General features: G+C 47.7%; 40 non-coding genes across 40 annotated transcripts; all 40 read left to right on the plus strand.

Moving 5' to 3' along the window:
* The first annotated feature begins 12,526 nt into the window (after positions 1-12,526).
* Positions 12,527-12,717, plus strand: LOC147271176 (U2 spliceosomal RNA). Its single transcript, XR_015116464.1, has one exon. It is a non-coding gene; the product is annotated as a U2 spliceosomal RNA (small nuclear RNA).
* Positions 12,718-13,250: 533 nt separating this feature from the next.
* On the plus strand, positions 13,251-13,414 carry LOC147271177 (U1 spliceosomal RNA). Its single transcript, XR_015116531.1, has one exon. It is a non-coding gene; the product is annotated as a U1 spliceosomal RNA (small nuclear RNA).
* A 586-nt stretch (positions 13,415-14,000) lies between these two features.
* On the plus strand, positions 14,001-14,191 carry LOC147271178 (U2 spliceosomal RNA). The gene has a single exon (XR_015117198.1). It is a non-coding gene; the product is annotated as a U2 spliceosomal RNA (small nuclear RNA).
* A 542-nt stretch (positions 14,192-14,733) lies between these two features.
* On the plus strand, positions 14,734-14,897 carry LOC147271179 (U1 spliceosomal RNA). The gene has a single exon (XR_015116534.1). It is a non-coding gene; the product is annotated as a U1 spliceosomal RNA (small nuclear RNA).
* A 586-nt stretch (positions 14,898-15,483) lies between these two features.
* Positions 15,484-15,673, plus strand: LOC147271180 (U2 spliceosomal RNA). The gene has a single exon (XR_015116513.1). It is a non-coding gene; the product is annotated as a U2 spliceosomal RNA (small nuclear RNA).
* A 542-nt stretch (positions 15,674-16,215) lies between these two features.
* Positions 16,216-16,379, plus strand: LOC147271181 (U1 spliceosomal RNA). The gene has a single exon (XR_015116538.1). It is a non-coding gene; the product is annotated as a U1 spliceosomal RNA (small nuclear RNA).
* A 586-nt stretch (positions 16,380-16,965) lies between these two features.
* On the plus strand, positions 16,966-17,156 carry LOC147271182 (U2 spliceosomal RNA). Its single transcript, XR_015117126.1, has one exon. It is a non-coding gene; the product is annotated as a U2 spliceosomal RNA (small nuclear RNA).
* A 542-nt stretch (positions 17,157-17,698) lies between these two features.
* LOC147271183 (U1 spliceosomal RNA) lies at positions 17,699-17,862 on the plus strand. The gene has a single exon (XR_015116539.1). It is a non-coding gene; the product is annotated as a U1 spliceosomal RNA (small nuclear RNA).
* Positions 17,863-18,448: 586 nt separating this feature from the next.
* Positions 18,449-18,639, plus strand: LOC147271184 (U2 spliceosomal RNA). Its single transcript, XR_015117132.1, has one exon. It is a non-coding gene; the product is annotated as a U2 spliceosomal RNA (small nuclear RNA).
* A 542-nt stretch (positions 18,640-19,181) lies between these two features.
* LOC147271185 (U1 spliceosomal RNA) lies at positions 19,182-19,345 on the plus strand. Its single transcript, XR_015116540.1, has one exon. It is a non-coding gene; the product is annotated as a U1 spliceosomal RNA (small nuclear RNA).
* A 586-nt stretch (positions 19,346-19,931) lies between these two features.
* Positions 19,932-20,122, plus strand: LOC147271186 (U2 spliceosomal RNA). Its single transcript, XR_015117134.1, has one exon. It is a non-coding gene; the product is annotated as a U2 spliceosomal RNA (small nuclear RNA).
* Positions 20,123-20,664: 542 nt separating this feature from the next.
* On the plus strand, positions 20,665-20,828 carry LOC147271187 (U1 spliceosomal RNA). Its single transcript, XR_015116543.1, has one exon. It is a non-coding gene; the product is annotated as a U1 spliceosomal RNA (small nuclear RNA).
* Positions 20,829-21,414: 586 nt separating this feature from the next.
* On the plus strand, positions 21,415-21,605 carry LOC147271188 (U2 spliceosomal RNA). Its single transcript, XR_015117135.1, has one exon. It is a non-coding gene; the product is annotated as a U2 spliceosomal RNA (small nuclear RNA).
* Positions 21,606-22,147: 542 nt separating this feature from the next.
* On the plus strand, positions 22,148-22,311 carry LOC147271189 (U1 spliceosomal RNA). Its single transcript, XR_015116544.1, has one exon. It is a non-coding gene; the product is annotated as a U1 spliceosomal RNA (small nuclear RNA).
* Positions 22,312-22,897: 586 nt separating this feature from the next.
* On the plus strand, positions 22,898-23,087 carry LOC147271190 (U2 spliceosomal RNA). The gene has a single exon (XR_015116505.1). It is a non-coding gene; the product is annotated as a U2 spliceosomal RNA (small nuclear RNA).
* A 542-nt stretch (positions 23,088-23,629) lies between these two features.
* Positions 23,630-23,793, plus strand: LOC147271191 (U1 spliceosomal RNA). The gene has a single exon (XR_015116545.1). It is a non-coding gene; the product is annotated as a U1 spliceosomal RNA (small nuclear RNA).
* Positions 23,794-24,379: 586 nt separating this feature from the next.
* On the plus strand, positions 24,380-24,570 carry LOC147271192 (U2 spliceosomal RNA). The gene has a single exon (XR_015117136.1). It is a non-coding gene; the product is annotated as a U2 spliceosomal RNA (small nuclear RNA).
* Positions 24,571-25,112: 542 nt separating this feature from the next.
* Positions 25,113-25,276, plus strand: LOC147271193 (U1 spliceosomal RNA). The gene has a single exon (XR_015116547.1). It is a non-coding gene; the product is annotated as a U1 spliceosomal RNA (small nuclear RNA).
* A 586-nt stretch (positions 25,277-25,862) lies between these two features.
* On the plus strand, positions 25,863-26,053 carry LOC147271194 (U2 spliceosomal RNA). The gene has a single exon (XR_015117216.1). It is a non-coding gene; the product is annotated as a U2 spliceosomal RNA (small nuclear RNA).
* Positions 26,054-26,595: 542 nt separating this feature from the next.
* Positions 26,596-26,759, plus strand: LOC147271195 (U1 spliceosomal RNA). The gene has a single exon (XR_015116550.1). It is a non-coding gene; the product is annotated as a U1 spliceosomal RNA (small nuclear RNA).
* A 586-nt stretch (positions 26,760-27,345) lies between these two features.
* LOC147271196 (U2 spliceosomal RNA) lies at positions 27,346-27,536 on the plus strand. The gene has a single exon (XR_015117221.1). It is a non-coding gene; the product is annotated as a U2 spliceosomal RNA (small nuclear RNA).
* Positions 27,537-28,078: 542 nt separating this feature from the next.
* On the plus strand, positions 28,079-28,242 carry LOC147271197 (U1 spliceosomal RNA). Its single transcript, XR_015116552.1, has one exon. It is a non-coding gene; the product is annotated as a U1 spliceosomal RNA (small nuclear RNA).
* Positions 28,243-28,828: 586 nt separating this feature from the next.
* LOC147271198 (U2 spliceosomal RNA) lies at positions 28,829-29,018 on the plus strand. The gene has a single exon (XR_015116508.1). It is a non-coding gene; the product is annotated as a U2 spliceosomal RNA (small nuclear RNA).
* A 542-nt stretch (positions 29,019-29,560) lies between these two features.
* Positions 29,561-29,724, plus strand: LOC147271199 (U1 spliceosomal RNA). Its single transcript, XR_015116553.1, has one exon. It is a non-coding gene; the product is annotated as a U1 spliceosomal RNA (small nuclear RNA).
* Positions 29,725-30,310: 586 nt separating this feature from the next.
* LOC147271200 (U2 spliceosomal RNA) lies at positions 30,311-30,500 on the plus strand. Its single transcript, XR_015116509.1, has one exon. It is a non-coding gene; the product is annotated as a U2 spliceosomal RNA (small nuclear RNA).
* Positions 30,501-31,042: 542 nt separating this feature from the next.
* LOC147271201 (U1 spliceosomal RNA) lies at positions 31,043-31,206 on the plus strand. Its single transcript, XR_015116556.1, has one exon. It is a non-coding gene; the product is annotated as a U1 spliceosomal RNA (small nuclear RNA).
* Positions 31,207-31,792: 586 nt separating this feature from the next.
* On the plus strand, positions 31,793-31,983 carry LOC147271202 (U2 spliceosomal RNA). Its single transcript, XR_015117222.1, has one exon. It is a non-coding gene; the product is annotated as a U2 spliceosomal RNA (small nuclear RNA).
* Positions 31,984-32,525: 542 nt separating this feature from the next.
* On the plus strand, positions 32,526-32,689 carry LOC147271203 (U1 spliceosomal RNA). Its single transcript, XR_015116557.1, has one exon. It is a non-coding gene; the product is annotated as a U1 spliceosomal RNA (small nuclear RNA).
* A 586-nt stretch (positions 32,690-33,275) lies between these two features.
* On the plus strand, positions 33,276-33,465 carry LOC147271204 (U2 spliceosomal RNA). Its single transcript, XR_015116510.1, has one exon. It is a non-coding gene; the product is annotated as a U2 spliceosomal RNA (small nuclear RNA).
* Positions 33,466-34,007: 542 nt separating this feature from the next.
* LOC147271205 (U1 spliceosomal RNA) lies at positions 34,008-34,171 on the plus strand. The gene has a single exon (XR_015116559.1). It is a non-coding gene; the product is annotated as a U1 spliceosomal RNA (small nuclear RNA).
* A 586-nt stretch (positions 34,172-34,757) lies between these two features.
* Positions 34,758-34,948, plus strand: LOC147271206 (U2 spliceosomal RNA). The gene has a single exon (XR_015117458.1). It is a non-coding gene; the product is annotated as a U2 spliceosomal RNA (small nuclear RNA).
* A 542-nt stretch (positions 34,949-35,490) lies between these two features.
* On the plus strand, positions 35,491-35,654 carry LOC147271207 (U1 spliceosomal RNA). Its single transcript, XR_015116560.1, has one exon. It is a non-coding gene; the product is annotated as a U1 spliceosomal RNA (small nuclear RNA).
* A 586-nt stretch (positions 35,655-36,240) lies between these two features.
* LOC147271208 (U2 spliceosomal RNA) lies at positions 36,241-36,430 on the plus strand. Its single transcript, XR_015116511.1, has one exon. It is a non-coding gene; the product is annotated as a U2 spliceosomal RNA (small nuclear RNA).
* Positions 36,431-36,972: 542 nt separating this feature from the next.
* Positions 36,973-37,136, plus strand: LOC147271209 (U1 spliceosomal RNA). Its single transcript, XR_015116561.1, has one exon. It is a non-coding gene; the product is annotated as a U1 spliceosomal RNA (small nuclear RNA).
* A 586-nt stretch (positions 37,137-37,722) lies between these two features.
* Positions 37,723-37,913, plus strand: LOC147271210 (U2 spliceosomal RNA). The gene has a single exon (XR_015117224.1). It is a non-coding gene; the product is annotated as a U2 spliceosomal RNA (small nuclear RNA).
* Positions 37,914-38,455: 542 nt separating this feature from the next.
* On the plus strand, positions 38,456-38,619 carry LOC147271211 (U1 spliceosomal RNA). Its single transcript, XR_015116562.1, has one exon. It is a non-coding gene; the product is annotated as a U1 spliceosomal RNA (small nuclear RNA).
* A 586-nt stretch (positions 38,620-39,205) lies between these two features.
* LOC147271212 (U2 spliceosomal RNA) lies at positions 39,206-39,396 on the plus strand. The gene has a single exon (XR_015117202.1). It is a non-coding gene; the product is annotated as a U2 spliceosomal RNA (small nuclear RNA).
* Positions 39,397-39,938: 542 nt separating this feature from the next.
* Positions 39,939-40,102, plus strand: LOC147271213 (U1 spliceosomal RNA). The gene has a single exon (XR_015116696.1). It is a non-coding gene; the product is annotated as a U1 spliceosomal RNA (small nuclear RNA).
* A 586-nt stretch (positions 40,103-40,688) lies between these two features.
* LOC147271214 (U2 spliceosomal RNA) lies at positions 40,689-40,879 on the plus strand. Its single transcript, XR_015117137.1, has one exon. It is a non-coding gene; the product is annotated as a U2 spliceosomal RNA (small nuclear RNA).
* A 542-nt stretch (positions 40,880-41,421) lies between these two features.
* LOC147271215 (U1 spliceosomal RNA) lies at positions 41,422-41,585 on the plus strand. The gene has a single exon (XR_015116563.1). It is a non-coding gene; the product is annotated as a U1 spliceosomal RNA (small nuclear RNA).
* The last annotated feature ends 25,442 nt before the right edge of the window (positions 41,586-67,027 follow it).

The following is a 67,027-nucleotide window of genomic DNA, read 5'->3' on the forward strand; positions in this document are numbered from 1 at the left end:
GCAAGACAAATGTCTCTCAAGTGTGTGTTCTCCTCATGTGTCTTTTCACACTTGCCTTTTCTGCAAATGTGGTGCCACAAACTGAGCATGGGAATGGTTTCTCTCCAGTATGTGTTCTCTTCATGTGTCTTTTTAGATATCCATTTTCTGAAAACCCTGTGCCGCAAACTGAGCACGGGTATGGTTTTTCTCCAGTGTGTGTTTTCATGTGTACATCCAAATTCCTTCTGTAACTAAAACCTTTACTGCACTTTGAGCACCTAAAGGGACGCTCATCCTCACTGACTTCTGCCTCAGATTCAGAAGGACCAAAGGTCACGTTCCTGATGATCTCTGATTCTCTTCCAGTCTTTAGTTTTTGTTCTTTTGAGCTGCAATGACTCGCTTCCTGTCCTGGGCTCAGTTTCTGAAGCATATTCCTCCTTGAGCCAAAGGGTTCCTTGTGCTCAGAAGTGGCCGTGTTATCAGGTCTGACCCAATCATCCTCACTGACTTCAGTCTCAGCTTCAGAAGAGTCTGACATCTGGTCTTCAGTCTGGGGTTGTACAAGTGGATCTGGATCTACCTTGCTGGCTGGTTCTGGTTCTGGTCCTCCACTCTCTTCTCCATCAGCTTCTGTTTTCAGAGGATGAATTGGGCTGCTGCTCAGAGACTCTTCTTTCAAGTTCTCCTCAGTTAGACTCTGATGAAGATGTGGGAACTGAGGTTTCTCTTCGTTCCCTTCACTCTTCACAGGAACCAGAGTGAAGGGAACGTGGTGATATCAGCCTCCTCCTGCCCTTGAAGCTGCCCTCCCTCCTCACTGGTCCAGAGCTCCTCCCACTCCTCTTTAATGTGGGGGGGCTCTGGGTCCTGCAGCTCAGGGGGAACCTCTTCTTTAATCACCAGCAGCTGCTCCACATCTGCAGGACACAAACAGCAACATCAGAAATCTCTTCATTTGACTCTGAAACAGCGGAGCAACAGACAGAAACAGAAATCAACTCAATGAAAATGTTCATTTCTAGAATGAGACCCTGTAGGAGAATGAGAGTTCAGTCCCTAGAACCAGAGGGAACCTGTACTGATGCTAAACATGTCAGCCCACCTACACTCACAGCCAGGGAGGTGCTGGACCACTGTGACCTGTACTGATGCTAAACATGTCAGCCCACCCAAACACAGCAACATGCAGTCAGCCAAGGTCTAAGATTAGTTTATTAATAACAATCAGGAAATGTCCCTTTCCTTTCCAGTAATTGAGGAAAACTCTGGCTGGGACAAAATTTGTAACGTGTAACCTATGAGATGTTTCTCCGTGTTTCTTAGTTTTGTTTTTTTCTTCCAAACAAATACAAAAAGCAGTAGAACTACGGCGGGAAGGACGCAGCCTGGAAACCAAACAGCGCCATCTACTTGTTGGTCAGGAGGCAGCCAAGATGGCGCCCAGCGTGTCCCGAGCCAGGTGAGGTTTTAAGGCTCCACCAACACCGAATAGCCGTCAACTACGAAACACTTCTACGTTGTTCCACTCCTGCTCAGATGGTCTGAACACAATGACCCGGATTACGGACACAACCTGACCGGAGACACTTGCTGGCAGGACTGCGGTCTCTCGGTTCTCCTGGTCAGTGTGGGGGGACTCACCTGCTCTGTCCAGCCTGACTCGGGGCTTCACCACGGCATCGAGCAGCAACCTCTGCCGGCGGTTCTCCCGCTCGTACTCCGCCACGGTTTCCTCCAGCAGAGCCACGATCTGCTCCGCGGCCGCCGCCAGCCGCTCGGTGAGCAGCGCTCTCAGCACCGGGACTCCAGCCGCTGAGTCTCCTTCTCCCAGCTGCAGCAGGAAGTCTTCAGCGGCGGCGAGGATCCGCTCCTGGACCGACACCCGCAGCAGCTGCGCGGCGCACATGTTGAGGTTCTACCGGCGCCACTCAGCCTTCAGGAGACAAAGACCGAGGCCTTCCGCTTCTTTTCTTCTTCTTCTTCTTCAAAACGAGCAGAGTCCAAGCTCTGTTCTCTGTGCCACTCCAGACTCGCTAACCTGGTAGCAGCGGTAGTGATGAGTGGAGTGATCCAGGATTTCGGTTTGAAAAACGGTTATCGATGACGTATGTAGTGACGTCCAAAGCCTCGCCGACCGGCAGTGACCACGTGACTGATTCAAGACCTGGTTCTCCGGCTTGGCGTGAGATTCTACACCACGAAAGCCTGATTTATGCTTCTGCGTCGCGTCGACGCAAACCCCAACAAAATCCTGCCTCCGTGTCGCGTAAACGCGTGGTGACGTCAACGTCGAGGACTGTAATTGGTCCGCTCAGAACGTCTTTTCCGGTTCAGTCGCAGCACAACAACACCGCCATTTTCAAAGTTTCTGTGGTGAAAGCTTCAAGAAAAAATGGACCAAGCCGAAGAAAGGATTATTCGCGGCACTACAAAGACTGACAAATGGCCAACAATTGTTGTCTGTGACCGGAAGAAAACCAAGGAATCCGACAAGAGCCCCGTAAACAATACAAAGACAAAGCCACACCCCCTAGCGGCTTGGCGGTGAATTGCAGAGCAACGCGTTCCCTCGACGCAGAATAAACCAGGCTTTCCAGTCGCACCTGTTTTACGCCCCCGTGCCAGATAAGGACCCCCATCGGGCTGTGCCTCTCTGGAGGGAGCGCGTCTCACAGTCAGTCAGCGGAACCATGCGGATCCGGGCCGGAGCTGTGGGAAGGAGCGCCAATTGTATCGGGTTGTTGTTTTCTGGACTGCAGCAGAACAGGAGCAGCCGGGACTGGAATGTAGAAGTAGGTTATCTTGAAGTTGACTAAGTTATGGTGAACGATATTGTGGTTCAACACTTTAATGAGCTTTAAGGCAAACATATTTCATGAGGAAACAACGCCGGAATTGGACGGATTTCAGCGGCACACAACAACGTATCCGATACACCTCATTGGAAACCTGGTGGTCTAAGACTAAGAAACACCAGTCACCATGAAGAAAGGAACTTTTAGCTGAGCACTCTTGTTCTTTTCTGCAGGTTGAATGTGGCATTTGTTGGACAGAAGCGTCTCATCTCAACAAAAGCACCTCTTCAGTGCTGAGGCATGATGGGGCCAGGCATGAGAATGAAGTCCCAGATCCACCAGGATGAACTCAGGTATACAGCCACTCTCCAGCTGACTCACAGTTGCTTCATTGATCATTAATTCCTATTCATTTCTTCTCTCCTTCATCTTTAACCATCCAGCTTCCAGGAAGCAGATGCTGGATGAGGCTCTGCTGAATTTCATCCTGAAGGACTGCCAGCCCCTCAGCACTGTTGAGAGGGAAGGGTTCAGGGAACTGGTTCAGGTCCTTGAGCCTCATATGTTTGCCAACCAGAAAGGTTTGTGTGGAAATGATCTAAAGCAGTCGTTGATATCTCCAGTTTATTTCATCTCTAATTTCAATGTATTGATTTACTCTGGGTGTCATTTTCAGACCATCAAACAAACGGTGGCCAAAAAGTACCAGGAGGAACGGGAAGGAGTGAAAAAGGAAGTCCAGCTGCCATGTGGACATCTGTGGACATGGAGGCTCCCTTGGCTCTGACCTGTCACTGCATTCGTGAGAATGAATGTGTTGGGAGTGCAAGACTTTCCACAAAGTCACCTTGCTGACAGTGTGGCCCCAGTCCAAAGAGGCATGATGGAGGACTGGGCCATCACCAACAAAGTCAAGTGTCTTGTGAGCGACGCAGCACCAAACATGACAGCATCCACTAGACAGCTCCAAATTCACCACTCAGTCTGCACTGCACATCGTCTGAATCTAGGAGTCAGAAAATCCTGTGATCAGATCCCCACTTCCATCATCAGACACAAAGCCAGGAACACTGTCACATCCTTCAGATCAGCACTACAGCCAAGGAGAAGCTGGCTCAGGTGCAGCAACAGATGGGAGGGCCAACCCTGAAACTCATCAGTGAGGTGCCAACACGCTGGAACAGCACACACAGCTGTCAGGGCTGCATGATGAGAGGGAACCAGTGTGGGAACCTCTGGCCTCTCTCAGACAGATTTGACTCCACTGACAGCTGAGGAGTTCACCACCATAGGAGAAGCACTTCTAGTAAACAGAGGTCATTCTAGTAGCCTGGTCCCTCTGTGGTTGAGCTATAATTTTAGGAAATATGGTCATTATTCAATGGTGACATCTCTCTGCTGAATAATGTAGAACTGAACGGATCCACTGGACCTTCTTTTTACAAACAGCAGCATGCAGCAGCTGTCCTGAGTGGAAAACTGCACATTTCTGTTGGTGAGAGTTAGTCAAGTGATGGACTTTGTCTCTCAACAGAAGCTGTGTGGAAAAACCCTGCAGCTACGAGCGCTTCAGATTCTGAGAGTGATTCTTCCGCCATTGGCTGGTTTAACCTGGCGTCTGACCGTGGAGGTGGCCGAGAGGAGCGTGACATGGCTGCACAGGTAAATCAACTAAAGCAGTGTTAGTCTTGGGCAGCAGGCCAGGCCGACAAATGCTAATGTCTCTGACTGACTGACTGATGAAGTTGGACCATTGGTCAGCCACAATGATGCATGACCACAAATAGTGGCCTGGGTCTTGATGAAGCTCACATCACTGTCAGCATCATTTTCAGGTTTTTAGCAAGGATACTACATTACTGTCAGTATCCTTTTGAGGTTTTTAGCAACTCTATCTACATGACTGTCACCATCATTTTGAGGTTTGTAGCAACTCTCACGACATCACTCTAGCATCATTTTGAGGTCGGTAACAACTCTCACCATGTTACTTTAGCATCATTTTGAGGATAGTAGCAACTCTCACTCCATGACTTTAGCATCAATTTTTAGGTTTTAAGCAACTCTCACTACATTACTGTCAGCATCATTTTGAGCATCCTAGTAACTCTCACTACATCACTGTCGCATCATTTCTTAGGTTCGGAGCAACTCTCATTACATCACTTTAGCATCATTTTTAAATTAGTAGCAACTGTCATTACATCACTTGAGCATCATTTTGAGGTTCGTAGCAACTCTCACCACATCAGTGTAACATCATTTTGAGGTTAGTAGCAACTCTCACTACATCACTGAAGAATCATTTTGAGAATAGTTGAAACTCTCACTACATCACTGTAGCCTTATTTTGAGTTTAGCAGAAACTCTCACTACATTACTGTCAGCATCAATTTGAGGTTTTTAGCAACTCTCACCACATCACTGGAGCATCATTTCTTAGGGTAGTAGCAACTCTTACTACATCACTGAAGCATCATTTTGAGGATAGTAGTAACTCTTACTACACCACTGTCGAATCATTTAAAGGTTCGGAGCAATTCTCACTACATTACTGTCAGCATCATTTTGAGGTTCGTAGAACTCTCACCACATCACTGGAGCATCCTTTCTTAGGTTAGTAGCAACTCTCATGACATCACTATCAGCATCATTTTGAGGTTAGTCGCAACTCTCACTACATTATTGTGGCATCATTTTGAGGTTTTTCGCAACTCTCACTACATCACTGTAGCATCATTTGTTTGGTTAGTGGCAATTCTTATTACATCACTGTAGCATCATTTGAGCATCGTAGCAACTCTCACGACATTACTGTTGCATCATCTTGCGGTTTTTAGCAACTCTCACCACATCACTGCAGCATCATTTCTTAGGTTTTTAGCAACTCTCACTACATCACTGTAGCATCATTTTTAGGTGAGTTGCAACTCTCAATACATTACTGTAATCATCATTTTGAGGTTTTTAGCAACTCTCACCACATCACTGGAGCATCATTTCTTAGGTTAGTAGCAACTCTCATTACATCACTGTCAGCATCATTTTGAGGATTTTTGAAACTCCCACTTCATGAGTGTCAGCATCATTTTGAGATTAGTAGCAACTCTCACTACATCACTATCAGCATCATTTTGAGGTTGGTAGCAACTCTCACTACATCACTGTAGCATTATTTTGAGTTAACAGAAACTCACACTACATTACTGTCAGTATCATTTTTAGGTTCTTAGCAACTCTCACTAAATGACTTTAGCATCATTTTGAGGTTCGTAGCAGCTCTCATGACATCACTTTGGCATCATTTTGAGATTAGTTGCAACTCTCACCACATCACTGTGGCATCATTTCTTAGGTTAGTAGCAAGTCTCATTCCATCACTTTGGCATCATTTTGAGGTTTGTAGCAACTCTCACTACATTACTGTAGCTTTATTTTGAGTTAAGCAGAAACTGTCACTACACTCCTGTCAGTATCATTTTTAGGGTTTTAGCAAGTCTCACTTCATTACTTACAGCATCATTTTGAGATTTTTAGCAACTCTCACTACATCACTGTAGCATCATTCATAGATTTTAAGCAACTCTCACTACATCACTGTAGCATCATTTGGAGGTTTGTAGCAACTCTCACTACATCACTGTAGCATCATTTGGAGGATAGTAGCAACTCTCACTAAATGACTGTCAGCATCATTTTAAGGTTTCAAGCAACTCTTACTGCATCACTGGAGCATGATTTTGAGGTTCGTAGCAACTCTCACTACATCACTGTAGCATCATTTTGAGGTTTTTCGCAACTCTCACCACATCACTGTCAGCATCCTTTTGAGGTTTTTAGCAACTCTCACTACATTACTGTAGCATCATTTTGAGGTTTTTCGCAACTCTCACCACATCACTGTCAGCATCCTTTTGAGGTTTTTCGCAACTCTCACCACATCACTGTCACCATCATTTTGAGGTTTGTAGCAACTCTCACTTCATCACTTTCAGCATCATTTTGAGGATAGTAGCAACTCTCACTACATCACTGAAGCATCATTTTGGAGGATAGTAGCAACTCTAACGACATCACTGTAAGCATCATTTTTAGGTTAGTAGCAACTCTCACGACATCACTCTAGCATCATTTTGAGGTCGGTAACAACTCTCACCACATCACTGGAGCATCATTTCTTAGGTACATAGCAACTTTCACATGAAAGTTGATGAGTTGATGAAAGTTGATGAAGTTGGACCATTGGTCAGCCACAATGATGCATGACCACAAATAGTGGCCTGGGTCTTGATGAAGCTCACATCACTGTCAGCATCATTTTCAGGTTTTTAGCAAGGATACTACATTACTGTCAGTATCCTTTTGAGGTTTTTAGCAACTCTATCTACATGACTGTCACCATCATTTTGAGGTTTGTAGCAACTCTCACGACATCACTTTCGCATCATTTTGAGATTAGTAGCAACTCTCACCATGTTACTTTAGCATCATTTTGAGGATAGTAGCAACTCTCACTCCATGACTTTAGCATCAATTTTTAGGTTTTAAGCAACTCTCACTACATTACTGTCAGCATCATTTTGAGCATCCTAGTAACTCTCACTACATCACTGTCGCATCATTTCTTAGGTTCGGAGCAACTCTCATTACATCACTTTAGCATCATTTTTAAATTAGTAGCAACTGTCATTACATCACTTGAGCATCATTTTGAGGTTCGTAGAACTCTCACCACATCAGTGTAACATCATTTTGAGGTTAGTAGCAACTCTCACTACATCACTGAAGAATCATTTTGAGAATAGTTGAAACTCTCACTACATCACTGTAGCCTTATTTTGAGTTTAGCAGAAACTCTCACTACATTACTGTCAGCATCATTTTGAGGTTCGTAGCAACTCTCACTACATCACTGTAGCATCATTTTGAGGTTTTTCGCAACTCTCACTACATTACTGTAGCATCATTTTGAGGTTTTTCGCAACTCTCACTACATCACTGTAGCATCATTTTGAGGTTCGTAGCAACTCTCACTACATTACTGACAGCATCATTTTGAGGTTTTTAGCAATTCTCACTACATTACTGTAGCATCATTTTGAGGTTTTAAGCAACTCTCACTACATTACTGTAGCATCATTTTGAGGTTTTTAGCAACTCTCACCACATCACTGAAGAATCATTTTGAGATTTTTAGCAACTCTTACTACATCACTGTAGCATCATTTTGAGGAAAGTAGCAACTCTCACTTCATGACTGTCAGCATCATTTTAAGGTTTGAAGCAACTCTCACTACATCACTGGAGCATCATTTTGAGGTTTTTAGCAACTCTCACAACATCACTGAAGCATCATTTTGAGATTTTTAGCAACTCTTACGACATCACTGTAGCATCATTTTGAGCTTCGTAGCAACTCTCACTAAATCACTGTTGCATCATTTCTTAGGTTTGTAGCAATTCTTTTTACATCACTGGAGCATCATTTCTTAGATTAGTAGCAACTCTCACTACATTACTGGAGCATCATATTGAGGTTCGTAGTGTCACGTCCCCATGATCACGGGCATGGGGGCGTTGCATTATTTTTGACTTCCTTCCCTTCTCAGGTTCGAGCTTCATGGGGCGGAGCTGCTGACTAATTGGGAGCACCTGGGCCCGGCGTCTCCCAGCTATAAAGCAGGCGATCAACCTGGCCGGTTGTCTCTCGCTCACTCCTCCTGGCCCACGTCGGAGCAATGGTTGTGTTTCTTGAGTTATGTCTTGTTTAGTTCTCTGCATCCATCACACCGCACACATACACCCCCTGTACACTCATGCACACACTCGCACTCACCACTGACACTACTGATAACCACACTCCACTGTACGTTATGGTTTGCCTTGTGTTGATTTTGCGTTACTAATAATAAATTATTAGTTGTGTGTCACGTTTAGTCTGCGTCTCCCTCCTTCGATGTCACGATTTCTGAGCCGGGTCGTGACAGAAGCAAATCTCACCACATCACTGTCGCATTATTTTGAGATTTTAAGCAACTCTCACTACATCACTGTAGCATCATTTGGAGGATAGTAGCAACTCTCACTACATGACTGTCAGCATCATTTTAAGGTTTTAAGCAACTCTCAGTACATCACTGGAGCATCATTTTGAGGTTCATCGAAACTCTCACTACATCACTGTAGCATCATTTTGAGGATAGTAGCAACTCTCACCACATCACTTTCGCATCATTTATTAGGTTAGAAGCAACTCTCATGACATCACTTTCGCATCTTTTTGAAATTAGTAGATACTCTCATTACATCACTGTCAGTATCATTTTGAGTTCATTATTATCATTGAGGTTATTCGAATCTTTCACTGCATTACTGTTAGCATTATTTTGATTTCATTAGCAATTCTTACGACATCTCTGTCGCATTATTTTGAGGTTATTAGCAACTCTTCCTACATCCCTGTAGCATTGTTTTTGAGGTCGTTAGCAACTCTTCCTGCATCACTGTAGCATTTTTTGAGGTTATTCGCAAATCTTACGACATCACTCTCAGCATCATTTTGAGATCATTAGTAACTTTAATTACATCACTGTAGCATCTTTTTGAGGTTCGTAGCAAATATTACTACAAGACTGTCAGCATCACTTTGAGGTTATTCGAAACTTTCACTACATTACTGTCAGCATCACTTTGAGTTTGTTAGCAATCCTTAGAACATCACTGTAGCATCATTTTGAGTTCATTAGGAATTCTTACGACATTATTGTAATCATCATATTGAGGTTTTTCGCAACTCTCACAACATTACCATCAGCATCATTCTTTAATTCATTAACAATTCTTCCTACATCACTGTAGCATCATTTTGAGTTTATTAGCAATCTTTACGACCTCACTGTAGCATCATTTTGAGGTTCGTAGCAACTATTACTACAATAATGTCAGTATTATTTTGAGTTTATTAGCAATTCTTACGACATCACTTTCGCATTATTTTGAGTTTTTTAGCAACTCTTACTACATCACCGTCAGCATCATTTTGAGTTCATTTGCAATTCTTCTGACATCACTGTCGCATCATTTTGAGTTCATTAGCAATTCTTACGACATCACTGTCACATCATTTTGAGTTCATTAGCAATTCTTACGACATCACTGTCGCATCATTTTGACGTTATTAGCAACTATTACTACATTACTGTCAGCATCACTGAGTTTATTAGCATCTATCACCACGTGACTGTTAGCATCGTTTTGAGTTCAATAGCAATTCTTACGACATCACTGTCATCATCATTTTTAGGTTACTCGCAGCTCTAACCACATGACTGTCAGCATCACTTTGAGGTTATTCGAAACTTTCACTGCATTACTGTTAGTATCATTTTGAGTTTATTAGCAATTCTTACGACATCACAGTAGCATTATTTTGAGTTTCGTAGCAACTCTTACTACATGACTGTCAGCATCACTTTGAGGTTGTTAAAAACACTGACTACATTACTTTAAGCACCAGTGAGTTTATTAGCAACTATCACTACATTACTGTTAGCATCATCTTGAGTTCATGAGCAATTCTGATGACATCACTTTCAGCATCATTTTGAGGTTATTACCAATTCTTCTGACATCACTGTCGCATTATTTTGAAGTTGTTAGCAACTCTTACTACATTACTGTTGCATTATTTTAAGCAACTCTTTCTAACTGACTGTCAGCATCACTTTGAGGTTGTTCGAAACACTTACTACATTACTTTAAGCATCAATGAGTTAATTAGCAACTATCACTACATTACTGTTAGCATCATTTTGAGTTCATTAGCAATTCTTCCGACATCACTGTCGCAATATTTTGAGGTTCGTAGCAACTTTTACTACATTACTGTCAGCATCACTTTTAGGTTATTCAAAACTTTCACTCCATTACTGTTAGCATCATTTTGAGTTCATTAGCAATTCTTACTACATCACTGTCGCATCATTTTGAGATCATTAGCAATTCTTCCGACATCACTATCGCATTATTTTGAGGTTCGTAGCAACTCTTTCTACTTTACTGTTGCATTATTTTGAAGTTATTAGCAGCTCTTACTACATTACTGTCAGCATCATTTTGAGTTCATTAGCAATTCTTACTACATTACTGTTGCATTATTTTGAGGTTAGTAGCAACTCTTACTACATGACTGTCAGCATCACTTTGAGGTTGTTCGAAACACTTACTACATTACTGTAAGCATCACTGAGTTTATTAGCAACTATCACTACATTACTGTTAGCATCATTTTGAGTTTATTAGCAATTCTTACGACATCACTGTATTATCAATTTGAGGTTAGTTTCAACTTTTCCAAAATTACCGTCAGCATCATTTTGAGTTCATTAGCAATTCTTACTACATCACTGTCGCATCATTTTGAGATCATTAGCAATTCTTCCGACATCACTATCGCATTATTTTGAGGTTCGTAGCAACTCTTTCTACTTTACTGTTGCATTATTTTGACGTTATTAGCAGCTCTTACTACATTACTGTCAGCATCATTTTGAGTTCATTAGCAATTCTTACTACATTACTGTTGCATTATTTTGAGGTTAGTAGCAACTCTTACTACATGACTGTCAGCATCACTTTGAGGTTGTTCGAAACACTTACTACATTACTGTAAGCATCACTGAGTTTATTAGCAACTATCACTACATTACTGTTAGCATCATTTTGAGTTTATTAGCAATTCTTACGACATCACTGTATTATCAATTTGAGGTTAGTTTCAACTTTTCCAAAATTACCGTCAGCATCATTTTGAGTTCATTAGCAATTCTTCCGACATCACTGTTGCATTATTTTGAGATTATTAGCAATTCTTCCGACATCATTGTCGCATTATTTTGAAGTTCATACAAACTCTTACTACATGACTGTCAGCATTACTTTGAGGTTATTCGAAACTTTCACAACATTACTTTTAGCATCATTTTGAGTTCATTAGCAATTCTAATGCGGCTCGAGGCCACGCTGGTTCACCGAGCGACAAGGTGAGCCTTGAAAACGGCATCGGCCGAGCTTCCCAGGCTTTGGATACCCTGGTGAATTCCCCAAATGTGGGAGTCTCAACTGCATAATTTCTGACAGTGGGGGACTGCGTCCGCGCTCTCCCCTGTGATCGTGTGAAAAAAGGAAAGAAAGAAAGAAAGGCCGACGACGGCGGCAACAACGGTGACCGCCTGTCCCAGCCAGTTGGTGGTCTCCTCTTGTGCTGGCCAGCCTGAGGAGACCGCGGAGGACGTAGCCTCGATGAGCTCCCAGTATCTCTCACACCTTCCAGCCCTAAATGAAGAGGGCAGGGTTTCTGCCACATTTAGTTGAGGGTCATGGTATCTGACAAGCCCTGGGCTCAGGACAATACATCCACGGCTCGTCTTCGCAGTAAGTGGAATGATACCAGAGAATTCATGCGTGGGACGAGATCAACTTGGAAAACCCCGACTCCAGGATGAGTCGCTGGCTTGTGGCTTTGAACACCGCTTTGTTTTACTTTGAGTCGCCCCACTAGCATAGCAGGGTGAAGGCACCGATTGCCTTTGCTTTGGATAGCAGTGGGGACAACCAGTGTGCCAGATGTAGTGTTTATGGCACTGCATTTTGTGTCGCCACCCAAAATGTTGCAGTTCCTGCCCACAGCCGCGGCCGGGATTGGCTGTACCGGGGGTGCTGGCTCTCACGTCGGGTGGCTGACAGGCATCGCTTCTCGGCCTTTTGGCTAAGATCAAGTGTAGTATCTGTTCTTATCAGTTTAATATCTGGTACGGTCCCTATCCGGGAACCATATATTAAATTGCTTTTTGGAACAGCGAGATGGAACGGGAGCTTGCTCCGTCCTTTCCACGCATCAACCTGGTATTGCAGTGTTTCCAGGAGTGGTGCAATGCCCCGCATTTCTCGTCGGAAATAAAACAAGCCTCCACCAGGCACTCGCTCACCTGCTCCACCCAAAGCCGGACCAGGGTTCTCCTCCTGCACTGCAGCTTTTCCTCAGCCTGCGGCCGCAATGGCCTTCCTGGAACAGTGCGGGCCCCTCCCCTTTTGTCAGGAGCAAATCCCGTGCTCTTCAGGCCAACTCTCGAGTGCTGCACATGAGGCCGGGGCTGGATTTCTGCCGCTGGGCGTCAAGTTGTGGCTCCGTTTGCACTCCAGATAAGGATGGAGGTCCGCTGACGGCACTGCTCTCGGAGCCTTTCCCAAAAGGCTTTGGAATGCACTCTGAAAGACCTGAACCTTCAATGTGCCTGAGCTTCCCGGGCTTGGGATATCCGACATCCGGCATCGTTGTGAGAAACAAAGGGGGCTGCGCACGCGGCAGATTGGCACAAGGTAGGAAAGATCAGGCGCTGTGTCGGCCTCCCTGCCTGTCAGTCAGAAGGCTGTGTCCCTGGAGCTCATGTCTGTTCCTAAGCTCAGCGAGTCATACTTACCTGGCAGGGGAGATACCATGATCAGCAAGGTGGTTCTCCCCGGGTGAGGCTCAGCCATTGCACTGGGGCTGTGCTGACCCTGGTGAATTCCCCAAATGTGGGAATCTCAACTGCATAATTTCTGACAGTGGGGGACTGCGTCCGCGCTCTCCCCTGTGATCGTGTGAAAAAAGGAAAGAAAGAAAGAAAGGCCGACCACGGCGGCAACAACAACAACGGTGACCGCCTGTCCCGGCCAGTTGGCGGTCTCCTCTTGTGCTGGCCAGCCTGAGGAGACCGCGGAGGACGTAGCCTCGATGAGCTCCCAGTATCTCTCACACCTTCCAGCCCTAAATGAAGAGGGCAGGGTTTCTGCCACATTTAGTTGAGGGTCATGGTATCTGACAAGCCCTGAGCTCAGGACAATACATCCACGGCTCGTCTTCGCAGTAAGTGGAATGATACCAGAGAATTCATGCGTGGGAGGAGATCAACTTGGAAAACCCCGACTCCAGGATGAGTCGCTGGCTTGTGGCTTTGAACACCGCTTTGTTTTACTTTGAGTCGCCCCACTAGCATAGCAGGGTGAAGGCACCGATTGCCTTTGCTTTGGATAGCAGTGGGGACAACCAGTGTGCCAGATGTAGTGTTTATGGCACTGCATTTTGTGTCGCCACCCAAAATGTTGCAGTTCCTGCCCACAGCCGCGGCCGGGATTGGCTGTACCGGGGGTGCTGGCTCTCACGTCGGGTGGCTGACAGGCATTGCTTCTCGGCCTTTTGGCTAAGATCAAGTGTAGTATCTGTTCTTATCAGTTTAATATCTGGTACGTTCCCTATCCGGGAACCATATATTAAATTGCTTTTTGGAACAGGGAGATGGAACGGGAGCTTGCTCCGTCCTTTCCACGCATCAACCTGGTATTGCAGTGTTTCCAGGAGTGGTGCAATGCCCCGCATTTCTCGTCGGAAATAAAACAAGCCTCCGCCAGGCACTCGCTCACCTGCTCCACCCAAAGCCGGACCAGGGTTCTCCTCCTGCACTGCAGCTTTTCCTCAGCCTGCGGCCGCAATGGCCTTCCAGGAACAGTGCGGGCCCCTCCCCTTTTGTCAGGCGCAAATCCCGTGCTCTTCAGGCCAACTCTCGAGTGCTGCACATGAGGCCGGGGCTGGATTTCCGCCCGCGCTGCCGCTGGGCGTCAAGTTGTGGCTCCGTTTGCACTCCAGATAAGGATGGAGGTCCGCTGACGGCACTGCTCTCTGAGCCTTTCCCAAAAGGCTTTGGAATGCACTCTGAAAGACCTGAACCTTCAATGTGCCTGAGCTTCCCGGGCTTGGGATATCCGACATCCGGCATCGTTGTGAGAAACAAAGGGGGCTGCGCACGCGGCAGATTGGCACAAGGTAGGAAAGATCAGGCGCTGTGTCGGCCTCCCTGCCTGTCAGTCAGAAGGCTGTGTCCCTGGAGCTCATGTCTGTTCCTAAGCTCAGCGAGTCATACTTACCTGGCAGGGGAGATACCATGATCAGCAAGGTGGTTCTCCCCGGGTGAGGCTCAGCCATTGCACTGGGGCTGTGCTGACCCTGGTGAATTCCCCAAATGTGGGAATCTCAACTGCATAATTTCTGACAGTGGGGGACTGCGTCCGCGCTCTCCCCTGTGATCGTGTGAAAAAAGGAAAGAAAGAAAGAAAGGCCGACCACGGCGGCAACAACAACAACGGTGACCGCCTGTCCCGGCCAGTTGGCGGTCTCCTCTTGTGCTGGCCAGCCTGAGGAGACCGCGGAGGACGTAGCCTCGATGAGCTCCCAGTATCTCTCACACCTTCCAGCCCTAAATGAAGAGGGCAGGGTTTCTGCCACATTTAGTTGAGGGTCATGGTATCTGACAAGCCCTGAGCTCAGGACAATACATCCACGGCTCGTCTTCGCAGTAAGTGGAATGATACCAGAGAATTCATGCGTGGGAGGAGATCAACTTGGAAAACCCCGACTCCAGGATGAGTCGCTGGCTTGTGGCTTTGAACACCGCTTTGTTTTACTTTGAGTCGCCCCACTAGCATAGCAGGGTGAAGGCACCGATTGCCTTTGCTTTGGATAGCAGTGGGGACAACCAGTGTGCCAGATGTAGTGTTTATGGCACTGCATTTTGTGTCGCCACCCAAAATGTTGCAGTTCCTGCCCACAGCCGCGGCCGGGATTGGCTGTACCGGGGGTGCTGGCTCTCACGTCGGGTGGTTGACAGGCATCGCTTCTCGGCCTTTTGGCTAAGATCAAGTGTAGTATCTGTTCTTATCAGTTTAATATCTGGTACGTTTCCTATCCGCGAACCATATATTAAATTGCCCATGGAACAGGGAGATGGAACGGGAGCTTGCTCCGTCCTTTCCACGCATCAACCTGGTATTGCAGTGTTTCCAGGAGTGGTGCAATGCCCCGCATTTCTCGTCGGAAATAAAACAAGCCTCCGCCAGGCACTCGCTCACCTGCTCCACCCAAAGCCGGACCAGGGTTCTCCTCCTGCACTGCAGCTTTTCCTCAGCCTGCGGCCGCAATGGCCTTCCAGGAACAGTGCGGGTCCCTCCCCTTTTGTCAGGAGCAAATCCCGTGCTCTTCAGGCCAACTCTCGAGTGCTGCACATGAGGCCGGGGCTGGATTTCCGCCCGCGCTGCCGCTGGGCGTCAAGTTGTGGCTCCGTTTGCACTCCAGATAAGGATGGAGGTCCACTGACGGCACTGCTCTCGGAGCCTTTCCCAAAAGTCTTTGGAATGCACTCTGAAAGACCTGAACCTTCAATGTGCCTGAGCTTCCCGGGCTTGGGATATCCGACATCCGGCATCGTTGTGAGAAACAAAGGGGGCTGCGCACGCGGCAGATTGGCACAAGGTAGGAAAGATCAGGCGCTGTGTCGGCCTCCCTGCCTGTCAGTCAGAAGGCTGTGTCCCTGGAGCTCATGTCTGTTCCTAAGCTCAGCGAGTCATACTTACCTGGCAGGGGAGATACCATGATCAGCAAGGTGGTTCTCCCCGGGTGAGGCTCAGCCATTGCACTGGGGCTGTGCTGACCCTGGTGAATTCCCCAAATGTGGGAATCTCAACTGCATAATTTCTGACAGTGGGGGACTGCGTCCGCGCTCTCCCCTGTGATCGTGTGAAAAAAGGAAAGAAAGAAAGAAAGGCCGACCACGGCGGCAACAACAACAACGGTGACCGCCTGTCCCGGCCAGTTGGCGGTCTCCTCTTGTGCTGGCCAGCCTGAGGAGACCGCGGAGGACGTAGCCTCGATGAGCTCCCAGTATCTCTCACACCTTCCAGCCCTAAATGAAGAGGGCAGGGTTTCTGCCACATTTAGTTGAGGGTCATGGTATCTGACAAGCCCTGAGCTCAGGACAATACATCCACGGCTCGTCTTCGCAGTAAGTGGAATGATACCAGAGAATTCATGCGTGGGAGGAGATCAACTTGGAAAACCCCGACTCCAGGATGAGTCGCTGGCTTGTGGCTTTGAACACCGCTTTGTTTTACTTTGAGTCGCCCCACTAGCATAGCAGGGTGAAGGCACCGATTGCCTTTGCTTTGGATAGCAGTGGGGACAACCAGTGTGCCAGATGTAGTGTTTATGGCACTGCATTTTGTGTCGCCACCCAAAATGTTGCAGTTCCTGCCCACAGCCGCGGCCGGGATTGGCTGTACCGGGGGTGCTGGCTCTCACGTCGGGTGGCTGACAGGCATCGCTTCTCGGCCTTTTGGCTAAGATCAAGTGTAGTATCTGTTCTTATCAGTTTAATATCTGGTACGTTCCCTATCCGGGAACCATATATTAAATTGCTTTTTGGAACAGGGAGATGGAACGGGAGCTTGCTCCGTCCTTTCCACGCATCAACCTGGTATTGCAGTGTTTCCAGGAGTGGTGCAATGCCCCGCATTTCTCGTCGGAAATAAAACAAGCCTCCGCCAGGCACTCGCTCACCTGCTCCACCCAAAGCCGGACCAGGGTTCTCCTCCTGCACTGCAGCTTTTCCTCAGCCTGCGGCCGCAATGGCCTTCCAGGAACAGTGCGGGCCCCTCCCCTTTTGTCAGGCGCAAATCCCGTGCTCTTCAGGCCAACTCTCGAGTGCTGCACATGAGGCCGGGGCTGGATTTCCGCCCGCGCTGCCGCTGGGCGTCAAGTTGTGGCTCCGTTTGCACTCCAGATAAGGATGGAGGTCCGCTGACGGCACTGCTCTCGGAGCCTTTCCCAAAAGGCTTTGGAATGCACTCTGAAAGACCTGAACCTTCAATGTGCCTGAGCTTCCCGGGCTTGGGATATCCGACATCCGGCATCGTTGTGAGAAACAAAGGGGGCTGCGCACGCGGCAGATTGGCACAAGGTAGGAAAGATCAGGCGCTGTGTCGGCCTCCCTGCCTGTCAGTCAGAAGGCTGTGTCCCTGGAGCTCATGTCTGTTCCTAAGCTCAGCGAGTCATACTTACCTGGCAGGGGAGATACCATGATCAGCAAGGTGGTTCTCCCCGGGTGAGGCTCAGCCATTGCACTGGGGCTGTGCTGACCCTGGTGAATTCCCCAAATGTGGGAATCTCAACTGCATAATTTCTGACAGTGGGGGACTGCGTCCGCGCTCTCCCCTGTGATCGTGTGAAAAAAGGAAAGAAAGAAAGAAAGGCCGACCACGGCGGCAACAACAACAACGGTGACCGCCTGTCCCGGCCAGTTGGCGGTCTCCTCTTGTGCTGGCCAGCCTGAGGAGACCGCGGAGGACGTAGCCTCGATGAGCTCCCAGTATCTCTCACACCTTCCAGCCCTAAATGAAGAGGGCAGGGTTTCTGCCACATTTAGTTGAGGGTCATGGTATCTGACAAGCCCTGAGCTCAGGACAATACATCCACGGCTCGTCTTCGCAGTAAGTGGAATGATACCAGAGAATTCATGCGTGGGAGGAGATCAACTTGGAAAACCCCGACTCCAGGATGAGTCGCTGGCTTGTGGCTTTGAACACCGCTTTGTTTTACTTTGAGTCGCCCCACTAGCATAGCAGGGTGAAGGCACCGATTGCCTTTGCTTTGGATAGCAGTGGGGACAACCAGTGTGCCAGATGTAGTGTTTATGGCACTGCATTTTGTGTCGCCACCCAAAATGTTGCAGTTCCTGCCCACAGCCGCGGCCGGGATTGGCTGTACCGGGGGTGCTGGCTCTCACGTCGGGTGGCTGACAGGCATCGCTTCTCGGCCTTTTGGCTAAGATCAAGTGTAGTATCTGTTCTTATCAGTTTAATATCTGGTACGTTCCCTATCCGGGAACCATATATTAAATTGCTTTTTGGAACAGGGAGATGGAACGGGAGCTTGCTCCGTCCTTTCCACGCATCAACCTGGTATTGCAGTGTTTCCAGGAGTGGTGCAATGCCCCGCATTTCTCGTCGGAAATAAAACAAGCCTCCGCCAGGCACTCGCTCACCTGCTCCACCCAAAGCCGGACCAGGGTTCTCCTCCTGCACTGCAGCTTTTCCTCAGCCTGCGGCCGCAATGGCCTTCCAGGAACAGTGCGGGCCCCTCCCCTTTTGTCAGGCGCAAATCCCGTGCTCTTCAGGCCAACTCTCGAGTGCTGCACATGAGGCCGGGGCTGGATTTCCGCCCGCGCTGCCGCTGGGCGTCAAGTTGTGGCTCCGTTTGCACTCCAGATAAGGATGGAGGTCCGCTGACGGCACTGCTCTCGGAGCCTTTCCCAAAAGGCTTTGGAATGCACTCTGAAAGACCTGAACCTTCAATGTGCCTGAGCTTCCCGGGCTTGGGATATCCGACATCCGGCATCGTTGTGAGAAACAAAGGGGGCTGCGCACGCGGCAGATTGGCACAAGGTAGGAAAGATCAGGCGCTGTGTCGGCCTCCCTGCCTGTCAGTCAGAAGGCTGTGTCCCTGGAGCTCATGTCTGTTCCTAAGCTCAGCGAGTCATACTTACCTGGCAGGGGAGATACCATGATCAGCAAGGTGGTTCTCCCCGGGTGAGGCTCAGCCATTGCACTGGGGCTGTGCTGACCCTGGTGAATTCCCCAAATGTGGGAATCTCAACTGCATAATTTCTGACAGTGGGGGACTGCGTCCGCGCTCTCCCCTGTGATCGTGTGAAAAAAGGAAAGAAAGAAAGAAAGGCCGACCACGGCGGCAACAACAACAACGGTGACCGCCTGTCCCGGCCAGTTGGCGGTCTCCTCTTGTGCTGGCCAGCCTGAGGAGACCGCGGAGGACGTAGCCTCGATGAGCTCCCAGTATCTCTCACACCTTCCAGCCCTAAATGAAGAGGGCAGGGTTTCTGCCACATTTAGTTGAGGGTCATGGTATCTGACAAGCCCTGAGCTCAGGACAATACATCCACGGCTCGTCTTCGCAGTAAGTGGAATGATACCAGAGAATTCATGCGTGGGAGGAGATCAACTTGGAAAACCCCGACTCCAGGATGAGTCGCTGGCTTGTGGCTTTGAACACCGCTTTGTTTTACTTTGAGTCGCCCCACTAGCATAGCAGGGTGAAGGCACCGATTGCCTTTGCTTTGGATAGCAGTGGGGACAACCAGTGTGCCAGATGTAGTGTTTATGGCACTGCATTTTGTGTCGCCACCCAAAATGTTGCAGTTCCTGCCCACAGCCGCGGCCGGGATTGGCTGTACCGGGGGTGCTGGCTCTCACGTCGGGTGGCTGACAGGCATCGCTTCTCGGCCTTTTGGCTAAGATCAAGTGTAGTATCTGTTCTTATCAGTTTAATATCTGGTACGTTCCCTATCCGGGAACCATATATTAAATTGCTTTTTGGAACAGGGAGATGGAACGGGAGCTTGCTCCGTCCTTTCCACGCATCAACCTGGTATTGCAGTGTTTCCAGGAGTGGTGCAATGCCCCGCATTTCTCGTCGGAAATAAAACAAGCCTCCGCCAGGCACTCGCTCACCTGCTCCACCCAAAGCCGGACCAGGGTTCTCCTCCTGCACTGCAGCTTTTCCTCAGCCTGCGGCCGCAATGGCCTTCCAGGAACAGTGCGGGCCCCTCCCCTTTTGTCAGGCGCAAATCCCGTGCTCTTCAGGCCAACTCTCGAGTGCTGCACATGAGGCCGGGGCTGGATTTCCGCCCGCGCTGCCGCTGGGCGTCAAGTTGTGGCTCCGTTTGCACTCCAGATAAGGATGGAGGTCCGCTGACGGCACTGCTCTCGGAGCCTTTCCCAAAAGGCTTTGGAATGCACTCTGAAAGACCTGAACCTTCAATGTGCCTGAGCTTCCCGGGCTTGGGATATCCGACATCCGGCATCGTTGTGAGAAACAAAGGGGGCTGCGCACGCGGCAGATTGGCACAAGGTAGGAAAGATCAGGCGCTGTGTCGGCCTCCCTGCCTGTCAGTCAGAAGGCTGTGTCCCTGGAGCTCATGTCTGTTCCTAAGCTCAGCGAGTCATACTTACCTGGCAGGGGAGATACCATGATCAGCAAGGTGGTTCTCCCCGGGTGAGGCTCAGCCATTGCACTGGGGCTGTGCTGACCCTGGTGAATTCCCCAAATGTGGGAATCTCAACTGCATAATTTCTGACAGTGGGGGACTGCGTCCGCGCTCTCCCCTGTGATCGTGTGAAAAAAGGAAAGAAAGAAAGAAAGGCCGACCACGGCGGCAACAACAACAACGGTGACCGCCTGTCCCGGCCAGTTGGCGGTCTCCTCTTGTGCTGGCCAGCCTGAGGAGACCGCGGAGGACGTAGCCTCGATGAGCTCCCAGTATCTCTCACACCTTCCAGCCCTAAATGAAGAGGGCAGGGTTTCTGCCACATTTAGTTGAGGGTCATGGTATCTGACAAGCCCTGAGCTCAGGACAATACATCCACGGCTCGTCTTCGCAGTAAGTGGAATGATACCAGAGAATTCATGCGTGGGAGGAGATCAACTTGGAAAACCCCGACTCCAGGATGAGTCGCTGGCTTGTGGCTTTGAACACCGCTTTGTTTTACTTTGAGTCGCCCCACTAGCATAGCAGGGTGAAGGCACCGATTGCCTTTGCTTTGGATAGCAGTGGGGACAACCAGTGTGCCAGATGTAGTGTTTATGGCACTGCATTTTGTGTCGCCACCCAAAATGTTGCAGTTCCTGCCCACAGCCGCGGCCGGGATTGGCTGTACCGGGGGTGCTGGCTCTCACGTCGGGTGGCTGACAGGCATCGCTTCTCGGCCTTTTGGCTAAGATCAAGTGTAGTATCTGTTCTTATCAGTTTAATATCTGGTACGTTCCCTATCCGGGAACCATATATTAAATTGCTTTTTGGAACAGGGAGATGGAACGGGAGCTTGCTCCGTCCTTTCCACGCATCAACCTGGTATTGCAGTGTTTCCAGGAGTGGTGCAATGCCCCGCATTTCTCGTCGGAAATAAAACAAGCCTCCGTCAGGCACTCGCTCACCTGCTCCACCCAAAGCCGGACCAGGGTTCTCCTCCTGCACTGCAGCTTTTCCTCAGCCTGCGGCCGCAATGGCCTTCCAGGAACAGTGCGGGCCCCTCCCCTTTTGTCAGGCGCAAATCCCGTGCTCTTCAGGCCAACTCTCGAGTGCTGCACATGAGGCCGGGGCTGGATTTCCGCCCGCGCTGCCGCTGGGCGTCAAGTTGTGGCTCCGTTTGCACTCCAGATAAGGATGGAGGTCCGCTGACGGCACTGCTCTCTGAGCCTTTCCCAAAAGGCTTTGGAATGCACTCTGAAAGACCTGAACCTTCAATGTGCCTGAGCTTCCCGGGCTTGGGATATCCGACATCCGGCATCGTTGTGAGAAACAAAGGGGGCTGCGCACGCGGCAGATTGGCACAAGGTAGGAAAGATCAGGCGCTGTGTCGGCCTCCCTGCCTGTCAGTCAGAAGGCTGTGTCCCTGGAGCTCATGTCTGTTCCTAAGCTCAGCGAGTCATACTTACCTGGCAGGGGAGATACCATGATCAGCAAGGTGGTTCTCCCCGGGTGAGGCTCAGCCATTGCACTGGGGCTGTGCTGACCCTGGTGAATTCCCCAAATGTGGGAATCTCAACTGCATAATTTCTGACAGTGGGGGACTGCGTCCGCGCTCTCCCCTGTGATCGTGTGAAAAAAGGAAAGAAAGAAAGAAAGGCCGACCACGGCGGCAACAACAACAACGGTGACCGCCTGTCCCGGCCAGTTGGCGGTCTCCTCTTGTGCTGGCCAGCCTGAGGAGACCGCGGAGGACGTAGCCTCGATGAGCTCCCAGTATCTCTCACACCTTCCAGCCCTAAATGAAGAGGGCAGGGTTTCTGCCACATTTAGTTGAGGGTCATGGTATCTGACAAGCCCTGAGCTCAGGACAATACATCCACGGCTCGTCTTCGCAGTAAGTGGAATGATACCAGAGAATTCATGCGTGGGAGGAGATCAACTTGGAAAACCCCGACTCCAGGATGAGTCGCTGGCTTGTGGCTTTGAACACCGCTTTGTTTTACTTTGAGTCGCCCCACTAGCATAGCAGGGTGAAGGCACCGATTGCCTTTGCTTTGGATAGCAGTGGGGACAACCAGTGTGCCAGATGTAGTGTTTATGGCACTGCATTTTGTGTCGCCACCCAAAATGTTGCAGTTCCTGCCCACAGCCGCGGCCGGGATTGGCTGTACCGGGGGTGCTGGCTCTCACGTCGGGTGGTTGACAGGCATCGCTTCTCGGCCTTTTGGCTAAGATCAAGTGTAGTATCTGTTCTTATCAGTTTAATATCTGGTACGTTCCCTATCCGCGAACCATATATTAAATTGCCCATGGAACAGGGAGATGGAACGGGAGCTTGCTCCGTCCTTTCCACGCATCAACCTGGTATTGCAGTGTTTCCAGGAGTGGTGCAATGCCCCGCATTTCTCGTCGGAAATAAAACAAGCCTCCGCCAGGCACTCGCTCACCTGCTCCACCCAAAGCCGGACCAGGGTTCTCCTCCTGCACTGCAGCTTTTCCTCAGCCTGCGGCCGCAATGGCCTTCCAGGAACAGTGCGGGTCCCTCCCCTTTTGTCAGGAGCAAATCCCGTGCTCTTCAGGCCAACTCTCGAGTGCTGCACATGAGGCCGGGGCTGGATTTCCGCCCGCGCTGCCGCTGGGCGTCAAGTTGTGGCTCCGTTTGCACTCCAGATAAGGATGGAGGTCCACTGACGGCACTGCTCTCGGAGCCTTTCCCAAAAGTCTTTGGAATGCACTCTGAAAGACCTGAACCTTCAATGTGCCTGAGCTTCCCGGGCTTGGGATATCCGACATCCGGCATCGTTGTGAGAAACAAAGGGGGCTGCGCACGCGGCAGATTGGCACAAGGTAGGAAAGATCAGGCGCTGTGTCGGCCTCCCTGCCTGTCAGTCAGAAGGCTGTGTCCCTGGAGCTCATGTCTGTTCCTAAGCTCAGCGAGTCATACTTACCTGGCAGGGGAGATACCATGATCAGCAAGGTGGTTCTCCCCGGGTGAGGCTCAGCCATTGCACTGGGGCTGTGCTGACCCTGGTGAATTCCCCAAATGTGGGAATCTCAACTGCATAATTTCTGACAGTGGGGGACTGCGTCCGCGCTCTCCCCTGTGATCGTGTGAAAAAAGGAAAGAAAGAAAGAAAGGCCGACCACGGCGGCAACAACAACAACGGTGACCGCCTGTCCCGGCCAGTTGGCGGTCTCCTCTTGTGCTGGCCAGCCTGAGGAGACCGCGGAGGACGTAGCCTCGATGAGCTCCCAGTATCTCTCACACCTTCCAGCCCTAAATGAAGAGGGCAGGGTTTCTGCCACATTTAGTTGAGGGTCATGGTATCTGACAAGCCCTGAGCTCAGGACAATACATCCACGGCTCGTCTTCGCAGTAAGTGGAATGATACCAGAGAATTCATGCGTGGGAGGAGATCAACTTGGAAAACCCCGACTCCAGGATGAGTCGCTGGCTTGTGGCTTTGAACACCGCTTTGTTTTACTTTGAGTCGCCCCACTAGCATAGCAGGGTGAAGGCACCGATTGCCTTTGCTTTGGATAGCAGTGGGGACAACCAGTGTGCCAGATGTAGTGTTTATGGCACTGCATTTTGTGTCGCCACCCAAAATGTTGCAGTTCCTGCCCACAGCCGCGGCCGGGATTGGCTGTACCGGGGGTGCTGGCTCTCACGTCGGGTGGCTGACAGGCATCGCTTCTCGGCCTTTTGGCTAAGATCAAGTGTAGTATCTGTTCTTATCAGTTTAATATCTGGTACGTTCCCTATCCGGGAACCATATATTAAATTGCTTTTTGGAACAGGGAGATGGAACGGGAGCTTGCTCCGTCCTTTCCACGCATCAACCTGGTATTGCAGTGTTTCCAGGAGTGGTGCAATGCCCCGCATTTCTCGTCGGAAATAAAACAAGCCTCCGCCAGGCACTCGCTCACCTGCTCCACCCAAAGCCGGACCAGGGTTCTCCTCCTGCACTGCAGCTTTTCCTCAGCCTGCGGCCGCAATGGCCTTCCAGGAACAGTGCGGGCTCCTCCCCTTTTGTCAGGCGCAAATCCCGTGCTCTTCAGGCCAACTCTCGAGTGCTGCACATGAGGCCGGGGCTGGATTTCCGCCCGCGCTGCCGCTGGGCGTCAAGTTGTGGCTCCGTTTGCACTCCAGATAAGGATGGAGGTCCGCTGACGGCACTGCTCTCGGAGCCTTTCCCAAAAGGCTTTGGAATGCACTCTGAAAGACCTGAACCTTCAATGTGCCTGAGCTTCCCGGGCTTGGGATATCCGACATCCGGCATCGTTGTGAGAAACAAAGGGGGCTGCGCACGCGGCAGATTGGCACAAGGTAGGAAAGATCAGGCGCTGTGTCGGCCTCCCTGCCTGTCAGTCAGAAGGCTGTGTCCCTGGAGCTCATGTCTGTTCCTAAGCTCAGCGAGTCATACTTACCTGGCAGGGGAGATACCATGATCAGCAAGGTGGTTCTCCCCGGGTGAGGCTCAGCCATTGCACTGGGGCTGTGCTGACCCTGGTGAATTCCCCAAATGTGGGAATCTCAACTGCATAATTTCTGACAGTGGGGGACTGCGTCCGCGCTCTCCCCTGTGATCGTGTGAAAAAAGGAAAGAAAGAAAGAAAGGCCGACCACGGCGGCAACAACAACAACGGTGACCGCCTGTCCCGGCCAGTTGGCGGTCTCCTCTTGTGCTGGCCAGCCTGAGGAGACCGCGGAGGACGTAGCCTCGATGAGCTCCCAGTATCTCTCACACCTTCCAGCCCTAAATGAAGAGGGCAGGGTTTCTGCCACATTTAGTTGAGGGTCATGGTATCTGACAAGCCCTGAGCTCAGGACAATACATCCACGGCTCGTCTTCGCAGTAAGTGGAATGATACCAGAGAATTCATGCGTGGGAGGAGATCAACTTGGAAAACCCCGACTCCAGGATGAGTCGCTGGCTTGTGGCTTTGAACACCGCTTTGTTTTACTTTGAGTCGCCCCACTAGCATAGCAGGGTGAAGGCACCGATTGCCTTTGCTTTGGATAGCAGTGGGGACAACCAGTGTGCCAGATGTAGTGTTTATGGCACTGCATTTTGTGTCGCCACCCAAAATGTTGCAGTTCCTGCCCACAGCCGCGGCCGGGATTGGCTGTACCGGGGGTGCTGGCTCTCACGTCGGGTGGCTGACAGGCATCGCTTCTCGGCCTTTTGGCTAAGATCAAGTGTAGTATCTGTTCTTATCAGTTTAATATCTGGTACGTTCCCTATGCGGGAACCATATATTAAATTGCTTTTTGGAACAGGGAGATGGAACGGGAGCTTGCTCCGTCCTTTCCACGCATCAACCTGGTATTGCAGTGTTTCCAGGAGTGGTGCAATGCCCCGCATTTCTCGTCGGAAATAAAACAAGCCTCCGCCAGGCACTCGCTCACCTGCTCCACCCAAAGCCGGACCAGGGTTCTCCTCCTGTACTGCAGCTTTTCCTCAGCCTGCGGCCGCAATGGCCTTCCAGGAACAGTGCGGGCCCCTCCCCTTTTGTCAGGCGCAAATCCCGTGCTCTTCAGGCCAACTCTCGAGTGCTGCACATGAGGCCGGGGCTGGATTTCCGCCCGCGCTGCCGCTGGGCGTCAAGTTGTGGCTCCGTTTGCACTCCAGATAAGGATGGAGGTCCGCTGACGGCACTGCTCTCTGAGCCTTTCCCAAAAGGCTTTGGAATGCACTCTGAAAGACCTGAACCTTCAATGTGCCTGAGCTTCCCGGGCTTGGGATATCCGACATCCGGCATCGTTGTGAGAAACAAAGGGGGCTGCGCACGCGGCAGATTGGCACAAGGTAGGAAAGATCAGGCGCTGTGTCGGCCTCCCTGCCTGTCAGTCAGAAGGCTGTGTCCCTGGAGCTCATGTCTGTTCCTAAGCTCAGCGAGTCATACTTACCTGGCAGGGGAGATACCATGATCAGCAAGGTGGTTCTCCCCGGGTGAGGCTCAGCCATTGCACTGGGGCTGTGCTGACCCTGGTGAATTCCCCAAATGTGGGAATCTCAACTGCATAATTTCTGACAGTGGGGGACTGCGTCCGCGCTCTCCCCTGTGATCGTGTGAAAAAAGGAAAGAAAGAAAGAAAGGCCGACCACGGCGGCAACAACAACAACGGTGACCGCCTGTCCCGGCCAGTTGGCGGTCTCCTCTTGTGCTGGCCAGCCTGAGGAGACCGCGGAGGACGTAGCCTCGATGAGCTCCCAGTATCTCTCACACCTTCCAGCCCTAAATGAAGAGGGCAGGGTTTCTGCCACATTTAGTTGAGGGTCATGGTATCTGACAAGCCCTGAGCTCAGGACAATACATCCACGGCTCGTCTTCGCAGTAAGTGGAATGATACCAGAGAATTCATGCGTGGGAGGAGATCAACTTGGAAAACCCCGACTCCAGGATGAGTCGCTGGCTTGTGGCTTTGAACACCGCTTTGTTTTACTTTGAGTCGCCCCACTAGCATAGCAGGGTGAAGGCACCGATTGCCTTTGCTTTGGATAGCAGTGGGGACAACCAGTGTGCCAGATGTAGTGTTTATGGCACTGCATTTTGTGTCGCCACCCAAAATGTTGCAGTTCCTGCCCACAGCCGCGGCCGGGATTGGCTGTACCGGGGGTGCTGGCTCTCACGTCGGGTGGCTGACAGGCATCGCTTCTCGGCCTTTTGGCTAAGATCAAGTGTAGTATCTGTTCTTATCAGTTTAATATCTGGTACGTTCCCTATGCGGGAACCATATATTAAATTGCTTTTTGGAACAGGGAGATGGAACGGGAGCTTGCTCCGTCCTTTCCACGCATCAACCTGGTATTGCAGTGTTTCCAGGAGTGGTGCAATGCCCCGCATTTCTCGTCGGAAATAAAACAAGCCTCCGCCAGGCACTCGCTCACCTGCTCCACCCAAAGCCGGACCAGGGTTCTCCTCCTGCACTGCAGCTTTTCCTCAGCCTGCGGCCGCAATGGCCTTCCAGGAACAGTGCGGGCCCCTCCCCTTTTGTCAGGCGCAAATCCCGTGCTCTTCAGGCCAACTCTCGAGTGCTGCACATGAGGCCGGGGCTGGATTTCCGCCCGCGCTGCCGCTGGGCGTCAAGTTGTGGCTCCGTTTGCACTCCAGATAAGGATGGAGGTCCGCTGACGGCACTGCTCTCTGAGCCTTTCCCAAAAGGCTTTGGAATGCACTCTGAAAGACCTGAACCTTCAATGTGCCTGAGCTTCCCGGGCTTGGGATATCCGACATCCGGCATCGTTGTGAGAAACAAAGGGGGCTGCGCACGCGGCAGATTGGCACAAGGTAGGAAAGATCAGGCGCTGTGTCGGCCTCCCTGCCTGTCAGTCAGAAGGCTGTGTCCCTGGAGCTCATGTCTGTTCCTAAGCTCAGCGAGTCATACTTACCTGGCAGGGGAGATACCATGATCAGCAAGGTGGTTCTCCCCGGGTGAGGCTCAGCCATTGCACTGGGGCTGTGCTGACCCTGGTGAATTCCCCAAATGTGGGAATCTCAACTGCATAATTTCTGACAGTGGGGGACTGCGTCCGCGCTCTCCCCTGTGATCGTGTGAAAAAAGGAAAGAAAGAAAGAAAGGCCGACCACGGCGGCAACAACAACAACGGTGACCGCCTGTCCCGGCCAGTTGGCGGTCTCCTCTTGTGCTGGCCAGCCTGAGGAGACCGCGGAGGACGTAGCCTCGATGAGCTCCCAGTATCTCTCACACCTTCCAGCCCTAAATGAAGAGGGCAGGGTTTCTGCCACATTTAGTTGAGGGTCATGGTATCTGACAAGCCCTGAGCTCAGGACAATACATCCACGGCTCGTCTTCGCAGTAAGTGGAATGATACCAGAGAATTCATGCGTGGGAGGAGATCAACTTGGAAAACCCCGACTCCAGGATGAGTCGCTGGCTTGTGGCTTTGAACACCGCTTTGTTTTACTTTGAGTCGCCCCACTAGCATAGCAGGGTGAAGGCACCGATTGCCTTTGCTTTGGATAGCAGTGGGGACAACCAGTGTGCCAGATGTAGTGTTTATGGCACTGCATTTTGTGTCGCCACCCAAAATGTTGCAGTTCCTGCCCACAGCCGCGGCCGGGATTGGCTGTACCGGGGGTGCTGGCTCTCACGTCGGGTGGTTGACAGGCATCGCTTCTCGGCCTTTTGGCTAAGATCAAGTGTAGTATCTGTTCTTATCAGTTTAATATCTGGTACGTTCCCTATCCGCGAACCATATATTAAATTGCCCATGGAACAGGGAGATGGAACGGGAGCTTGCTCCGTCCTTTCCACGCATCAACCTGGTATTGCAGTGTTTCCAGGAGTGGTGCAATGCCCCGCATTTCTCGTCGGAAATAAAACAAGCCTCCGCCAGGCACTCGCTCACCTGCTCCACCCAAAGCCGGACCAGGGTTCTCCTCCTGCACTGCAGCTTTTCCTCAGCCTGCGGCCGCAATGGCCTTCCAGGAACAGTGCGGGCCCCTCCCCTTTTGTCAGGCGCAAATCCCGTGCTCTTCAGGCCAACTCTCGAGTGCTGCACATGAGGCCGGGGCTGGATTTCCGCCCGCGCTGCCGCTGGGCGTCAAGTTGTGGCTCCGTTTGCACTCCAGATAAGGATGGAGGTCCGCTGACGGCACTGCTCTCTGAGCCTTTCCCAAAAGGCTTTGGAATGCACTCTGAAAGACCTGAACCTTCAATGTGCCTGAGCTTCCCGGGCTTGGGATATCCGACATCCGGCATCGTTGTGAGAAACAAAGGGGGCTGCGCACGCGGCAGATTGGCACAAGGTAGGAAAGATCAGGCGCTGTGTCGGCCTCCCTGCCTGTCAGTCAGAAGGCTGTGTCCCTGGAGCTGATGTCTGTTCCTAAGCTCAGCGAGTCATACTTACCTGGCAGGGGAGATACCATGATCAGCAAGGTGGTTCTCCCCGGGTGAGGCTCAGCCATTGCACTGGGGCTGTGCTGACCCTGGTGAATTCCCCAAATGTGGGAATCTCAACTGCATAATTTCTGACAGTGGGGGACTGCGTCCGCGCTCTCCCCTGTGATCGTGTGAAAAAAGGAAAGAAAGAAAGAAAGGCCGACCACGGCGGCAACAACAACAACGGTGACCGCCTGTCCCGGCCAGTTGGCGGTCTCCTCTTGTGCTGGCCAGCCTGAGGAGACCGCGGAGGACGTAGCCTCGATGAGCTCCCAGTATCTCTCACACCTTCCAGCCCTAAATGAAGAGGGCAGGGTTTCTGCCACATTTAGTTGAGGGTCATGGTATCTGACAAGCCCTGAGCTCAGGACAATACATCCACGGCTCGTCTTCGCAGTAAGTGGAATGATACCAGAGAATTCATGCGTGGGAGGAGATCAACTTGGAAAACCCCGACTCCAGGATGAGTCGCTGGCTTGTGGCTTTGAACACCGCTTTGTTTTACTTTGAGTCGCCCCACTAGCATAGCAGGGTGAAGGCACCGATTGCCTTTGCTTTGGATAGCAGTGGGGACAACCAGTGTGCCAGATGTAGTGTTTATGGCACTGCATTTTGTGTCGCCACCCAAAATGTTGCAGTTCCTGCCCACAGCCGCGGCCGGGATTGGCTGTACCGGGGGTGCTGGCTCTCACGTCGGGTGGTTGACAGGCATCGCTTCTCGGCCTTTTGGCTAAGATCAAGTGTAGTATCTGTTCTTATCAGTTTAATATCTGGTACGTTCCCTATCCGCGAACCATATATTAAATTGCCCATGGAACAGGGAGATGGAACGGGAGCTTGCTCCGTCCTTTCCACGCATCAACCTGGTATTGCAGTGTTTCCAGGAGTGGTGCAATGCCCCGCATTTCTCGTCGGAAATAAAACAAGCCTCCGCCAGGCACTCGCTCACCTGCTCCACCCAAAGCCGGACCAGGGTTCTCCTCCTGCACTGCAGCTTTTCCTCAGCCTGCGGCCGCAATGGCCTTCCAGGAACAGTGCGGGTCCCTCCCCTTTTGTCAGGAGCAAATCCCGTGCTCTTCAGGCCAACTCTCGAGTGCTGCACATGAGGCCGGGGCTGGATTTCCGCCCGCGCTGCCGCTGGGCGTCAAGTTGTGGCTCCGTTTGCACTCCAGATAAGGATGGAGGTCCACTGACGGCACTGCTCTCGGAGCCTTTCCCAAAAGACTTTGGAATGCACTCTGAAAGACCTGAACCTTCAATGTGCCTGAGCTTCCCGGGCTTGGGATATCCGACATCCGGCATCGTTGTGAGAAACAAAGGGGGCTGCGCACGCGGCAGATTGGCACAAGGTAGGAAAGATCAGGCGCTGTGTCGGCCTCCCTGCCTGTCAGTCAGAAGGCTGTGTCCCTGGAGCTGATGTCTGTTCCTAAGCTCAGCGAGTCATACTTACCTGGCAGGGGAGATACCATGATCAGCAAGGTGGTTCTCCCCGGGTGAGGCTCAGCCATTGCACTGGGGCTGTGCTGACCCTGGTGAATTCCCCAAATGTGGGAATCTCAACTGCATAATTTCTGACAGTGGGGGACTGCGTCCGCGCTCTCCCCTGTGATCGTGTGAAAAAAGGAAAGAAAGAAAGAAAGGCCGACCACGGCGGCAACAACAACAACGGTGACCGCCTGTCCCGGCCAGTTGGCGGTCTCCTCTTGTGCTGGCCAGCCTGAGGAGACCGCGGAGGACGTAGCCTCGATGAGCTCCCAGTATCTCTCACACCTTCCAGCCCTAAATGAAGAGGGCAGGGTTTCTGCCACATTTAGTTGAGGGTCATGGTATCTGACAAGCCCTGAGCTCAGGACAATACATCCACGGCTCGTCTTCGCAGTAAGTGGAATGATACCAGAGAATTCATGCGTGGGAGGAGATCAACTTGGAAAACCCCGACTCCAGGATGAGTCGCTGGCTTGTGGCTTTGAACACCGCTTTGTTTTACTTTGAGTCGCCCCACTAGCATAGCAGGGTGAAGGCACCGATTGCCTTTGCTTTGGATAGCAGTGGGGACAACCAGTGTGCCAGATGTAGTGTTTATGGCACTGCATTTTGTGTCGCCACCCAAAATGTTGCAGTTCCTGCCCACAGCCGCGGCCGGGATTGGCTGTACCGGGGGTGCTGGCTCTCACGTCGGGTGGCTGACAGGCATCGCTTCTCGGCCTTTTGGCTAAGATCAAGTGTAGTATCTGTTCTTATCAGTTTAATATCTGGTACGTTCCCTATGCGGGAACCATATATTAAATTGCTTTTTGGAACAGGGAGATGGAACGGGAGCTTGCTCCGTCCTTTCCACGCATCAACCTGGTATTGCAGTGTTTCCAGGAGTGGTGCAATGCCCCGCATTTCTCGTCGGAAATAAAACAAGCCTCCGCCAGGCACTCGCTCACCTGCTCCACCCAAAGCCGGACCAGGGTTCTCCTCCTGCACTGCAGCTTTTCCTCAGCCTGCGGCCGCAATGGCCTTCCAGGAACAGTGCGGGCCCCTCCCCTTTTGTCAGGCGCAAATCCCGTGCTCTTCAGGCCAACTCTCGAGTGCTGCACATGAGGCCGGGGCTGGATTTCCGCCCGCGCTGCCGCTGGGCGTCAAGTTGTGGCTCCGTTTGCACTCCAGATAAGGATGGAGGTCCGCTGACGGCACTGCTCTCTGAGCCTTTCCCAAAAGGCTTTGGAATGCACTCTGAAAGACCTGAACCTTCAATGTGCCTGAGCTTCCCGGGCTTGGGATATCCGACATCCGGCATCGTTGTGAGAAACAAAGGGGGCTGCGCACGCGGCAGATTGGCACAAGGTAGGAAAGATCAGGCGCTGTGTCGGCCTCCCTGCCTGTCAGTCAGAAGGCTGTGTCCCTGGAGCTGATGTCTGTTCCTAAGCTCAGCGAGTCATACTTACCTGGCAGGGGAGATACCATGATCAGCAAGGTGGTTCTCCCCGGGTGAGGCTCAGCCATTGCACTGGGGCTGTGCTGACCCTGGTGAATTCCCCAAATGTGGGAATCTCAACTGCATAATTTCTGACAGTGGGGGACTGCGTCCGCGCTCTCCCCTGTGATCGTGTGAAAAAAGGAAAGAAAGAAAGAAAGGCCGACCACGGCGGCAACAACAACAACGGTGACCGCCTGTCCCGGCCAGTTGGCGGTCTCCTCTTGTGCTGGCCAGCCTGAGGAGACCGCGGAGGACGTAGCCTCGATGAGCTCCCAGTATCTCTCACACCTTCCAGCCCTAAATGAAGAGGGCAGGGTTTCTGCCACATTTAGTTGAGGGTCATGGTATCTGACAAGCCCTGAGCTCAGGACAATACATCCACGGCTCGTCTTCGCAGTAAGTGGAATGATACCAGAGAATTCATGCGTGGGAGGAGATCAACTTGGAAAACCCCGACTCCAGGATGAGTCGCTGGCTTGTGGCTTTGAACACCGCTTTGTTTTACTTTGAGTCGCCCCACTAGCATAGCAGGGTGAAGGCACCGATTGCCTTTGCTTTGGATAGCAGTGGGGACAACCAGTGTGCCAGATGTAGTGTTTATGGCACTGCATTTTGTGTCGCCACCCAAAATGTTGCAGTTCCTGCCCACAGCCGCGGCCGGGATTGGCTGTACCGGGGGTGCTGGCTCTCACGTCGGGTGGTTGACAGGCATCGCTTCTCGGCCTTTTGGCTAAGATCAAGTGTAGTATCTGTTCTTATCAGTTTAATATCTGGTACGTTCCCTATCCGCGAACCATATATTAAATTGCCCATGGAACAGGGAGATGGAACGGGAGCTTGCTCCGTCCTTTCCACGCATCAACCTGGTATTGCAGTGTTTCCAGGAGTGGTGCAATGCCCCGCATTTCTCGTCGGAAATAAAACAAGCCTCCGCCAGGCACTCGCTCACCTGCTCCACCCAAAGCCGGACCAGGGTTCTCCTCCTGCACTGCAGCTTTTCCTCAGCCTGCGGCCGCAATGGCCTTCCAGGAACAGTGCGGGTCCCTCCCCTTTTGTCAGGAGCAAATCCCGTGCTCTTCAGGCCAACTCTCGAGTGCTGCACATGAGGCCGGGGCTGGATTTCCGCCCGCGCTGCCGCTGGGCGTCAAGTTGTGGCTCCGTTTGCACTCCAGATAAGGATGGAGGTCCACTGACGGCACTGCTCTCGGAGCCTTTCCCAAAAGACTTTGGAATGCACTCTGAAAGACCTGAACCTTCAATGTGCCTGAGCTTCCCGGGCTTGGGATATCCGACATCCGGCATCGTTGTGAGAAACAAAGGGGGCTGCGCACGCGGCAGATTGGCACAAGGTAGGAAAGATCAGGCGCTGTGTCGGCCTCCCTGCCTGTCAGTCAGAAGGCTGTGTCCCTGGAGCTCATGTCTGTTCCTAAGCTCAGCGAGTCATACTTACCTGGCAGGGGAGATACCATGATCAGCAAGGTGGTTCTCCCCGGGTGAGGCTCAGCCATTGCACTGGGGCTGTGCTGACCCTGGTGAATTCCCCAAATGTGGGAATCTCAACTGCATAATTTCTGACAGTGGGGGACTGCGTCCGCGCTCTCCCCTGTGATCGTGTGAAAAAAGGAAAGAAAGAAAGAAAGGCCGACCACGGCGGCAACAACAACAACGGTGACCGCCTGTCCCGGCCAGTTGGCGGTCTCCTCTTGTGCTGGCCAGCCTGAGGAGACCGCGGAGGACGTAGCCTCGATGAGCTCCCAGTATCTCTCACACCTTCCAGCCCTAAATGAAGAGGGCAGGGTTTCTGCCACATTTAGTTGAGGGTCATGGTATCTGACAAGCCCTGAGCTCAGGACAATACATCCACGGCTCGTCTTCGCAGTAAGTGGAATGATACCAGAGAATTCATGCGTGGGAGGAGATCAACTTGGAAAACCCCGACTCCAGGATGAGTCGCTGGCTTGTGGCTTTGAACACCGCTTTGTTTTACTTTGAGTCGCCCCACTAGCATAGCAGGGTGAAGGCACCGATTGCCTTTGCTTTGGATAGCAGTGGGGACAACCAGTGTGCCAGATGTAGTGTTTATGGCACTGCATTTTGTGTCGCCACCCAAAATGTTGCAGTTCCTGCCCACAGCCGCGGCCGGGATTGGCTGTACCGGGGGTGCTGGCTCTCACGTCGGGTGGCTGACAGGCATCGCTTCTCGGCCTTTTGGCTAAGATCAAGTGTCGTATCTGTTCTTATCAGTTTAATATCTGGTACGTTCCCTATGCGGGAACCATATATTAAATTGCTTTTTGGAACAGGGAGATGGAACGGGAGCTTGCTCCGTCCTTTCCACGCATCAACCTGGTATTGCAGTGTTTCCAGGAGTGGTGCAATGCCCCGCATTTCTCGTCGGAAATAAAACAAGCCTCCACCAGGCACTCGCTCACCTGCTCCACCCAAAGCCGGACCAGGGTTCTCCTCCTGCACTGCAGCTTTTCCTCAGCCTGCGGCCGCAATGGCCTTCCAGGAACAGTGCGGGCCCCTCCCCTTTTGTCAGGCGCAAATCCCGTGCTCTTCAGGCCAACTCTCGAGTGCTGCACATGAGGCCGGGGCTGGATTTCCGCCCGCGCTGCCGCTGGGCGTCAAGTTGTGGCTCCGTTTGCACTCCAGATAAGGATGGAGGTCCGCTGACGGCACTGCTCTCTGAGCCTTTCCCAAAAGGCTTTGGAATGCACTCTGAAAGACCTGAACCTTCAATGTGCCTGAGCTTCCCGGGCTTGGGATATCCGACATCCGGCATCGTTGTGAGAAACAAAGGGGGCTGCGCACGCGGCAGATTGGCACAAGGTAGGAAAGATCAGGCGCTGTGTCGGCCTCCCTGCCTGTCAGTCAGAAGGCTGTGTCCCTGGAGCTCATGTCTGTTCCTAAGCTCAGCGAGTCATACTTACCTGGCAGGGGAGATACCATGATCAGCAAGGTGGTTCTCCCCGGGTGAGGCTCAGCCATTGCACTGGGGCTGTGCTGACCCTGGTGAATTCCCCAAATGTGGGAATCTCAACTGCATAATTTCTGACAGTGGGGGACTGCGTCCGCGCTCTCCCCTGTGATCGTGTGAAAAAAGGAAAGAAAGAAAGAAAGGCCGACCACGGCGGCAACAACAACAACGGTGACCGCCTGTCCCGGCCAGTTGGCGGTCTCCTCTTGTGCTGGCCAGCCTGAGGAGACCGCGGAGGACGTAGCCTTGATGAGCTCCCAGTATCTCTCACACCTTCCAGCCCTAAATGAAGAGGGCAGGGTTTCTGCCACATTTAGTTGAGGGTCATGGTATCTGACAAGCCCTGAGCTCAGGACAATACATCCACGGCTCGTCTTCGCAGTAAGTGGAATGATACCAGAGAATTCATGCGTGGGAGGAGATCAACTTGGAAAACCCCGACTCCAGGATGAGTCGCTGGCTTGTGGCTTTGAACACCGCTTTGTTTTACTTTGAGTCGCCCCACTAGCATAGCAGGGTGAAGGCACCGATTGCCTTTGCTTTGGATAGCAGTGGGGACAACCAGTGTGCCAGATGTAGTGTTTATGGCACTGCATTTTGTGTCGCCACCCAAAATGTTGCAGTTCCTGCCCACAGCCGCGGCCGGGATTGGCTGTACCGGGGGTGCTGGCTCTCACGTCGGGTGGTTGACAGGCATCGCTTCTCGGCCTTTTGGCTAAGATCAAGTGTAGTATCTGTTCTTATCAGTTTAATATCTGGTACGTTCCCTATCCGCGAACCATATATTAAATTGCCCATGGAACAGGGAGATGGAACGGGAGCTTGCTCCGTCCTTTCCACGCATCAACCTGGTATTGCAGTGTTTCCAGGAGTGGTGCAATGCCCCGCATTTCTCGTCGGAAATAAAACAAGCCTCCGCCAGGCACTCGCTCACCTGCTCCACCCAAAGCCGGACCAGGGTTCTCCTCCTGCACTGCAGCTTTTCCTCAGCCTGCGGCCGCAATGGCCTTCCAGGAACAGTGCGGGTCCCTCCCCTTTTGTCAGGAGCAAATCCCGTGCTCTTCAGGCCAACTCTCGAGTGCTGCACATGAGGCCGGGGCTGGATTTCCGCCCGCGCTGCCGCTGGGCGTCAAGTTGTGGCTCCGTTTGCACTCCAGATAAGGATGGAGGTCCACTGACGGCACTGCTCTCGGAGCCTTTCCCAAAAGACTTTGGAATGCACTCTGAAAGACCTGAACCTTCAATGTGCCTGAGCTTCCCGGGCTTGGGATATCCGACATCCGGCATCGTTGTGAGAAACAAAGGGGGCTGCGCACGCGGCAGATTGGCACAAGGTAGGAAAGATCAGGCGCTGTGTCGGCCTCCCTGCCTGTCAGTCAGAAGGCTGTGTCCCTGGAGCTCATGTCTGTTCCTAAGCTCAGCGAGTCATACTTACCTGGCAGGGGAGATACCATGATCAGCAAGGTGGTTCTCCCCGGGTGAGGCTCAGCCATTGCACTGGGGCTGTGCTGACCCTGGTGAATTCCCCAAATGTGGGAATCTCAACTGCATAATTTCTGACAGTGGGGGACTGCGTCCGCGCTCTCCCCTGTGATCGTGTGAAAAAAGGAAAGAAAGAAAGAAAGGCCGACCACGGCGGCAACAACAACAACGGTGACCGCCTGTCCCGGCCAGTTGGCGGTCTCCTCTTGTGCTGGCCAGCCTGAGGAGACCGCGGAGGACGTAGCCTCGATGAGCTCCCAGTATCTCTCACACCTTCCAGCCCTAAATGAAGAGGGCAGGGTTTCTGCCACATTTAGTTGAGGGTCATGGTATCTGACAAGCCCTGAGCTCAGGACAATACATCCACGGCTCGTCTTCGCAGTAAGTGGAATGATACCAGAGAATTCATGCGTGGGAGGAGATCAACTTGGAAAACCCCGACTCCAGGATGAGTCGCTGGCTTGTGGCTTTGAACACCGCTTTGTTTTACTTTGAGTCGCCCCACTAGCATAGCAGGGTGAAGGCACCGATTGCCTTTGCTTTGGATAGCAGTGGGGACAACCAGTGTGCCAGATGTAGTGTTTATGGCACTGCATTTTGTGTCGCCACCCAAAATGTTGCAGTTCCTGCCCACAGCCGCGGCCGGGATTGGCTGTACCGGGGGTGCTGGCTCTCACGTCGGGTGGCTGACAGGCATCGCTTCTCGGCCTTTTGGCTAAGATCAAGTGTAGTATCTGTTCTTATCAGTTTAATATCTGGTACGTTCCCTATGCGGGAACCATATATTAAATTGCTTTTTGGAACAGGGAGATGGAACGGGAGCTTGCTCCGTCCTTTCCACGCATCAACCTGGTATTGCAGTGTTTCCAGGAGTGGTGCAATGCCCCGCATTTCTCGTCGGAAATAAAACAAGCCTCCGCCAGGCACTCGCTCACCTGCTCCACCCAAAGCCGGACCAGGGTTCTCCTCCTGCACTGCAGCTTTTCCTCAGCCTGCGGCCGCAATGGCCTTCCAGGAACAGTGCGGGCCCCTCCCCTTTTGTCAGGCGCAAATCCCGTGCTCTTCAGGCCAACTCTCGAGTGCTGCACATCAGGCCGGGGCTGGATTTCCGCCCGCGCTGCCGCTGGGCGTCAAGTTGCGGCTCCGTTTGCACTCCAGATAAGGATGGAGGTCCGCTGACGGCACTGCTCTCGGAGCCTTTCCCAAAAGGCTTTGGAATGCACTCTGAAAGACCTGAACCTTCAATGTGCCTGAGCTTCCCGGGCTTGGGATATCCGACATCCGGCATCGTTGTGAGAAACAAAGGGGGCTGCGCACGCGGCAGATTGGCACAAGGTAGGAAAGATCAGGCGCTGTGTCGGCCTCCCTGCCTGTCAGTCAGAAGGCTGTGTCCCTGGAGCTCATGTCTGTTCCTAAGCTCAGCGAGTCATACTTACCTGGCAGGGGAGATACCATGATCAGCAAGGTGGTTCTCCCCGGGTGAGGCTCAGCCATTGCACTGGGGCTGTGCTGACCCTGGTGAATTCCCCAAATGTGGGAATCTCAACTGCATAATTTCTGACAGTGGGGGACTGCGTCCGCGCTCTCCCCTGTGATCGTGTGAAAAAAGGAAAGAAAGAAAGAAAGGCCGACCACGGCGGCAACAACAACAACGGTGACCGCCTGTCCCGGCCAGTTGGCGGTCTCCTCTTGTGCTGGCCAGCCTGAGGAGACCGCGGAGGACGTAGCCTCGATGAGCTCCCAGTATCTCTCACACCTTCCAGCCCTAAATGAAGAGGGCAGGGTTTCTGCCACATTTAGTTGAGGGTCATGGTATCTGACAAGCCCTGAGCTCAGGACAATACATCCACGGCTCGTCTTCGCAGTAAGTGGAATGATACCAGAGAATTCATGCGTGGGAGGAGATCAACTTGGAAAACCCCGACTCCAGGATGAGTCGCTGGCTTGTGGCTTTGAACACCGCTTTGTTTTACTTTGAGTCGCCCCACTAGCATAGCAGGGTGAAGGCACCGATTGCCTTTGCTTTGGATAGCAGTGGGGACAACCAGTGTGCCAGATGTAGTGTTTATGGCACTGCATTTTGTGTCGCCACCCAAAATGTTGCAGTTCCTGCCCACAGCCGCGGCCGGGATTGGCTGTACCGGGGGTGCTGGCTCTCACGTCGGGTGGCTGACAGGCATCGCTTCTCGGCCTTTTGGCTAAGATCAAGTGTAGTATCTGTTCTTATCAGTTTAATATCTGGTACGTTCCCTATGCGGGAACCATATATTAAATTGCTTTTTGGAACAGGGAGATGGAATGGGAGCTTGCTCCGTCCTTTCCACGCATCAACCTGGTATTGCAGTGTTTCCAGGAGTGGTGCAATGCCCCGCATTTCTCGTCGGAAATAAAACAAGCCTCCGCCAGGCACTCGCTCACCTGCTCCACCCAAAGCCGGACCAGGGTTCTCCTCCTGCACTGCAGCTTTTCCTCAGCCTGCGGCCGCAATGGCCTTCCAGGAACAGTGCGGGCCCCTCCCCTTTTGTCAGGAGCAAATCCCGTGCTCTTCAGGCCAACTCTCGAGTGCTGCACATGAGGCCGGGGCTGGATTTCCGCCCGCGCTGCCGCTGGGCGTCAAGTTGTGGCTCCGTTTGCACTCCAGATAAGGATGGAGGTCCGCTGACGGCACTGCTCTCGGAGCCTTTCCCAAAAGGCTTTGGAATGCACTCTGAAAGACCTGAACCTTCAATGTGCCTGAGCTTCCCGGGCTTGGGATATCCGACATCCGGCATCGTTGTGAGAAACAAAGGGGGCTGCGCACGCGGCAGATTGGCACAAGGTAGGAAAGATCAGGCGCTGTGTCGGCCTCCCTGCCTGTCAGTCAGAAGGCTGTGTCCCTGGAGCTCATGTCTGTTCCTAAGCTCAGCGAGTCATACTTACCTGGCAGGGGAGATACCATGATCAGCAAGGTGGTTCTCCCCGGGTGAGGCTCAGCCATTGCACTGGGGCTGTGCTGACCCTGGTGAATTCCCCAAATGTGGGAATCTCAACTGCATAATTTCTGACAGCGGGGGACTGCGTCCGCGCTCTCCCCTGTGATCGTGTGAAAAAAGGAAAGAAAGAAAGAAAGGCCGACCACGGCGGCAACAACAACAACGGTGACCGCCTGTCCCGGCCAGTTGGCGGTCTCCTCTTGTGCTGGCCAGCCTGAGGAGACCGCGGAGGACGTAGCCTCGATGAGCTCCCAGTATCTCTCACACCTTCCAGCCCTAAATGAAGAGGGCAGGGTTTCTGCCACATTTAGTTGAGGGTCATGGTATCTGACAAGCCCTGAGCTCAGGACAATACATCCACGGCTCGTCTTCGCAGTAAGTGGAATGATACCAGAGAATTCATGCGTGGGAGGAGATCAACTTGGAAAACCCCGACTCCAGGATGAGTCGCTGGCTTGTGGCTTTGAACACCGCTTTGTTTTACTTTGAGTCGCCCCACTAGCATAGCAGGGTGAAGGCACCGATTGCCTTTGCTTTGGATAGCAGTGGGGACAACCAGTGTGCCAGATGTAGTGTTTATGGCACTGCATTTTGTGTCGCCACCCAAAATGTTGCAGTTCCTGCCCACAGCCGCGGCCGGGATTGGCTGTACCGGGGGTGCTGGCTCTCACGTCGGGTGGCTGACAGGCATCGCTTCTCGGCCTTTTGGCTAAGATCAAGTGTAGTATCTGTTCTTATCAGTTTAATATCTGGTACGTTCCCTATCCGGGAACCATATATTAAATTGCTTTTTGGAACAGGGAGATGGAACGGGAGCTTGCTCCGTCCTTTCCACGCATCAACCTGGTATTGCAGTGTTTCCAGGAGTGGTGCAATGCCCCGCATTTCTCGTCGGAAATAAAACAAGCCTCCGCCAGGCACTCGCTCACCTGCTCCACCCAAAGCCGGACCAGGATTTTCCTCCTGCACTGCAGCTTTTCCTCAGCCTGCGGCCGCAATGGCCTTCCAGGAACAGTGCGGGCCCCTCCCCTTTTGTCAGGCGCAAATCCCGTGCTCTTCAGGCCAACTCTCGAGTGCTGCACATGAGGCCGGGGCTGGATTTCCGCCCGCGCTGCCGCTGGGCGTCAAGTTGTGGCTCCGTTTGCACTCCAGATAAGGATGGAGGTCCGCTGACGGCACTGCTCTCGGAGCCTTTCCCAAAAGGCTTTGGAATGCACTCTGAAAGACCTGAACCTTCAATGTGCCTGAGCTTCCCGGGCTTGGGATATCCGACATCCGGCATCGTTGTGAGAAACAAAGGGGGCTGCGCACGCGGCAGATTGGCACAAGGTAGGAAAGATCAGGCGCTGTGTCGGCCTCCCTGCCTGTCAGTCAGAAGGCTGTGTCCCTGGAGCTCATGTCTGTTCCTAAGCTCAGCGAGTCATACTTACCTGGCAGGGGAGATACCATGATCAGCAAGGTGGTTCTCCCCGGGTGAGGCTCAGCCATTGCACTGGGGCTGTGCTGACCCTGGTGAATTCCCCAAATGTGGGAATCTCAACTGCATAATTTCTGACAGTGGGGGACTGCGTCCGCGCTCTCCCCTGTGATCGTGTGAAAAAAGGAAAGAAAGAAAGAAAGGCCGACCACGGTGGCAACAACAACAACGGTGACCGCCTTTCCTGGCCAGTTGGCGGTCTCCTCTTGTGCTGGCCAGCCTGAGGAGACCGCGGAGGACGTAGCCTCGATGAGCTCCCAGTATCTCTCACACCTTCCAGCCCTAAATGAAGAGGGCAGGGTTTCTGCCACATTTAGTTGAGGGTCATGGTATCTGACAAGCCCTGGGCTCAGGACAATACATCCACGGCTCGTCTTCGCAGTAAGTGGAAGGATACCAGAGAGAATTCATGCGTGGGAGGAGATCAACTTGGAAAACCCTGACTCTCATCTCAGATCATTAGCAATTCTTCTTACATCACTGTTGCATTATTTTTAGTTTCATAGCAACTCTTACTACATTACTGTGTCATTATTTTAAGGTTTTTAGCAACTCTTCATAAATTACTGTCAGCATCACTTTGAGTTTATTAGCAACTATCACTACATTACTGTCAGCATCATTCTTGAATTCATTAGCAATTCTTCCGGCATCACTGTAGCATCATTTTGAGATCATTAGCAATTGTTACGACATCACCGTAGTATAATTTTGAGGTTAGTAGCAACTCTTACTACATGACTGTCAGCTTCACTTTGAGGTTGTTCAAAACACTTACTACGTTACTGTAAGCATAACTGAGTTTATTAGCAACTATCACTACATGACTGTCAGCATCACTTTGAGTTCATTAACAATTCTTCCGACATCACTGTAGCATTATTTTGAGGTTATTAGCAACTCTTACTACATTACTCTCAGCATCATTTTTAGGTTACTCGCAACTCTAACCAGGTGACTGTCAGCATCACTTTGAGGTTATTCGAAACTTTCACTACATCACTGTCGCATCATTTTGAGATCATTAGCAATTCTTCTGACATCACTGTCGCATTATTTTGAGGTTCGTAGCAACTCTTACTGCATGACTGTCAGCATCACTTTGAGGTTATTCGAAACTTTCACGACATTACAGTTAGCATCATTTTGAGTTCCTTAGCAGTTCTTCCGACATCACTGTCGCATTATTTTGAGGTTCGTAGCAACTCTTACTACATGACTGTCAGCATCACTTTGAGGTAGTTCGAAACACTTACGACATTACTGTAAGCATCACTGAGTTTATTAGCAACTATCGCTACATTACTGTTGGCATTATTTTGAGTTCATTAGCAATTCTTACTACATGACCGTCACATCATTTTGATATCATTAGCAATTCTTACAACATCACTGTAGCATCAGTTTGAGATCATTAGCAGCTCTTACTAGATTTCCGTTAGCATCATTTTGAGTTTATTAGCAATTCTTCCGACATCGCTGTCGCATTATTTTGAGTTTTGTAGCAACTCTTACTATATGACTGTCAGCATCACTTTGAGGCCATTCGAAACTTTCATTCCATTACAGTTAGCATCATTTTGAGTTCATTAGCAATTCTTGCTACATCACTGTCGCATCATTTTGAGACCATTAGCAATTCTTCCAACATCACTGTCGCATTATTTTGAGGTTCGTAGCAACTCTGACTACATGACTGTCAGCATCACTTTGAGGTAGTTCGAAACACTAACTACATTACTGTAAGCATCATTTTGAGTGTATTAGCAATTCTTATGACAACAGTGTAGCATAATTTTAACGTTAGTTTCAACTCTTCCTACATTACCATCAGCATCATTTTTAGTTTTTTAGCATCTCTTACTACATCACTGTAGCATCATTTTGAGTTCATTAGCAACTCTTCCGACATCACTGTCGCATTATTTTGAGTTTAGTAGCAACTCTTACTACATGACTGTCAGCATCATTTTGAGGGAGTTTGAAACTCTTACTACATTATTGTAAGTATCACTGAGTTTATTAGCAACTATCACTACGTTACTGTTAGCATCATTTTGAGTTCATTAGAAATTTTTCTGAAATCACTGTCGCATTATTTTGAGGTTATTAGCAACTCTTAATACATTACTGTCCGCATCATTTTTAGGTTACTCGAAACTCTAACCACATGACTGTCAGCATCACTTTGAGGTTATTCGAAACTTTCACTACATTACTGTTAGCATCATTTTGAATTTATTAGCAGCTCTTACTAGATTACCGTCGCATCATTTTGAGATCATGAGCAATTCTTCCGACATCACAGTCGCATTATTTTGTGGTTTTTAGCAACTCTTACATTATTCTTGCATTATTTTGAGGTTCGTAGCAACTCTTACCACATGACTGTCAGCATCACTTTGAGGTTATTCGAAACTTTCACTACATTACTGTTAGCATCATTTTGAATTTATTAGCAGCTCTTACTAGATTACCGTCGCATCATTTTGAGATCATGAGCAATTCTTCCGACATCACAGTCGCATTATTTTGTGGTTTTTAGCAACTCTTACTACATTATTCTTGCATTATTTTGAGGTTCGTAGCAACTCTTACTACATGACTGTAAGCATCACTGAGTTTATTAGCAACTATCACTACATTACTGTTTGCATCGTTTTGAGTTTATTAGCAATTCTTACGACATCACTGTCGCATCATTTTGAGATCATTAGCAATTCTTCTGAAATCACTGTCGCATTACTTTGAGGTTCGAAGCAACTCTTACTACATTACTGTCAGCATCACTTAGTTTATTAGCAACTATCACTACATTACTGTTAGCATCATTTTGAGTTCATTAGCAATGTGGGGCTTTGATTGGGAATTGTAAGAAAAATCACTGAATGAACAACACAAACACAGACTGTGTCTGAAATTCCACACCTGCACCCGAAACCAGTGTGGAATCAATTGTATCCACTGTCAATCCTGATTCTGGAGAAATTTCTTTGTGTGTTTTGATGGACGCGAGCCAAGCAGAAATTTCCCACAATACAATAGGGCGGCGTTTGGTCAGTGTTGAGCAGGCGTCAGTCTGACAATGATGTCATATTATTGTGTCATCACTTGACCAGACCCAAAAGTAGGCTCAGGTATCAGTTTCTTCTCAATGCTAATGTCTGCTAGCTTAGTCTGCTACTTTGATGGCTCTGCCTGCTCAAAGGTCCAGACCCCTGGATGTGGTGGTTCCTACCTGAATGTAGAGTCTGTCAGCTCATGTTGTTAAATCAACTCACCAGGAACACCAGTAGATTTCAATGGACTGACAATGAGTCTCATTGAATGGGTGTCTCGTCCAACGAGAAACAATCAGTCTCAGGTTGAAGCTCATCAATGAGGTCTTGTGGATCAGTGGCTTGCATGAATGAATGAGTTGGAAGACTTCTTGGAAATTAAAGAGGATTTAATACAATTAAGAAAACCCTTAAGACAGAGTGATAATTCCAGCAGAGTAATTAAGGCCCATATTGAGTAGCAGGTATGAATTAGCCTGGATTTATCTGAGCTTCAAGTAGACGGCTAAGAGGCAGGTGGAAAGGTGTGTAGGATGAACGATGGTGACCTCCAACCAAATGAAGAGGACTGAGTGGAGGCTGACCAGCTCTACGGAGTCAGGCGGAGTTTGGCAGCGACACAGGAGTCCAGGCCTGAATCGGTGAAAACCAACGTAACCGGCTTACGTTCTCAGCTGGATTCTCCCATCGATGTACGACGCCTCTCCAACGAACTGGTGGGAGGACGGCCTCCAAAGCCTCCACCTCGTCGACCGTGGCTCCCGCTGAGATTCGCTCGATGAAGAAGGGAAGCGCGTTGATTGGCTACCCTCTGGTCTCAGGCTGCTGGCTGCCTGGACTAAGCTGCTCTTCTCCGACACAAAGGTGGCTTCTCTCTCTTCAAGGCTCACAGGAGGTCAAGAGTGTAGCGACCGTGAGCCGAGATCGATGATGAATTACAAAAATAGAAAATCAAAAAATAAATTAGAGGAATAGAAAAGAAAAGGGGGGGGGGGGCGGACCAGCTGCTCTAGGAGCTCACACACAAAGGGCAGAAACAAGAAGCACTGAAGAGAGCGCCAGCAGTGGATGGTGCCACCTCTGTTACAGTAAACTGGTCCGCCTCAGAGCAGTGACCTTTGACCTGTGAGGGGTTGTTGGCCAATCAGCACACTTTGCTGTCTTCAGTCCTTCTCAGATATCAACAAATGAAGCTGGTTGAACAGACAGCAATCATCATCACTCAGAGACATCACCTGGAGAGGAAGACTGCTCCGAGTTCTGACAATGACAGTGAAGAGGCAAGGAGAGCTGGACAACCACAGACAGTGAAACATTCGGAACATCATGTTGATACACGTGTGTGTGTGTGTGTGTGTGTGTGTGTGTAACCATGTTAAACTCTTTTAAATAAATGTTTCAGCCTGCTATTATCTGGATGCTGTATGATTCCTGCAACCCCAGACTAACTCAGGTGTTCGTACTGCAACCTAAAGCATGGTGATGAGGAGAATGATGAACAATCCACAAGGTGATCAGAAAATAAGAAATGGATTCAGGAACAACAAACCCATCTCTGAACATGTGATTGAAACATGTGAGTGGGACTGGCAGAACCTGGCTTTACCTCAAAGTGTCTCATCCAGAGATCTGTGACAGGCGTCTGCTGTGGAGGGTCAGTCTGTCCGTCCACATTCAGATCATTGATGCAGCGACTCTGCTAGGATCAAACTACTCAGGATGAAACAGACCAATGCTGACATCAAGTAGCAACTCAGCAGCTGATCAACTGAGTCCTCAGCACCAGTAGAGCCTGGTCCTGGTCCCTGGGGGGCTCCAACCACCAGCCTCTCTGTTAACAGCCGAACGCCACAGAGACTCTGAGTCTCCTGCTGTTCATGAAGAGTTTTCAGGCTAAATTCAGTGTGTGAGGTCCACACTGCACATTTGAGGGACCATGAAGGACAGAGGAGAGTCTGACTGTCATGGTGAAAGCCTTCAGCACTAGAACTGAAACAGCCCCACCATCTTAACCCCCCCAGACCAAACATCATCGTCCAGCCTCCAACCAGAGGTCCATCAGTTATCATGGAGCCACAGGTGGAGTCTGGATTCTTTTCTAGAATGAGACGGCAGTGACAGTCCTGCAGAGTGACATCACTGACATGAATGGATGACTTCAGTCACATGACTGGATGACTTCAGTCACATGACTTCAGTGCCAAACAGTGCACATTGGTGCCGACCAGTCAAAACCACCTCAGACTGTATCATTCTATATGCTTGGCTGTAGTGTGTGTGTGTGTGTGTGTGTGTGTTTTTAAAAAGGCAAAAAACTCTTTTTTTAAGCAACAGAACTTTAATACAAACACAAAATGAAAAGCAGAACAAGCCAGAACCCAAAATATGGATTTACAGAGGAAGCGTGCTGGGCCCAGAACCCAGAGGTGGATGGATCAAAACCATCCTCTGCTAAAAGAAGGGAACAAAATAAACCTGGTTGTTTTGAAATGTGAATCTGTTGAAGAGGGTGGAAATGGTGAGGGAGTCAGTTGTTCCTTTTGTTTTATGACAGAGACCTCATTGTGAACTAAATCATTTTAATTCTTTACTTGAAGATTCATGCTTTTTCGCTCAAAATGTTTGACAACTTCCTCCATGCTGGTGCCCCATCACACACAACAGGTGCACTTGTCCTCTTTTCACCTCTGACCCTCAAACATTCACAGTCTTCCAGTGAACGTCCAATTGTCCTCTGAAATAAGACATGAATCTTTCCCTGCTGAGACTCCTGATCTCTGACTGTCACTAGCATGTGCTAGCAGAATACAGCACTCCTTCTTCATGATCTGTCTTTGTCTCTGACCAGCTCTCCTGCTCTCTTTCCTCCTACCAGTCAAAGCAGACATCTTCACCTACTGATCTTGGATCTGCTGCCCGTTCCTGCCTGGTAAAAGAAGGAACCAGCACCTGGTTCTCCAGGCTGAATGAACTCCAGGACGTTGGCCAGCCATGTCAGTTGAAACCTTATTTGTCCTAATAGAGAAAAAAATAAGTCTGATTGTTGATGAAAGATGTCATCATGGCTTTGAAACTGTGGTTGGGGACCAGCCAACATGAGCACATTCATGGAAGAATAGCAGGAAAAACAGGAAGTGTTAGTTAGCAAGTACTCACCAGTCTGTCACTATCATACTTGATTCTAGTGGAACAAAATGGCTGCTGCTGACTGTGCTGCCTGGTGGAGGATCACTCTTCACCATCCTCTCAGGCCTTGATGGAACCAAAAAGGCCAGTTCCTGGAGAAGATCCTCTAGGGGTCCAGGTTAAAGCGGTGCCCCAGCTGGCACCAGGCGCTGACCCAGGTCCTGCATGGGAGATACTGTCAGTTCTGTTCTGCCCTGCTCACAACCACAGGCTGGTGTTGAGGCCTGCAGCAACCAGGGCCCCAGTCACCAAGAGTATAAAGGCTGGTCATTGTGGCAGTGGGAGGAGTCAAAATGAAGACAGACCAATGTGAGCAGGACGTTCCTGGAGAAGTCAGAAGAACTTGACCATGTTTCCTACAGTACCCAGGAGGCCTGGTAGTTGTTGAAGGAAGCTCCAAAAGCAAAGAGCAGACAGCAGGACATCAAAAGAAAAGATCCAGACACTAAAACTACAAGTAGAAACAAGAAGAAATACTAAAAGCTTTGGAAAGATACTACAAGGTTGGATATACATTATTATATACACTACTATTCTGACTGACTCCGAAAGAGGGACAGGAAACATTAGAATGTGGATCAGATCAGCTGATTTCAGTGTTGAGTCCATCCCTCCATCCACTTTCTGTTCTTATCCTTTAAGGGTCACGGGGGGGGGGGGGGGGGCGATCCCAGGTGACGTTGTTCAAGAGGCAGGGTTCACCCTGGACAGGTCACCAGTCCATCAGGAGAAATGAGGTGGACGGTATCATGCAACCTAAACTAAAACATTAGTCAGATCAAATTCAGATTAAAGCAAGAGTCTCCAGATCAAAGTCAGAATTCCTGATGATGTCATCAGGGCTTTGACAGTAACTAGAATTCTGTCTTTGATCTCAGGAGGACATGAAAGAAACACAATTGAGGAAAGTAGAAGAGAGCATGGCTGCATGATGGTGCAGTGGTGAGCACTGTGGCCTCACAGCAAGAAGGTTCTGGTTTGAGTCCAGGCTCGGGTGGGGAATCTTTCTGTGTAGAGTCTGCATGTTCTCCCCATGAATGCGTGGGTTCTCTCTGGTACTCCGGCTCCTTCCCACTGTCCAAAGACATGTAATTGGGGACGAGGCTGATTGGACACTCTAAATTGACCGTAGGTATAAATGGTTGTTCGTCTCTGTGTGCTGACCCTGTGATGGACTGGTGACCTGTCCAGGGTGAACCCCGCCTCTGGCCCGTAGATGCTGGGATAGGCTCCACCCCCCCCCCTCGACCATCAGTGTAGGTGTTTTGTTAATTGCATGCCACATGAAATTATTGTTTATTACTGTTGGTCAGTTTTCTAGCGACAGTCTCACAGTGGCAAGACAAGAACACTTCTACTTTTGATGATGACAGTTTGTTCAACACTAAACTTCATCCAGTACCATGTTGTCAAACACTGGAACCTCCACAGCACCTGAACAGGGACTTGAACCCTGGACCCTCAGATTAAAAGTCTGATGCTCTACCGTCTGAGCTCCTCAGGTTCTTTCTACAGCATTGAGACAGGAACAGAAACACCTGTGAAGGTCAAACTGATGCTTTCTTGACTTGTTCAGTCCTCCATGTTAAAGTCCACCATGCTTTTGATTGGCTCTGATTCTCTGTGGCAAAATCCAACAAGAGGCTCCAAAAATGTCCTGAATGTCACAAGAATGCACAGGACAAGATGTTAGTTTCCTTCATGTCTGCAGTTCCTCCACTGGAAAGTAAAGTCAATGCTGCTCCTCTGCTGAAACCTGGGATCGGATCAGGGACCTTTAGATCTTCAGTCTAAGGCTCTCCCAACTGAGCTGGTTCAGTTCTGAGTGAGGGCCCTGCTTCTCTCATTTATAATCTCTTCCACTCTCACTGGACCTTAGAGAGGATTGGAGCTTCTGAAGTCCTGACACATTGAACAGTTCTCCAGGACCATTTTTGATGAAGGTCTGGATCACACCAGCCTTTTTTGTTTGTCTTCTTGCACCACCGTGCCGCCCCTACTAGTCGTCTACATATCAGTGTTCTCAGTATTGCACGAACATTCACATCAGTATTGTGCTAATATTTTATTTCCTGGCTCTTCAATCCTCCTATTATGAAGTTGATTGCTTCAGCGACCAGGAGACGTTATCATTGGCAGCTAGTTTACTATTATTGCTGCTGCTGTTGTTGGTTGCGTGTCTGTCTTTCATCCCCCTGTCCCTCTGTCTTTCTCTCTGCTTGTCTTTCACCCTCATCTTGTTCCCATCTTTTTGTCATTCTCTCCCTCCTTTCTCTCTGTCTTTTGTCTTTCCTTCTCTATATTTGTCTTCTGCTGTCTGTCCTGTCCTGCTCTCTTTCAACAACCAACCAGTCAAAGCAGATGTCCGGTTAAAAAAATATGATAAAAGAACTCTTGGTTTGATTTGGCTTGAGACATGAAGAAGATAGGATTGTTTTCCTTTCATTTTAGAAGCTTTTCCAGATTCATGAAAAGATCATCAATCAGTGCAGTATTTCAGACAGACTTCTGGTCCGTGAGGACGAGGAATCCAGCACAGATCCACAGAACTCCAACTGCCATCTTTGATGGTTCCTTTACAGTCTGTAGGGTGGAGAGATCCTCCTGAGTCTGGCTTGGAATGTTTGTCTGTAGATGTGTTGGCCCTGTGATGGACTGGTGACCTGTCCAGGGTGAACACGGCCTGTCGCCCAAAAGCTGCTGGGATAGGCTCCACCCCCTCCATGACCCTGAACAGGATAAGCAGAAGACAATGGACAGAAGTCCTGACACATTGAACAGTTCTCCAGGACCATTTTTGATGAAGGTCTGGATCACACCAGCCTTTTTTGTTTGTCTTCTTCCAGTGTCCTCAACATTGTATGAGCCAATAATTCCACATCTGTACCAGACACACCTCTGGTTGGTGGGTTTATGGATCTTTCTGTTCTAACAGTGTCTTTTATCTTGCTTTTATCTTTTCTATCTTTTCTTTGTATCTGCATTCTGTGGGGCACGGTGGCTCTGGAAGAGCGCTCTAACTATTGTCACTGTACCCCCCCCCCCCCCCGTACAACGAAAATAAAAGATTCTGATTCCGATTCTGACACACACACACACACACACACACACACACGTGTATCAACATGATGTTCCGAATGTTTCACTGTCTGTGGTTGTCCAGCTCTCCTTGCCTCTTCACTGTCATTGTCAGAACTCGGAGCAGTCTTCCTCTCTAGGTGATGTCTCTGAGTGATGATGATTGCTGTCTGTTCAACCAGCTTCATTTGTTGATATCTGAGAAGGACTGAAGACAGCAAAGTGTGCTGATTGGCCAACAACCCCTCACAGGTCAAAGGTCACTGCTCTGAGGCGGACCAGTTTACTGTAACAGTGGTGGCACCATCCACTGCTGGCGCTCTCTTCAGTGCTTCTTGTTTCTGCCCTTTGTGTGTGAGCTCCTAGAGCAGCTGGTCCGGCTCCTCCCCCTTTTCTTTTCTATTCCTCTAATTTATTTTTTGATTTTCTATTTTTGTAATTCATCATCGATCTCGGCTCACGGTCGCTACACTCTTGACCTCCTGTGAGCCTTGAAGAGAGAGAAGCCACCTTTGTGTTGGAGAAGAGCAGCTTAGTCCAGGCAGCCAGCAGCCTGAGACCAGAGGGTAGCCCATCAACGCGCTTCCCTTCTTCATCGAGCGAATCTCAGCGGGAGCCACGGTCGACGAGGTGGAGGCTTTGGAGGCCGTCCTCCCACCAGTTCGTTGGAGAGGCGTCGTACATCGATGGGAGAATCCAGCTGAGAACGTAAGCCGGTTACGTTGGTTTTCACCGATTCAGGCCTGGACTCCTGTGTCGCTGCCAAACTCCGCCTGACTCCGTAGAGCTGGTCAGCCTCCACTCAGTCCTCTTCATTTGGTTGGAGGTCACCATCGTTCATCCTACACACCTTTCCACCTGCCTCTTAGCCGTCTACTTGAAGCTCAGATAAATCCAGGCTAATTCATACCTGCTACTCAATATGGGCCTTAATTACTCTGCTGGAATTATCACTCTGTCTTAAGGGTTTTCTTAATTGTATTAAATCCTCTTTAATTTCCAAGAAGTCTTCCAACTCATTCATTCATGCAAGCCACTGATCCACAAGACCTCATTGATGAGCTTCAACCTGAGACTGATTGTTTCTCGTTGGACGAGACACCCATTCAATGAGACTCATTGTCAGTCCATTGAAATCTACTGGTGTTCCTGGTGAGTTGATTTAACAACATGAGCTGACAGAATCTACGTTCAGGTAGGAACCACCACATCCAGGGGTCTGGACCTTTGAGCAGGCAGAGCCATCAAAGTAGCAGACTAAGCTAGCAGACATTAGCATTGAGAAGAAACTGATACCTGAGCCTACTTTTGGGTCTGGTCAGGTGATGACACAATAAAATGACATCATTGTCAGACTGACGCCTGCTCAACACTGACCAAACGCCGCCCTATTACATTGTGGGAAATTTCTACTTGGCTCGCGTCCATCAAAACACACAAAGAAATTTCTCCAGAATCAGTATGGTTAGTGGATACAATTGAGTCCACACTGGTTTTTCATTTTGAGTCGGGTGCAGGTGTGGAATTTCAGACACAGTCTGTGTTTGTGTTGTTCATTCAGTGATTTTTCTTACAATTCCCAATCAAAGCCCCACATTGCTAATGAACTCAAAATGATGCGAAAAGTAATGTAGTGATAGTTGCTAATAAACTAAGTGATGCTGACACTCATGTGGTTAGAGTTTCAAGTAACCTAAAAATGATGCAGACAGTAATGTAGTAAGAGTTGCTAATAACCTCAAAGTAATGCGACAGTGATTTCAGAAGAATTGCTAATGATCTCAAAATGATGCGACAGTGATTTAGTAAGAATTGCTAATGAACTCAAAATGATGCTGACAGTAATGTAGTGATAGTTGCTACGAACCTCAAAATAATGCGACTGTGATGTCAGAAGAATTGCAAATGAACTTAAAATGATGCTAACAGTAATGTAGTGATAGTTGCTAATCAAGTCAGTGATGCTTGCAGTAATGTAGTAAGTGTTTCAAACAACCTCAAAGTGATGCTGACAGTCATGTAGTAAGAGTTGCTACGAACCTCAAAATAATGTGACAGTAATGTAGTAAAAGTTGCCACGAACCTCAAAATATTGCGAAAGTGATGTCGGAGTAATTGCTAATAAACTCAAAATGATGCTAACAGTTATGTAGTGATAGTTGCTAATCAACTCAGTGATGCTTACAGTAATGTAGTAAGAGTTTCCAACAACCTGAAAGTGATGCTGACAGTCATGTAGTAAGTGTTTTCAACAACTTCAAAGTGATGCTGACAGTCTTGTAGTAAGAGTTGCAAATGAACTCAATTTAATGCGACAGTGATGTCTTAAGAATTGCTAATAGACTCAAAATTATGCTAACAGTAAAGTAGTAAGAGTTGCTTCGAACCTCAAAATAAAACAACGGTGATGTGGTAAAAGTTGCTACGAACCTCAAAATATTGCGACAGTGTATCGGAAGAATAGCTAATTAACTCAAAATGAAGCTAACAGTAATGTAGTGATAGTTGCTAATCAATTCAGTGATGCTTACAGTAATGTAGTAAGTGTTTCGAAAAACCTCAAAGTGATGCTGACAGTCATGTAGTAAGAGTTGCTACGAACCTCAAAATAATGCGACAGTGATGTCAGAAGAATTGCTAAAGATCTCAAAATGATGCGACAGTGATTTAGTAAGAATTGCTAATTAACTCAAAATGATGCTAACAGTAATGGAGTGAACATTTCGAACAACCTCAAAGTGATGCTGAAAGTCATGTACTAAGAGTTGCTACGAAGCTAAAAATAATGTGACAGTGATGTCGGAAGAATTGCTAATGATCTCAAAATGATGCGACAGTGATGTAGTAAGAATTGCTAATGAACTCAAAATGATGCTAACAGTAATGGAGTGAAAGTTTCGAATAACCTCAAAATGATGCTGACGGTCATGTAGTAAGAGTTGCTACGAACCTCAAAATAATGCGACTGATGTCAGAAGAATTGCTAAAGATCTCAAAATGATGCGACACTGATTTAGTAAGAATTGCTAATGAACTCAAAATGATGCTAACAGTAATGGAGTGAAAGTTTCGAACAACCTCAAAGTGATGCTGATAGTCATGTAGTAAGAGTTGCTTCGAACCTCAAAATAATGCGACAGTGATGTCGGAAGAATTGCTAGTGATCTCAAATGATGTGACAGTGATGTAGTAAGAATTGCTAATGAACTCAAAATGATGCTAACAGTAATGGAGTGAAAGTTTCGAATAACCTCAAAGTGATGCTGACAGTCATGTGGTTTGAGTTGCGAGTAAATTAAAAATGATGCTGAAAGTGATGTTGTAAGAATTGCTATTGAACTCAAAACGATGCTAACAGTATCGTAGTGATAGTTGCAAATAAACTCAGTGATGCTTACAGTAATGTAGTAAGTGTTTCGAACAACCTCAAAGTGATGCTGACAGTCATGTCGTAAGAGTTGCTACTAACCTCAATTTAATGCTACAGTGATGTCTATGAATTGCTAATAAACTCAAAATGACGCTAACAGTAATGTAGTGATAGTTGCTAATAAACTCAAAATGATGCTAAAAGTAATGTAGTGATAGTTGCTAATCAACTCAGTGATGCTTACAGTAATTTAGTCAGTGTTTCGAACAACCTCAAAGTGACGCTGACAGTCATTTAGTAAGAGTTGCTACTAACCTCAATTTAATGCTACAGTGATGTCTATGAATTGCTAATAAACTCAAAATGATGCTAACAGTAATGGAGTGAAAGTTTCGAATAACCTCAAAGTGATGCTGACAGTCATGTGGTTTGAGTTGCGAGTAAATTAAAAATGATGCTGAAAGTGATGTTGTAAGAATTGCTATTGAACTCAAAACGATGCTAACAGTATCGTAGTGATAGTTGCAAATAAACTCAGTGATGCTTACAGTAATGTAGTAAGTGTTTCGAACAACCTCAAAGTGATGCTGACAGTCATGTCGTAAGAGTTGCTACTAACCTCAAAGTGATGCTAACAGTAATGTAATGAGAATTGCTAATGAACTCAAAGTGATGCTGACAGTAATGTAGTAAGTGTTTCAAACAACCTCAAAGTGATGCTGACAGTCATGTCGTAAGAGTTGCTACTAACCTCAATTTAATGCTACAGTGATGTCTATGAATTGCTAATAAACTCAAAATGACGCTAACAGTAATGTAGTGATAGTTGCTAATAAACTCAGTGATGCTTACAGTAATGTAGTAAGTGTTTCAAACAACCTCAAAGTGATGCTGACAGTCATGTAGTAAGAGTTGCTACTAACCTCAATTTAATGCTACAGTGATGTCTATGAATTGCTAATAAACTCAAAATGACGCTAACAGTAATGTAGTGATAGTTGCTAATAAACTCAAAATGATGCTAAAAGTAATGTAGTGATAGTTGCTAATCAACTCAGTGATGCTTACAGTAATGTAGTCAGTGTTTCGAACAACCTCAAAGTGACGCTGACAGTCATTTAGTAAGAGTTGCTACTAACCTCAATTTAATGCTACAGTGATGTCTATGAATTGCTAATAAACTCAAAATGACGCTAACAGTAATGTAGTGATAGTTGCTAATAAACTCAGTGATGCTTACAGTAATGTAGTAAGTGTTTCAAACAACCTCAAAGTGATGCTGAAAGTCATGTAGTAAGAGTTGCTACTAACCTCAATTTAATGCTACAGTGATGTCTATGAATTGCTAATAAACTCAAAATGACGCTAACAGTAATGTAGTGATAGTTGCTAATAAACTCAGTGATGCTTACAGTAATGTAGTAAGTGTTTTGAACAACCTCAAAGTGATGCTGACAGTCATGTGCTAAGAGTTGGTACGAACCTTAAAATAATGCAACAGTAATGCAGTAAGAGTTGCTCCGAACCTAAAAATAATGCGACAGTGATGTCGGAAGAATTGCTAATGATCTCAAAATGATGCAACAGTAATGGAGTAAGAATTGCTAATGTACTCAAAATGATGCTAATAGTAATGTAGTGAAAGTTTCGAATAACCTCGAAGCGATGCTGACAGTCATGTGGTTAGAGTTGCTACGAACCTCAAAATAATGCGAAAGTGATGTCAGAAGAATTGGTAATGATCTCAAACTGATGGGACAGTGATGTCGTAAGAATTGCTAATGAACTTAAAATGATGCTAAAAGTAATGTAGTGATAGTTGCTAATCAACTCATTGATGCTTACAGTAATGTAGTAAGAGTTTCGAACAACCTCAAAGTGATGCTGACAGTCATGTAGTAAGTGTTTCGAACAACTTCAAAGTGATGCTGACAGTCATGTAGTAAGAGTTGCTAATGAACTCAATTTAATGCTACAGTGATGTCGTAAGAATTGCTAACAAACTCAAAATGATGCTAAAAGTAATGTAGTGATAGTTGCTAATCAACTCATTGATGCTTACAGTAATGTAGTAAGTGTTTCGAAAAACCTCAAAATAATGCGACAGTCATGTACTAAGAGTTGCTTCGAACCTCAGAATGATGGTAACAGTAATGGAGTGATAGTTGCTAATCAACTCATTGATGCTTACAGTAATGTAGTAAGTGTTTCGAAAAACCTCAAAATAATGCGACAGTGATTTCGGAAGAATTGCCAATGAACTCAACATGATGCTAACAGTAATGGAGTAAGAAGTGCGAATGTACTCAAATTGATGCTAAATGTAATGTAGTGAAAGTTTTGAATAACTTCAAAGTGATGCTGACAGTCATGTAGTAAGAGTTGCTACGAACCTAAAAATAATGCGACAGTGATGTAGTAAAAGTTGCTACGAACCTCAAAATAATGCGACAGTGATGTCGGAAGAATTGCTAATGATCTCAAAATGATGCGACAGTAATGGAGTAAGAATTGCTAATGTACTCAAAATGATGCTAATAGTAATGTAGTGAAAGTTTCGAATAACCTCAAAGTGATGCTGACAGTCATGTAGTAAGAGTTGCTACGAACCTAAAAATAATGCGACAGTGATGTTGGAAAAATTGCTAAAAAAACTCAAAATGATGCTGACGGTAATGTAGGAAGAGTTGAAACTAACGTTAAAATGATGCTACAGTGATGTCATAAGAATTGCTAATAAACTCAAAATGATGCTAAAAGTAATGTAGTGACAGTTGCGAATGAACTCAGTGATGCTTACAGTAACGTAGTTAGTATTTCGAACTACCTCCAATTGATGCTGACAGTAATGTATTAAGAATTGCTATGTACCTCAAAATAATGCGACAGTGATTTCAGAAGAATTGGTAATGAACTCAAAATAATGCTAACATTACTGTAGTGAAGGTTTGGAATAACCTCGAAGTGATTATGACAATCATGTAGTAAGAGTTGCTACAAACCTCAAAATAATGCGACAGTGATTTCAGAAGAATTGGTAATGATCTCAAACTGATGCTACAGTGATGTCATAAGAATTGCTAATAAATTAAAATGATGCTAACAGTAATGTAGTGACAGTTGCTAATGAACTATGTGATGCTTACAGTAATGGAGTAAGTGTTTCAAACAACCTCAAAGTGATGCTGACAGTCATGTAGTAAGAGTTGCTACTAACCTCAAAATAATGCGACAGTGATGTAGTAAGAATTGCTAATGAACTCAAAATGATGCTAACAGTAATGGAGTGATAGTTGCTAATAAACTCAAAGTGATGCTGACAGTAATGTAGTAAGAATTTCTACGAACCTTAAAATAATGCGACAGTGATGGAGGAAGAATTGCTAATGAACTCAAAATGATGCTAACAGTAATGGAGTGAAAGTTTCAAACAACCTCAAAGTGATGCTGACAGTCATGTAGTAAGAGTTGCTACTAACCTCAAAATAATGCGACAGTGATGTAGTAAGAATTGCTAATGAACTCAAAATGATGCTAACAGTAATGTAGTGATAGTTGCTAATAAACTCAAAGTGATGCTGACAGTAATGTAGTAAAAGTTGCTACGAACCTTTAAATAATGCGACAGTGATGTCAGAAGAATTGCTAATGAACTCAAAATGATGCTAACAGTAATGGAGTGAAAGTTTCGAATAACCTCAAAGTGATGCTAACAGTCATGTACGAAGAGTTGCTACGAACCTCAAAATAATGCGACAGTGATGTAGTAAAAGTTGATACGAACCTCAAAATATTGCGACAGTGATGTCGGAAGAATTGCTAATGAACTAAAATTGATGCTAACAGTAATGTAGTGATATTTGCTAATCAACTCAGTGATGCTTACAGTAATGTAGTAAGAGCTGCTGGAGGCTCAAGGACCTGAACCAGTTCCCTGAACCCTTCCCTCTCAACAGTGCTGAGGGGCTGGCAGTCCTTCAGGATGAAATTCAGCAGAGCCTCATCCAGCATCTGCTTCCTGGAAGCTGGATGGTTAAAGATGAAGGAGAGAAGAAATGAATCGGAATTAATGATCAATGAAGCAACTGTGAGTCAGTTGGAGAGTGGCTGTATACCTGAGTTCATCCTGGTGGATCTGGGACTTCATTCTCATGCCTGGCCCCATCATGCCTCAGCACTGAAGAGGTGCTTTTGTTGAGATGAGACGCTTCTGTCCAACAAATGCCACATTCAACCTGCAGAAAAGAACATGAGTGCTCAGCTAAAAGTTCCTTTCTTCATGGTGACTGGTGTTTCTTAGTCTTAGACCACCAGGTTTCCAATGAGGTGTATCGGATACGCTGTTGTGTGCCGCTGAAATCCGTCCAATTCCGGCGTTGTTTCCTCATGAAATGTGTTTGCCTTAAAGCTCATTAAAGTGTTGAACCACAATATCGTTCACCATAACTGAGTCAACTTCAAGATAACCTACTTCTACATTCCAGTCCCGGCTGCTCCTGTTCTGCTGCAGTCCAGAAAACAACAACCCGATACAATTGGCGCTCCTTCCCACAGCTCCGGCCCGGATCCGCATGGTTCCGCTGACTGACTGTGAGACGCGCTCCCTCCAGAGTGGCACAGCCCGATGGGGTCCTTATCTGGCACGGGGGCGTAAAACAGGTGCGACTGAAAAGCCTGGTTTATTCTGCGTCGAGGGAACGCGTTGCTCTGCAATACACCGCCAAGCCGCTAGGGGGTGTGGCTTTGTCTTTATTGTTTACGGGGCTCTTGTCGGATTCCTTGGTTTTCTTCCGGTCACAGACAACAATTGTTGGCCATTTGTCAGTCTTTGTAGTGCCGCGAATAATCCTTTCTTCGGCTTGGTCCATTTTTTCTTGACGCTTTCACCTCAGAAACTTTGAAAATGGCGGTGTTGTTTTGCTGCGACTGAACCGGAAATGACGTTTTGAGCGGACCAATGACAGTCCTCGACAATGACGTCACCCCGCGGCGACGCGATGCGGAGGCAGGATATTTTGGAGGCGCGTTTCAGGCTATGGCGTACGGTCTGCGTACATTACCAGGGTCGGATCTGGCAGGGTGGAGGATCTTTGATTCATCTTAGCTTTCCTGCTCCGGCTGTTTGAGAAACATTCAAATGGAGATGGTTGTTTGTGTCTTCCAGGCCACGCCAACGCCTCCTTCTGTCCCCACGCTTACGGCTGCCGAAACGTGCCGGTGTCTGAAAACCAGATCATTCTGGATGTGCCGGACCACCAGGTCCTCCTCACCTGCAGGTTCCTGCAGGCAGAGCACTGTGGTGGTAGGTTTCCTGCTCCTCTGCTGGACTGATACCCTCTCCCTTTCCCCACACGTATCTGCTGTTTCTACTCTGTGCCTCCTTCTCCTCTGTCAGGCCTGGACTTCTTCCTTCTGTCTCTCCAGGATTACGTCCTGGTGGTGCCTGAGAGCAGCTCCAGCTCCAGCTCCCTGAACCAAGAACCACTGGAGAAATCTGACCACTTCATCAGCAACTGTGGCCTCAACAGCTTTCATGTCAAGTCGGTGTCTCTCAGCCTGAGTTGGTCCATGTTCTGTATCCCTGAATGTTCTAGAGGAACTAAACTGGGCCTGACTGGGACGCTTCTGTCTGCTCAGATTTGGGTTGTGAATGCATTCAGATGTCATTTACAAGCATTGGAACTAAAGACCTGAGCCTCAAGAATATTTAGTTCTTGATTTACTTTCTCTTGCAGGGTTTCATTTTGTGCTAATTTTCTTTTGAAGATCTTTGTTTTTTTGTTGTCCTTCCATTTAGCAAGTTTGGCTAAGAACCTTTTCCCCACTAAACTAATTTTCCTAAAATGTCTCGCTAACGTTTCCTTTTTCTCTGTTGTCCCTCCTGTCCTTCGTCTCCATTCTGTCTCAGCTCAGCTGTGTCTCTTGGGCTCTCTTCAACAACGGCGCCCTGCCTTGTGCCTGCCATGAGGTTGGAGCTGAGAGTGAAACCTGCGAGTCATTTGGTGGTCGGTGCCGCTGCAGGCCCCACGTGATTGGCCGAGACTGCCACATGTGGGCCGCGGGCTGCTGGGGATTCCGCACTGCAGACGTGAGTGTCAGATTGGATGAATGATGAGGAATAAGGGCTTTTAATGATGAGTGAGAGGACGGACCAAACCAACCTGTCCAACCATCAGAGGACAGTTTGTTGTTCTAGTTTCAACTCTTACTACATCACTGTAAGCATCATTTCGAGGTTATTAGCAACTCTTACTACATGACTCTCAGCATCATTTTTAGGTTACTCGCAACTTTCACGACATGACTGTTAGCATCATTTTGAGTTCATTAGCAATTATTACAACATCACTGTCGCATCATTTTGAGATCATTAGCAATTCTTCCGACATCACTGTCGCATTATTTGGAGGTTCGTAGCAACTCTTACTACATGACTGTCAGCATCACTTTGAGGTCATTTGAAACTTTCACTCCATTACTGTCGCATCATTTTGAGTTCATAAGCAATTCTTACTACATCACTGTCGCATCATTTTGAGATCATTAGCAATTCTTCCAAAAATCACTGTCGCATTATTTTGAGGTTCGTAGCAACTCTTACTACATTACTGTTGCATTATTTTAAGGTTCGTAGCAACTCTTACTACATTACTGTCAGCATCACTTTGAGTTCATTGGCAACTTTCACTACATTACTGTTAGCATAATTTTGAGTTCATTAGCAATTCTTACGACATCATTGTAGCATTATTTTGATGTTCGTAGCAACTCTTACTACATTACTGTCAGCATCATTTTTAGGTTACTCGCAACTCTGACCACATGACTGTCAGCATCACTTTGAGGTTGTTCAAAACACTTACTACATTACTGTAAGCATCACTGAGTTTATTAGGAACTATCACTACATTACTGTTAGCATCATTTTGAATTTAAGAGCAATTCTTACGACATAACTGTAGCATCATTTTGAGGTTAGTTTCAACTCTTCCTCCATTACCGTCAGCATCATTTAGAGTTTATTTGCAATTCTTACGAAATAACTGTCGCATTATTTTGAGGTTCGTAGCAACTCTTCCTACATGACTGTCAGCATCACTCTGAGGTTATTCGAAACTTTCAGTCCATTACTGTTAGCATCATTTTGAGTTCATTAGCAATTCTTACTACATCACTGTCACATCATTTTGGGATCATTAGCAGTTCTTCCGACATCACTGTCGCATTATTCGGAGGTTCGTAGCAACTCTGACTACATGACTGTCAGCATCACTTTGAGGTTATTCGAAACTCTTACTACATTACTGTAAGCATCACTGAGTTTATTAGGAACTATCACTACATTACTTTTTGCATCATTTTGAGTTCATTAGCAATTCTTACTAAATCACTGTAGCATCATTTTGAGATCATTAGCAATTCTTCTGACATCACTGTTGCATTATTTTGAGGTTCGTCGCAACTCTTACTACATGACTGTCAGCATTACTTTGAGGTTGTTCAAAACTCTTACTACATTACTGTAAGCATCACTGAGTTGATTAACAACTATCACTACGTTACTGTTAGCATCATTTTGAGTTCAATAGCAATTCTTCCAACATCACTGTCGCATCATTTTTTTGCAACTCTTACTACATTAATTAGCAACTCTTACTACATTACAATCAGCATCATTTTTAGGTTACTCGCAACTCTAACCACATGACTGTCAGCATCGCTTTGAGGTTATTCGAAACTTTCACTACATTACAGTTAGCATCATATTGAGTTCATTACATTTCTTACGACATCACTGTCGCATCATTTTGAGATAATTAGCAGTTCTTCTGACATCACTGTCGCATTATTTTTTAGGTTCATAGCAACTCTTACTACATTACTGTTGTATTATTTTAAGGTTCGTACCAACTCTTACTACATGACTGTCAGCATCACTTTTGGGTTGTTCAAAACACTTACTACATTACTGTAAGCATCACTGAGTTTATGAGCAACTATCACTAGGTTACTTTTGTCATCATTTTGAGTTCAATAGCAATTCTTACGACATCAATGTCGCATCATTTTGAGAATATTTGCAATTCTTCCTACATCACTGTATCATTATTTTGAGGTTATTAGCAACTCTTACTACATTACTGTAAGCATCACTTTGACTTTATAAGCAACTATCACTACATTACTGTTAGTATCATTTTGAGGTTAGTTGCAACTCTTACTACATGACTGTCAGCATCACTTTGAGGTTGTTCGAAACACTTACTACAATACTGTAAGCATCACTGAGTTGATTCGCAACTATCACTACATTACTGTTACCATCATTTTGAGTTCATTAGAAATTCATCCGACATCACTGTCGCAATATTTTGAGGTTCGTAGCAACTTTTACGACATCACTGTCGCATTATTTTGAGGTTCGTAGCTACTCTTACTACATGACCGTCAGCATTACTTTGAGGTTATTCAAAACTTTCACTCCATTACTGTAATTATCATTTTGAGTTCATTAGCAACTCTTACTACATGACTGTCATCATCACTTTGAGGTTGTTCGAAACACTTACTACATCACTGTCGCATCATTTTGAGATCATTAGCAATTCTTCTCCAATCACTGTCGCATTATTTTGAGGTTCGAAGCAACTCTTACTACATTATTGTTGCATTATTTAAAGGTTCGTAGCAACTCTTACTACATTACTGTCAGCATCACTGAGTACATTAGCAACTATCACCACATTATTGTTAGCATCATCTTGTGTTCATTAGCAATTCTTACGACATCACTGTCGCAATATTTTGAGGTTCGTAGCAACACTTACTACATGACTGTCAGCATCACTTTGAGGTTATTCGAAACTTTCACTCCATTACTGTTAGCATCATTTTGAGTTCCTTAGCAATTCTTACTACATCACTGTCGCATCAGTTTGAGATCATTAACAATATTTTTGACATCACTGTCGCATTACTTTGAGGTTCGAAGCAACTCTTACTACATTACTGTTAGCATCATTTTGAGTTTATTAGCAACTATCACTACATTACTGTTAGCGTCATTTTGAGTTTATTAGCAATTCATAGACATCACTGTAGCATTAAATTGAGGTTAGTAGCAACTCTTACTACATGACTGTCAGCATCACTTTGAGGTTGTTTGAAACACTTACTACATTACTGTAAGCATCACTGACTTTATTAGCAACTATCACTACATTACTGTTAGCATCATTTTGAGGTTAGAAGCAACTGTTACTACATGACTGACAGCATCACTTTTAGGTTGTTGGAAACACTTACTACATTACTGTAAGCATCACTGAGTTAATTAGCAACTATCACTCCATTACTGTTAGCATCATTTTGAGTTCATTAGCAATTCTTCCGACATCACTGTCGCATTATTTTGAGGTTCGTAGCAACTCTTACTACATGACTGTCAGCATCACTTTGAGGTTATTCGAAACACTTACTACATTACTGTAAGCATCACTGACTTGATTAGCAACTATCACTACATTACTGTTAGCATCATTTTGAGTTCATTAGCAATTCTTCCGACATCACTGTCGCAATATTTTGAGGTTCGTCGCAACTTTTACTACATTACTGTCACATTATTTTGAGGTTCGTAGCAACTCTTACTACATTATTGTTGCATTATTTTAAGGACCGTAGCAACTCTTACTACATTACTGTCAGCATCACTTTGAGTTTATTAGCAACTATCACTACATTACTTTTTGCATCATTTTGAATTAATGAGCAATTCTCACAACATCACTGTAGCATTGAATTGAGTTCATTCGCAACTCTTACTAAATGACTGTCAGCATCACTTTGAGGTTATTCGAAACACTTACTACATTACTGCAAGCATCACTGACTTGATTAGCAACTATCACTACATTACTGTTAGCATCATTTTAAGTTCATTAGCAATTCTTCCGACATCACTGTCGCAATATTTTGAGGTTCGTAGCAACTTTTACTACATTACTGTCGCATTATTTTGAGGTTTGTCGCAACTCTCAGTACATGACTGTCAGCATCACTTTGAGATTATTCGAAACGTTCACTCCATTACTGTGAGCATCATTTTGAGTTCATTAGCAATTCTTCTGACATCACTGTCGCATCATTTTGAGATCTTTAGCAATTCTTCTGACATCACTGTCACAATATTTTGAGGTTCGTAGCAACTCTTACTACATTATTGTTGCATTATTTTAAGGTTGGTAGCAACTCTTACTACATTACTGTCAGCATCACTTTGAGTTTATTTGCAACTATCACTACATTACTGTTAGCATCATTTTGAGTTGTTCAGCAATTCTCACGACATCACTGTAGCATTAAATTGAGTTCATTAGCAACTCTTACTAAATGAATCTCAGCATCACTTTGAGGTTGTTCGAAACTCTTACTACATTACTGTCAGCATCACTGAGTTTCTTAGCAACTTTCACTACATTACTGTTAGCATCATCTTGAGTTCATTAGCGATTCTTCCGACATCACTGTCGCAATATTTTGAGGTTCGTAGCAACTTTTACTACATTACTGTCGCATTATTTTGAGGTTCGTAGCAACTCTTAGTACGTGACTGTCAGCATCACTTTGAGGTTATTCGAAACACTTACTACATTACTGTAAGCATCACTGAGTTGATTAGCAACTATCACTACATTACTGTTAGCATCATTTTGAGTTCATTAGCAATTCTTCCGACATCATTGTCGCAATATTTTTAGGTTCGTAGCAACTCTGTCTACATTATTGTTGCATTATTTTAAGGTTCGTAGCAACTCTTACTACATGACTGTCAGGATCACTTTGAGGTTCTTCGAAAGTTTCACTCCATTACTGTTATCATCATTTTGAGTTCATTAGCAATTCTTACTACATCACTGTCGCATCATTTTCAGATCATTAACAATTCTGATGACATCACTGTCGCATCATTTTCAGATCTTTAGCAATTCTTCTGACATCACCGTCACATTATTTTAAGGTTCGTAGCAACTCTTACTACATGACTGTCAGCATCACTTTGAGTTTATTAGCAACTATCACTACATTACTGTTCGCATCATTTTGAGTTCATGAGCAATTCTCACGACATCACTGTAGCATTGAATTGAGTTCATTAGCAACTCTTACTACATTATTGTTGCATTATTTTAAGGTTCGTAGCAACTCTTACTACATTACTGTCAGCATCACTTTGAGTTTATTAGCAACTATCACTACATTACTGTTCGCATTATTTTGAGTTTATGAGCAATTCTCACGACATCACTGTAGCATTGAATTGAGTTCATTAGCAACTCTTACTAAATGACTGTCAGCATCACTTTGAGGTTGTTCGAAACTCTTACTACATTACTGTAAGCATCACTGAGTTTCTTAGCAACTATCACTACATTACTGTTCGCATCATCTTGAGTTCATTAGCGATTCTTCCGACATCACTGTCGCAATATTTTGAGGTTCGTAGCAACTTTTACTACATTACTGTCGCATTATTTATAGGTTTGTAGCAACACTTACTCCATGACTGTCAGCATCATTTTGAGGTTTTTCGAAAGTTTCACTCCATTACTGTTAGCATCATTTTGAGTTCATTCGCAATTCTTACTACATCACTGTCGCATCATTTTGAGATCATTAGCAATTCTTCCGACATCACTGTCGCATTATTTTGAGGTTCGTAGCAACTCTTTGTACAAGACTGTCAGCATGACTTTGAGGTTATTCGAAACGTTCACTCCATTACTGTTAGCATCATTTTGAGTTCATGAGCACTTTTTTCTAAATCACTGTCGCATCATTTTGAGATCTTTAGCAATTCTTCCGACATCACTGTCGTATTATTTTGAGGTTCGTAGCAACTCTTACTACATGACTGTCAGCATCACTTTGAGGTTATTCGAAACACTTACTACATTACTGTAAGCATCACTGACTTGATTAGCAACTATCACTACATTACTTTTAGCATCATTTTGAGTTCATTAGCAATTCTTCCGACATAACTGTCGCAATATTTTGAGGTTCGTAGCAACTTTTACTACATTACTGTCGCATTATTTTGAGGTTCGTAGCAACACTTACTACATGACTGTCAGCATCACTTTGAGGTTATTCGAAACTTTCACTCCATTACTGTTAGCATCATTTTGAGTTCATTAGCAATTCTTACTACATCACTTTCACATCATTTTGAGATCATTAGCAGTTCTTCCGACATCACTTTCGCAATATTTTGAGGTTCGTAGCAACTCTTACTACATTTTTGTTGCATTATTTTCAGGTTCGTAGCAACTCTTAATACATTACTGTCAGCATCACTTTGAGTTTATTAGCAACTATCACTACATTACTGTTCGCATAATTTTGAGTTCATGAGCAATTCTCACGACATCACTGTAGCATTGAATTGAGTTCATTAGCAACTCTTACTACATTATTGTTGCATTATTTTAAGGTTCGTAGCAACTTTTACTACATTACTGTCAGCATCACTTTGAGTTTATTAGCAACTATCACTACATTACTGTTCGCATTATTTTGAGTTTATGAGCAATTCTCACGACATCACTGTAGCATTGAATTGAGTTCATTAGCAACTCTTACTAAATGACTGTCAGCATCACTTTGAGGTTGTTCGAAACTCTTACTACATTACTGTAAGCATCACTGAGTTTCTTAACAACTTTCACTACATTACTGTTAGCATCATCTTGAGTTCATTAGCGATTCTTCCGACATCACGGTCGCATTATTTTGAGGTACGTAGCAACTCTTACTACATGACTGTCAGCATCACTTTGAGGTTATTCGAAACTT

Source organism: Aulostomus chinensis, chromosome 1, assembly GCF_037954235.1.
Source record: "Aulostomus chinensis isolate RoL2024-O1b breed Wild chromosome 1, RoL_Achi_v1.0, whole genome shotgun sequence".
Taxonomy (NCBI): Eukaryota; Metazoa; Chordata; class Actinopteri; order Syngnathiformes; family Aulostomidae; genus Aulostomus; species Aulostomus chinensis.